Source organism: Eucalyptus grandis, chromosome 1, assembly GCF_016545825.1.
Source record: "Eucalyptus grandis isolate ANBG69807.140 chromosome 1, ASM1654582v1, whole genome shotgun sequence".
Lineage (NCBI taxonomy): Eukaryota > Viridiplantae > Streptophyta > Magnoliopsida > Myrtales > Myrtaceae > Eucalyptus > Eucalyptus grandis.
Window position 1 is genome coordinate 6,590,863 of NC_052612.1, and position 60,948 is coordinate 6,651,810.

The 60,948-nt window shown below is 39.3% G+C and overlaps 3 protein-coding genes and 1 long non-coding RNA gene across 5 annotated transcripts; 1 reads left to right on the plus strand and 3 right to left on the minus strand.

Moving 5' to 3' along the window:
• Positions 1-28,140: 28,140 nt before the first annotated feature.
• Positions 28,141-30,352, plus strand: LOC120290939 (protein ACCELERATED CELL DEATH 6-like). The gene is made up of 2 exons (XM_039307914.1): positions 28,141-28,811; positions 29,448-30,352. The coding sequence occupies exons 1-2, from the start codon at positions 28,302-28,304 to the stop codon at positions 30,261-30,263; spliced, it is 1,326 nt and encodes a 441-aa protein (XP_039163848.1). The 5' UTR covers positions 28,141-28,301; the 3' UTR covers positions 30,264-30,352.
• An 8,920-nt stretch (positions 30,353-39,272) lies between these two features.
• Positions 39,273-40,081, minus strand: LOC120294983 (major allergen Pru av 1-like). The gene is made up of 2 exons (XM_039316190.1): positions 39,898-40,081; positions 39,273-39,571 (listed from the first exon to the last, which is right to left on the minus strand). The coding sequence occupies exons 1-2, from the start codon at positions 40,079-40,081 to the stop codon at positions 39,273-39,275; spliced, it is 483 nt and encodes a 160-aa protein (XP_039172124.1).
• A 6,597-nt stretch (positions 40,082-46,678) lies between these two features.
• LOC104451263 lies at positions 46,679-50,002 on the minus strand. 2 transcript variants are annotated; one of them, XR_005548382.1, is made up of 2 exons: positions 49,858-50,002; positions 46,679-47,253 (listed from the first exon to the last, which is right to left on the minus strand). It is a non-coding gene; the product is annotated as a major allergen Pru av 1 (long non-coding RNA). The 2 variants fall into 2 exon arrangements; XR_005548381.1 differs by lacking the exon at positions 49,858-50,002 and adding an exon at positions 47,562-47,895.
• Positions 50,003-51,891: 1,889 nt separating this feature from the next.
• On the minus strand, positions 51,892-52,483 carry LOC120294984 (major allergen Pru av 1-like). Its single transcript, XM_039316191.1, has 2 exons — positions 52,336-52,483; positions 51,892-52,199 (listed from the first exon to the last, which is right to left on the minus strand). The coding sequence occupies exons 1-2, from the start codon at positions 52,481-52,483 to the stop codon at positions 51,892-51,894; spliced, it is 456 nt and encodes a 151-aa protein (XP_039172125.1).
• Positions 52,484-60,948: the final 8,465 nt, after the last annotated feature.

Here is a 60,948-nt window from a genome sequence, read left to right on the forward strand (position 1 = left end):
TGTTCATTGATCATGAGATGGTGGATTGCATTCAGGTGTTACAGTCATATCAGTTAGGGAGAATTGTCCAAAAAATTCTAAACTTATTGTACGGCTGTCAATTCAGTCTTAAACCTTTCAATTATGCTAATTTAATATCCATTTTAGTCCTAAACCTTTTAAAGATTTGTCAATTTAGTCATTCCGATCAATTTTTATCAGAAATCATTGACATGATGGTTTAGTCAAAGCTAGCCGTCCTACATGATGTTGATCGCTTATGTGGCTTTCTAACAATTTTTTTTTTTTTTTTTTTTTTTTTTTGCATTTTTTCCTTTCCTTTTTTTATCCCTTTTTCCCTCTGCCAGCCTCAAGCGAGGGTTGCCCTTCGACCCTTGCGTAGGGCAACCCTTGCCTTTGCTCAACCTCCACCGGGCATCAATAGTTGATGGTTGGTGAAGGGAAAAAGAAATTAGAAAAAACAAAGAAAAAAAGAAAAAGAAAAAGAAAAGGAAAGGAAAAAGGAAAAAAATTTAGAAATATAAAAAAATTACAACAATTATTCACATTAGCGTTGGCCGTGCCATGTAGGACAACCAGTGCTATTAGACTGCCATGTTAATGATTTCTAGGAAAAATTGGATGGAATGACTAAAATGACAAATCATTAAAATGTTTATGATTAAATTAGCACAATTAAAAGATTTATGACTAAATTGGCAAGTTATTAAAATTTTTATGACTAAGTTGGCACAATTGAAAGATTTAAGATTGAATTAATCGTCATATAATGGACAATTTTCTTTATCAAGTATAATTCCAACCCTAGATGCAGTGACTTTATTTTTATCTTGTCGCAATTTATTAATCCAAGCACATGTTATTATTTACATTGCACAACATAACATGTTTAAGGCTCTTTATTTGAACTGAACATGCAAAAACAATTTCAAATAGACATAAATTGAAATTGCGTAACAATGTATTATGTGATGCAAATAATAAATTAGCATACCCAATAAATGTATGTGTCTAAACTTACGTTGCGCCCGTTGAATAGATTGTAGAAGTCAACCCACACACACAACATTCATAATCCATTTATAAATGGCTTAACTTATTTTTTATGATACAATTAAACCTAATTCTACTATATTTAACCACCTAGTGAACATGTATGTAAAAGGGTTGTTTCATAGTTTGTCAGCTCATAATTCTAATAAGCACTTTGGAAACTATACAAAAGATCCCATTGAAATTGGATTTACTATATATTTCTTATTCTTACTGTCCATAAAAATCCTTTTATAAAGTACTACTGATTGAAATCTCATAATAACAGTTCAGTTTATTCTTCATTGAATGTAAAAGTAGATGACATTGTGGAATGAATCGAGCCTTGCCATGGGCTTTTGTAGATAGGCACTTTAGTTAGTTTATCATGGTAGGCACTTTTTTTTTTTTTTTTTAAGGTTCATATCAATTAAATGAGGTAAGGTTATTTCTTTAAATCTAGTAATATTCTTTCACTCGGGAAAATTATCCAAAAATTCCTAAACCTATTACACTTTTACCAATTCAATCCTAAACCATTCAATTTTGTCAATTTAATCATAAACATTTTCATTTTTTGCTAATTGAGTTAATCCGACTAATTTTGATCGGAATTCATTAACGTTGATAATTTTTAATAATATTTTAATACTTTTTGAAAATTTATACATTTTTCATTTTTTCTTATTTTTTCTTTTTTCTATCTTCCCCATTTTCTTCTTCCTTTTATCGATGGCCAGCTACCAATCACAATCTATGGCCGGCTACCAGCCAAGGCTGGGTGAGCTAACCTTGTCTTGCAAGTGATGCCTGGCTAGGCGAGGCCAAGCCTCAACAAGGGTCAACCTCCCCTAGGTTAGGCAAGACCAACCCTCGCCCAAATTGGGGAGGGTGAGCCCCCTTGCTCGGCCACGTCTTACTTGAGGCATGTGAGGCTAGCTGGCTTGGCCATAGTCGATGGCTGGCGCAAAAAGAAGAAGAAAGAAAATAAGAAAATAAAAATAATTAATTAATTCATTAATTTTAAAAATTGTTTACATTAGTGACAACCGTCTTACGTGAGACTGCTGGTGTCCACGTTGGCGTATTCCCATCAAAATTGGCTAGATGGACTCAATTAGCAAGAAGTAAAAAGGTTTAAGACTGATTAATAAAATTAAAATGTTTAGAACTAAATTGATATAAGTACTATAAATTTAGAACTTTTTGGACAATTTTCACTCTTTCAGTAATGTACTTGGAATGTAACTAGTTGCCCATATTGCTTAATTGAAATTTGTGGCCTGAATTGCTCCATCAATTTCAAGAATGACAGCATCCATCATGCGAGCACTTTTTTTTTTTGTAATTTGTGTAAAACTGAAATATGTTTTTTTATTATAAATGATTGGTAAAATAGTATTCTATTTCATATAAAATTTCCTCTTTTAAATAGAATAAATGTGAAATTCTTTATTCATGTTATATATTAATGTAAAATATAGAGGACTTGACAAAGTTAGGAAATTCTAATTTGTGACTCATGAAATTTGTATCTATACTTAATAATATTATTAGAGTATATTTTAAAGGAAGTATTATAGAAATGTTAGAATTTTCAATAATTGCTCATTTGCAGTTTTTGAAACTCATTAGAACTAATTTCAATAAAACTAATGTCTGAACAAAAGTCATGGTATACGAGGCAAACATAAATCCTAATTTGAAGAAAATAAATGGAAAGTGGAAGAAAAACACTATTTATGAGGAAAGTAATCACTCCCTTACACATTAGAGCCCTATAAATCACTTTTAGAGAGAATTCTTAAAGAAAAAATCATTATTTATTTATGACGGTTTAGATTAATTTGCAAAGTTCACTGAATTTTTAGTATTATGGATGTAATTTTGATTGCAGTGAAATGAGACTCATTTTGTTTTGTGTTGTGTCATCACAACTTAAATATGTGGTCGTTATAACTAGGATATATATGACTCCATGCAATGCACATACAAGATAGAACATATAATGTGATTTATTGAGTAAAAATATCTTTCCTAGAATCACTAAAATTTCACAAAAAAATATATTTGGTCCATTCAAAAGATATAATGGGATTGAGTAGCACAATCCCCAAGGATGAGGTTATCTCTAAAGCACTCTCACCTGTCTTTCAAGTCCAATGGCCGCCCACAATCCTCGAACACCGTCGAAATATTCTCAAACAATTGAAACACCTCTCTCACATTATTGAACCTCTTTACTAGCACCTCCAAATTTTCATAGTTGGGGCCACAAAAAAAAAAAAAAAAAAAATTGGTGGAGCCTTTTCCTTTCTGTAATTTTTTATTTATAAGCTCTACTATCTTAGAAATAGATTCTGGTCACAAATTTTACTTATATTTTACTCAAATGTTTTGGTAAATACATAATTTCTTAATTGAGTTGAATAAGTGCCGTATACATTTACGAAGAAGATGACTTCAATCTAGAGTGTGTGGAACAATTTTGAGGGGGATTTCGGTACGGTGTTGTGGAGGCCGTTGCAATGTTCTTGACAATTAACTAAGTCTGCTTGATACTTGCTAGAATTCGACAAACATAATATGAAAATATCATTTTCCTTTCCTTGATCTTGCCCTAGCTTGCATTACGTTTGCCGACTCTATAGATACTTCATGGCGTGGAAATGCCATATAAATTGCTATGTCATTTAGTAAGATTTTTATAGGAAAAGTTAAAGTACATGTCAATGTTATTAACTAGTTTTGGTATTGCAATCTAATCAGTTATTGTCGACTATCAATGCTAGTAGTGATTAAGGTACGTTGAAGATGTCCCTATTCCAAAATAGGTTTAAATAAATTGAGACCAACCAAGCTCCAACCATCCTAATTTGGAGCTCCTGATCCCAGATTTATTCGCCCTGATACTTGAGAAAAACATGAAGCTATTCGCAATGACCGACTCCAGCGGGGGCAATGTATTGCATTTAGCAGCTTACCTGAATCAGGCCTGGGTATTCCAATTCTTACAACCAAAAACTGAATATTTGACCCGAGAACGGGACATGAATGGAGATCTCCCCGTTCATATTGCGAGCAAGATCGGTTATGTTGAACACATCAAGAAGCTAAAGAAAGTATCACATTGCCTAAATGGGCAAGGGCAAACTGTTCTTCATCTCGCCGCAAAATATGGGAGAGCCTCCGTAGTGAGATATATACTCAGCGATCCAAAACTAGGGAAGTTGTTAAATTTAATAGATTTTGATGGAAATACAGCTTTGCACTTGGCTGCGATGCATTCACAACCCGCTGCTTTGATTCATCTTGTGCGAACTGACGGAATTCAACTCAGCGTTCTCAACAACAAATGCTTGCTCGCTGTTGACATTGCTAGACGACGCCTGGCAATGGGGTATGAGATTCGGCAGGTAGGTAACATGAACAGTCACTATTTTATTTATTAACTTACTGGAGATTTTGTAGACTAATGCATTAGTTAAGGCAGATCTTGTATTCAAATCATTATGTCTCCCAGCCAACTAGATAGTAGAAGTATTGATCAAATTTCTAGAATAGCCGAGACTCCTCTCGGATAAATGTTTTGCAAGTCCCTAATTTAGTCTTGATAGGAGATAATTAAATTTGTGATCATGAATTTCTTTGCAGTTAGAAACAAGTAACGTCTCTTTCATAACATGGAGATAAAAATTTATATATTTCGTTTTAATTGAGCCTCTGAATACGGTCATGAATAAAAAGGCAGGGTTTGTCAAGGTTGCATTTTTTTTTTCATAAAAAGCCAGGGGTCAATGTGGCAAATTTGAACGCTCCAAATGTAGCACAATCTCATAACATTATCATTTTGTCGACCTATGAAATGATTGCCCGCATAGATTCCATTCATGCGTCTTTTTTTGTCTAAAACGAACTTGGTAATTTTGTGCTAATTCTTCAAAACAATCAGAAACTGCATCTTTAGAAGCAAACGTTTCCAGAGCTCATTCCGGTTATAAATATGGTATAAGTTTGTTCTTATTTTCCTTTTTACATGCTTCCGATCTCAGCACTTGGCATACCTGGCGTTGGTTTGCTCGCTCGTGGGAAAAGGTCCATTTAAGCCCGGAGTTATTCCTAGTTAGAGCGAAAGCTCGAGATGAAGAGTTATCAGTAGTCCGCTCGCGCAAAAGCATGCCGAGCAGGGACATCGTCAAGGATTACATCAATTCCCGTATGGTGGTGGCAACGCTTATGACCACAGTGACTTTCGCAGCCGGTTTTGCAGTTCCTAGAGGATTTAACAGCTCGGACACAGCCTCCAAAGATGACAAGGGCATGGCTACGATGTTGGACAATCGAATGTTCCAGGCTTTCGCGATTTGCAACACCATCGTGATGTTCTGCTCAATGACTGCGGTCGTCAACCTCATCTGGGCGCAGATAGTGTTAATAAATAAAATAGTGACTGTTCATGTTACCTACTTGCCAAATCTCATACCCCATTATATGTTCTATCTTGTATGTGCATTGCATGGAGTCATATATATCCTAGTTATAACGACCACATATTTAAGTTGTGATGACACAACACAAAACAAAACAAGTCTCATTTCATTGCCATAAAAATTACATCCATAATACTAAAAATTCAGTGAACTTTGCAAATTAATCTAGACCGTTGTAACATGTACATGAATACATAATGATTGTTTCTTTAAGAATTGTCTCTAAAAGTGATTTATAGGGCTCTAATTTGTAAGGGATTGATTATTTTCCTCACAAAGAGTTTTTTTCTTCCACTTTCCATTTATTTTGCTTCAAATTAGGATCTATGTTTGCCTCCAATACCATGACTTTTGTTCAACAAAAGAGGCATTACTTTTATTGAAATTAGTTCTCATGAGTTTCAAAAACTGCAAATGAGCAATTATTGAAAATTCTTACATTTCTATAATACTTCCTATAAAATATACTATAATAATATTGTTAAGTACATATACAAATTTCATGAGTCATATAACAACGATAATTAGGAATTTTCTAATTGTCGTCGAGCCCCCTATATTTTACATTAATATATAACATGAATTAATAATTTCGCATTAATTCTATTCAAAAGAATAAATTTTTATGAAATAGAATAATATTTCACAAATTATTTATAATAAAAAAACACATTTCAATTTTCCACAAATACAAAAAAGGTGCTCGCATGACGGATGCCGTTATTCTTGAAATTGACGAAGCAATTCGGGCCACAAATTTCAATATGGGTGTGACAAGATTTTGGGTTCTAATTTCAATTGGATAAATGGAAATTTATTCTCGTTCAGTTGAAGCCGAGGATTGTGAAATTGGGAAACGTGAGGGATCTTTGGATGAGGAAAGTAATCAATTTGATGAGAGAGACATCAATTGATTTTATGAAAATCTTTTGAGAGAAATTCAAGAGGGAAATTGGATGCATAAATGAAAAAGGGAAATCAAGAATTCTAGTTTGGAATTTCCTTTGGGATTAATTGAGCTTGTTCAAAAGAAATTGGATCAAGAATTTTCTCCTATTTGAGAAAATTCTTTCTTTTGAAATTATTCTCATTTCCCTTTCCCTATTTGGCCAAACACTTTTCCCCTATTTTTCCCACAAGTTTCTCTTTCCTTCCTTCTCTCTTTCTTTTTCTTTTTCTCTCTCTCCCTCTCTTTTCCCTCGTGCGTGAGCCCCTTCCACCGAATGCACGGCTGTCCTCCACTTTGCTTCCCCTTCACTTTTACTTTTTGACTTTTCAAACTCTCACTCTCTCTTATCTCTAACTCTCTCTCTCTGGACTCCCTCACTCGCTCGACATCTCTCTTCTCCTCCCTCTCTGTGTGCGAAACGAGCAGAAGCAGGAACGAAGACAGCAGCTCACTGTCGTCGCCCGCGCGTCATCCACGCACACCGCTTCTCACCATACTCCTTCCGCCTCTCTCTCTCCCTCCGGCTGCCATCGGTTTCTTCTTCTTTGGGTTGTTCAAAACCCAGTAGATCTGGGAAATCGAAGACTGAGCTGTGCAACGCCCCTGCAAGTTGAAGATCAGAACGGAAGCAGCTCGCCTGGGTTCGGAGCAGCAGCCGACGTCGCCGGGAGCCGCCGCACATCGCCTCACCGTCGTCCGTCTCCCTCTCACTCGCTTGAACGCCCTCCGCCCCAGCCTCTCTCTTCCTCTCCCTCTCGGCCGTTCGAACCAGCAAGGGCAGAAACAGAGACAGCAGCTTGCTGTCACAACCAGCAGCCGAAATCAGAACCAAGGCATCACGCCGTGCGCCGTCGCAACTCCGCGACCGCTTAGCAGCGCCGACCACCTTGCCCAGTCGAGCTGCCGTCCATGAACCGCCTGGCCAGCTGCTGTTCGGTGGTCATGAGGGACGGTAGAAACCCACCGGAGCTTCCTCCGACCACCTCCGGCCACCGTGCACCACCCCCTCGATCCGCCGGAGCCCCCTCGCCCTCCGCCAGCCTTGCCCCGCCATCTCAGTCCTCAATTCGGCCCCAACCAGCAGCGCACAGAGAGTGCAGAAAATGGGTATCGCAGAGGGTTTTGGCCCGTTTTGGCTGCCTTCCCGACCCGGATGCTCGGTCCGCTTTGAGGAAAGTTGATCATCGCGTCGAGCCCGTCGTTTTGAGTGAGTTTTACTCACTAATGCCTTCTTAGTTTGCTAATTATACTTAAAGGTTGACTATTGGTAATTAAGTCTAATTAGGTTGTTAGATTAGAATTGATTAGTGATTATTAGTTAATTATTTTGTATATTAGTGGTGTGATTAGTGTAATTAGATAGAGAATTGCATGTAGTATTTATTGGATGTTTCGTGGGATTTTTCCCGACTCTTATCGGGTGTTAATTAGGCAATTCGGGCCTAAGTGAGATTTTGGGCATTTAAATATTAATTTTCGGAATTAAATTAAATAATTATTTATTTTCCGAAAATTCAAGGGAGATGATCCGGAACCGGAATATTATGCGGATGACGTGGTGAAGTCCGTTTATTTAATCGGGCTTTATTTTGAGCTAAATTGAGTTTTTAATATTAATTATTTAATTCTCGAAATTAATTAATTATTTATTTATTTTCGGAAATTAAGGTTGGGATGGCTAGCGACCGGGATTTTATGCTGATGATCGTGGTGTAGTTCATTTATTTAATTGAGCTTTATATTATGCTAAATCAAATTTATTGTATGTATTTATTTAATCTTCGAAATTAATTGTTTAATTATTTATTTTCCGAAAATTCACTGGGATGGCCAGCGCCGGAATTTGGTGCCGATTGTCGTGGCGCAGTTCATTTATTTAATTGAGCTTTATTTTGTCTTTGAATTGAATTATTTGTGAAATTGGGAATTATTCTTTAATGGAATAATCTTTGATTGATAATTGGAAAATAATCGGGTGTCGGTTGACAAAGACTAAAAGTGTTTTGGTGGACTATAGAAAATGTGGGAGTTATGGAAAGGAAAATATTATATTTTGGCTAAGGCCGAGTGTCCCCACACACGGCTATTTTATCGAGAATGATAGCGAGATGGAATGGATTGAATGGTCGGATAGTATACTATATCATCATACGGGCTCGATATGTCGCCTTAGCGAGAGCAAGATATGGGGTGTACTATATCGGCCTATGGGCGATATGTCGGCTTAGCGCGAGCGGGACACTTTATTAGCTCGGTGTGAGCATCGGGGTATACTATATCGGCCTGTGGGCGATATGTCGCTTAGCGAGAGCGATACCGGTATCTATATCGGCTACGGGCGATATGTCACTTAGCAAGAGTAGTATACCTTAACCCTATCGGCTTAGTGCAAGCTATACTATCTATATATCAGCTTAGAGTAAGCAGTCCTGGACTATGGTCGGACTTATATATTGTATTAAATGTGCCGACCAAGCATGGGTCGTGATGGCATGTAATCGACTAGGTCGATTGATCGATGATTCGATCTGAGTGTGATTGGATGTGACTCATTGCTTTAATCTGATGTTGTGAATTGATTGATTAGAAATGACCGGGAGTGGTCTTGCTGGCTTGTAATCGACTAGGCCGATTGATCGAGGATTCGATCTAAGTGTGACTTGATGTGATTGATTGCCTTGGTTTGATGTTGTGAAGTGAATGATTTAAGGGAGATGATCGTGAATGGTCTTCCTGATGTGAAATCGACTAAGACGATTAGATCGATGCTTCGATCTGTGATGTGATTGCTTGTGTGCCTATTCGATTTGTACTAATATGCAGGTGGAATCTGAGGCTAAGGTAAGTCTTCTTACTCATGTTGTGCATAGGCAGCCCTAAGGTGTATTAGTTTACTAATCGGGTCTTAGGAAGTAGAACTTCTTGAGACGTGGTCTCGGTGGTTATTGAATAACCATTTCGGGACACGGATGAAGAGCCTAAGGAGCATGAATCGATGAGGAGATCCCTGTTGAGGAACCCAAAGAGGAGTACGTGGAGGAGGACCGAGTATGACATCGAGTACGACCGGATGAGGACCGAAATCCTATCTTGTCTTGTCGACCTTGTTTGCATGTAAAAGATGTAGTTGTGAATTTTCAGTAAGAAAAATGTATGGCCACCTTTTCTATCCCATTGCTTTATTGTGCAGGGAATTATAAGCTTCCGCATGTGCATATATAAATGAAAGGGTCGGCGATACATAGTCTGAGGATATCGCATTTTTAAATCGACCAAAAGTAATGGATGTGTGCGTGCCTGAGGGTCGGGGCGTGACCTGAGGGTCGGGGCGTGACAATGGGTAACCGGTTACATTCCAAATACATTAGTGAAAGAGTGAAAATTGTCCAAAAAGTTCTAAATCTATTGCACTTATGCCAATAAAGTCATAAATATTTTTACTTCTTGCTAATTGAGTCCATCCAGCCAATTTTGATAGGAATTCGCTGACGTGGACACTAGCAATGTCTTGTAGGACAGTCAGCACTAATATAAACAATTTTTAAAAATATTTTTGATTTTTTTTTTTCCTTTCTTCTTCCTTTTGTGCCAGCACCGACTATGGCTGAGCCAACTAGCCTCGCATACATCAGGTAAGACGTGGCCGAACAAGGGGGCACACCCTCGCCCAGGCGATCTAGCCTAGTTTGGGCAACGGTTGGTCTTGCCTAACCTAGGTGAGGCCGACCCTTGCTGGCGCTTGGTCTTGCCTGGCTAGGCATCACTTATAAAGGGCAAGGTCAACTCACCTAGCCATGGTAGGTTGGCCATCACTTGGTGGTTGGTAGCCGACCCACCGATAAAAGGAAGAAGAAAGGGGGAAGAAAGAAAGAAAAAAGAAGAAAAGAAGAAAAATTTAAAAAATTTAAAAAATTTAAAAAATTTAAAAAATTTAAAAATTTTAAAAATTTAAAAATTTTAAAAATTTAAAAAATTTAAAAATTTTAAAAATTTTAAAAAATTTAAAAAATGATTAAAATATTATTAAAAATTATCTACGTCAATGAATTCCAGTCAAAATTAGCTGGATACACTCAATTGACAAGAAGTGAAAATGTTTAGTATTGAATTGACAAAATTGAACGATTTATGACTGAATTGGCAAAAGTGCAATAGACTTAGGATTTTTTGGAAAATTTTCCCAAGTGAAGTAATATTACTAGATTTAAAGAAATAACCTTACCTTATTTAATTGATATGAACCTTAAAAAAAGTGCCTATCATGATAACCTAATTAAAGTGCCTATCTACAAAAGTCCATGGCAACGCTCGATTCATTCCACAATGTCATCTACTTTTACATTCAATGCAGAATAAACTGAACTATTATTACGAGATTTCAATCGGTAGTACTTCATAAAAGGATTTTATATATTGGATAGTAAGAATAAAAATATATAGTAAATCCAATTTCAATGGGATCTTTTGTATCGTTTCTAAAGTGCTTATTAGAATTATGAGCTGACAAACTATGAAACAGCCCTTCTGCATACATGTTCACTACATGAAACATGGTTAAATATAGTAGAATTAGGTTTAATTGTATTATCACAAATAAGTTAAGCCATTATAAATGGATTATGAACGTTATGTGTGCAGGTCGACTTCTATAATCTATTCAATGAGTGTAATGTAAGTTTAGACACATACATTTATTGGGTATGCTAATTTATTATTTGCATCACACAATACATTGTTACGCATTTTCACTTTATGTCTATTTGAAATTGTTTTGCATGTTTTTTTTTTTTTTGGTGACCCAGGGAACCTCCGTGCGCCGCTTCGCGGCGGAGAGTAAACCTTAGGGTGGGTAGGGCCCACACCGCTGACCCCTCCACAGGTAAATCCGCGTGAGCATTGAAGCACTGCGAACGCAAAGTCTCGAACTCTTTCCCCTGTCGTCTTGGGTACCAAGCCTTAACCGCGCGGCCACCACGGGCGGTGGTATTGTTTTGCATGTTCAGTTCAAATAAAGAGCCTTAAACATGTTACGTCGTGCAATGTAAATAATAACATGTGCTCAGATTAATAAATTGGGACAGGATAAAAATAAAGTGATTGCATCTAGGGTTGGAATTATACTTGATAGGGAAAATTGTCCAAAAAGTTTTGAATCTATTGTATGATGATTAATTCAGTCTTAAATTCAATTGTGCCAATTTAGTCATAACAATTTTAATAACTTGCCAATTTAGTCATAAATATTTTAACGATTTGTCATTTTAGTCATTTTATCCAATTTTGTTGGAAATCATAGGCATGGTGGTCTAGTAGTATTGACTGTCCTACATGGCACAGCCAACGCTAATGCAAATAATTTTTGCAATGTTTTAGTTTTCTAATTTTTTTTTCCTTTTTCCTTTCCTTTCCTTTGTCTTTTTTTTTTTGGTGACCCAGGATCTGCCGAGCCTGCCTTTTTCCTTTTCTTTTTCTAATTTCTTATTTTTTTTCATTTTTCTCTTCTCTAACCATCAATAGTTGACGCCTAATGGAGGTCAAGCAAGGGCAAGGGTTGCTCTACGCAAGGGTTGGAGGGCGGTCCTTGCCTCGAGGCTAGCGAGGGAAAAAGGATTAAAAAAAGAAAATGCAAAAAATGCAAAAAATTTAAAAATATATTGTAAAAAAGCCACATAAACAATCAACATCATGTAGGATGGCTAGCTTTGACTAGACCGCCATGTTAGCGATTTCTAGCATAAATTGATTAGAAGGACTAAGTTGGTAAATCTTTAAAAAGTTTAGGACTAAAATAGAGGTTAAATTGACACAATTGACACGTTTATACCTAAATTGACAGCCGTACAATAAGTTTGGTTCATGGCTCTCAGTCGCTTCAAAAATGGCATCATTGTTAGATTCTAGATTTTCATGGTCATCAATCTTAAATATTTGCACTTTATAGCTTTTCTAACCAAAGATCGACAACACATGAGTTTCTAGTGAAATGGTTGTATTTGTAATATTTAAGCTGATCTATTATGCTCTAATGTGAATAATTTGTTTATCATATGGCTAAACCGATGGATATCCAACTACTTTAACAAGTAGGGTAGGGAATTTTAAGTAAAAACCGGTAAGGGGTTCTGGTAAGAGCAAAAAGTTATTGCACAAATTTGGGACGAGTCGGTCCAGAAATAGATAAATATATTTCCACATAAGCAGATTTAGGTATGTACCGTGTCGTAGAAGTACAATGGCACCATGAATGGGCGGAAAGCCTTCTATCCTTGATGGTTCCAATGAGAGTGAAAATAAAGCCTCATGTATTGCGGAGTCGTTATTGTAGAGGGCTAGGTACAGGGGAGATTTCTCACCCGCGTTCTTCCAGTACACGGGTTCTAAATCTTCGCTCAACAAATAGCGCACCAAGTCGGCTCGTCCACACCACACGGCCTCGTGCAAAAAGGTGTTTTCACGTTTGTTCTTCATCCTCAAGAGGTTCTTGTCCTCGACGTTGGGGAGGCCTCTTGCCCGGTGAATCAACATCTCTGCAGCTCCAGTAGATCCCCCAAACGAAGCGACCCAGTGGAGTGGGGTTTCTCCCCAATCATCTTGGGCGGTTATGAGGTGGTCACCAACATAATCAACCAGAAGCCTTAGGATGTCGTCCTTCTCGTTTGCTGCTGCCACGTGGAGCAGTGAGTCGTTCCATTCCAATCGGGAATTTAAAACGGCAAACCAATCGATGTCCCGCAACAATGGATCATTTACATTGATCATGGAAAGGAACTCGTCAACCTTACCGCCTTGGATGACACCCGCCAGTTTTCTAGCATATTCGTAAGCTTTTGCCGGATCTTGTCCCCCTGCGGAAGCCGCCCATGCATTATTCATTATTTCCCGTCGACCTCTCCAGATTTCTTCTTCATAATCCCTTTCATCCTTTGACACTTCCGGTCAAAGTCCTCCTTCATCCTTCTTTACCTCATCCGCGATCGAGTTGTTCATTCCACCATCCTCCACTTCTATAGACAGCTCTCCTTCCGTTGAGCCCAAGCTGTGCAAGTAATCTAGTTATTGAAAAGGAACATGGGTCGTGAAAGAGACGTTATATCAATTAAGTATTGAATAATGCATCCATCTAATTATCTAAACTTCTATAATAGCTAATAGTGCTCCTTCATAATTTCATATGGCATCAAAACTAGAAAATTTCGAGTTTTTGTAAAAGACAAATACAGGCTACATCTTGATGGGATAATTTAAAGCTGAAACACTCACTAACACAAAAAAGAGAAGGAGACAGTTATCCTTTTTGTCTATTTCACCCTTTTTTCACCTTATCAAAAACAATTACAGGACTCGACTCTTAAACTAAATGACTCATAAATATAGCTAATGTTCTGAGGTGATAAAATCCTAAGAACTTACAAAACATTGATTACACTTAGAAACATGAACAATCATGAAATAGAAATACGCTCAGACTTCTCAAAAACAACACTACAATAAAGAATCTAATTAACTCGAGTCATCGGTATCAATTCACCAAACAAATTCATCGGTATCAATTCTGGAATATCGGCATTGACAACCATTAATATCAGTAACTTCTCGATTGACATCAACAACTCATAGTTGATTGACGACAGGTTTAATTTCTTTCACATCTCATATGCAACTCCCGGCCTCCTAACACCCACTTTTATCTCCTAAAATGTACAAATTGAAGCCCTGTAGATAAACTTAATAACTAAATCTGGTCTCTAAAAGAACACTGCATTGGCTTATCAATCGTCGCATGTTTTGCCTTCACGGGCTGTGTTGGTTTTCACCACCCAATATGGCATCGACGACTCTGTAATCTTGCCAACTAGTAGATCAGCTGTTGTCCTTGAATCGGTCTCTAGGATGATTCTTCAAATTTTGATAACTCGCCAATCAAATTTGTGATGGAAGAAAACCACGATCATTTTTTTCCAGTGGTGGTGCTAAAAGATTTTCTCTGTGGTGGCGACAAAGAGAAGAAAGATTATTTTTCAACACAGAGAAATTTCATTCGCGGTCCTAAAGTTTGATATTTGCTGCAGTTATGCTATTGATCTCTTGAAATTAGATTTTGCACTGCCAATCTAATGTTATGCGGTCGGTCCACTACTACTATTTGTGTCAATTATTGACTGAAACTTTTTACATGTAATCGATTTAATTTACAACATCGTTAAAGTCACATGATTGACAAGCAAAAAATGTAATGTAAGAATATTGTTGGAGCTTAGATCATGTGCAATAATAGTAACTTAGATTCAAATAAATGTAAGAAAACTAAATCTGAACATGATAATACTGAATCATGACATAATTATGTAATCAACATCGATAGTCCAAAAGCCATCCAAAAATGTTGTAAAATTTTGCAATGAAAATGCTTGTTAGCAACGTAGTCAATGATGTAAAAGTTCACGGATAGAATTCTAAATTTATTTTATCTCTATTGGCACATGTAACGCTCTAGCTGGATGAACTCTTTTTAGCCATTACTTTCATTGATGGATCACAAAAATGTTAACATCACTTGTATTTGATGAATATTTAAGCCAATCTATTTTTTGAGTTTCACCAGCAATTATGCACCTAACCCTCTCTCTCTGCTGCTCTTTATTCGCCAGCTATACGAAAGGCCAAAAAATATTTTTTGAGTTTCACCAGCAATTATGCACCTAACCCTCTCTCTCTGCTGCTCTTTATTCGCCAGCTATACGAAAGGCCAAAAAATATTTTTTGAGTTTCACCAGCAATTATGCACCGAACCCTCTCTCTCTGCTCTTTCTTCGCCAGCTGTACAAAAGGCCAAAAAATATTTTTTGAGTTTCACCGGCAATTGTGCACCTAACCCTCTCTCTCTGCTGCTCTTTCTTCGCCAGCTGTACAAAAGGCCAAAAAATATTTTTCGAGTTTCACCAGCGATTATTCACCTAACCCTCTCTCGCTGCTGCTCTTTCTTCGCCAGCTGTACAAAAGGCCAAAAAATATAATTGAGCGAGTTTCACCAGCAATTATGCACCTAACCTAAAGTAGCTTTATTCTCTCTCTGCTGCAGGCTGCACGCTGTAGCTGCTCTTTCTTCGCCAACTGTACAAAGCCCAAAAAATATATTTGAGTTTCACCAGCAATTACTCACTTAAAGTAGCTTAGTCCTTCGGTTTGATAATAAGGAGCAACCCACTTTGTTGACCTCACTCCAATCAGTGTCGGCGAAATAGGTATACTCTCTCCTAGTCCTTCATCGATCGGAATTTCCATTCCAGAGCATCAGCGTCAGCATCGTCCTCCGCTCCCAACTCGCAGCACCATATTTTTCTTCTCAAGTCCAACCTTTCTTTACTCTTCAGGTTTTGTTGCTTTGATTTCTTGACTCATGGCTTCTGTCCTATGATATGCTTCATGTGCTACCATGTTCTGTTAGATCTGGGTTTTGGGGACGGTTTTCCTGTCTTATGGGATCGGACTCTTTTAAGGATATTCAAACATCATAGTTTTGTTGCTTTCTGAACTATGCATGCACATTCAAACATCACATGGCTTTTTGCAATTGCATTTAGCTTGATATAAGAATGTTTAATTCTTTGGATTAGCTAACTTTGATCTGCATTTGGTTACTGCTAATTCTGCCTCACCCCAGCTTCTAGATTGCCCTGAGAAATCTGGTCATCTTTAGTTTGTTGTGAGCATAATTTGAATTTGCAGCCCACCCAAAAGAGAAAACCTTACATGTTCACTGCGAAAATTCTAAGTCAATTAAAGTGAGAATTTGCAGACTATCCAGAAAAAGTTGGTTTTTCACAAAAGTGCTATTAAGTTATAAATAAGTCATATGGAAATCAGGTAATACTTTCTTTTTTTTATCAATAACTTTTTAACACTTACCAATTCTTTCATGAATTTATCCGCTTGAAAAATATCCGTTTGTTTTAAAATGTAGTAAAGTCGTCCCTGTGACGTATGAGAGTTAATTGCCTTTTTGACAATTTGCGTCTGGATGGCCTCTTCACTAAACAAGACGTCTTCTTGTAAATGGCGTAATTATGACCTTTTGGGTGTCGAATTGTCGTGATCATAATTATTATTACTTTTTTGACCAAGATCATGTGTTCTACGTTAGTCCAATTCTAAGGAAATTTGTTACCCCCGTAATAGGGGGGTGAATTGATTTTTCAAGATATTAAAAATCAATTTTGTAAAACCGACCCCTATAAAAATTGTGCTTCTACTACCAAGTATACTAGCAATTTAAACAGGACAAACTAAAAAGTTTAGAGAAAGAAAAATTGCAAAATGAGAATTATGAAAGTTCAATTCGGGTATACATACTCCTCTTTCTAGCTCTAATAGCCCAAATAGACTGAACTCTACTAGCTATGCCAAGAGTACAAATACCATCGTGTTTTGAAAATTACTCAATCGGTCTTAAACTTTTCAATTTTGTCAATTTAGTCTTAAACATTTGTATGAAATTCCAATATATTCCTTTCAGTCATGTTTTGCCAAAAATTTCTGACACGACATCATCGTTGGCCGTCCTATGTAGCACACCACTATACCCATGATTTTCAGCTAAAATTGGCGAAAAGACTAGATTGAAATTTCACACGAAAGTCTAGTTAATGACCGAATTAGTATATATACAATAAGTTTAGGATTGATTAGATAATTACTCCTATCTTGTTACAAGTGCAGAACTTGCTGCCATAGAGAACTTGACTTCCTTCTACAGCAATCCCGATGTACACTGAGTAACCTTTGGACCCTCCAATAGCCATTCTCACACCTTGTTCACACAATACAAAGGTCCTTTTCTAAATTATAAACCACACCTCCGACTGTTTACAAAGAGTCCATTGTACATTTTATCTCTTGCCTAGACAAATATTGTTCACTCTAAGTATGTACAACCACCCTTTTCATATGTTTACGAGTGGGTTTGTCCCTCTTGCTAATACTTAGAAACAATACTAAAATGGATGTAAGTTTATGAAAGACACGAACTCAAAAGTCTCCCAATAATACTTAAAGTCTCTTGTAGTAGTTATATCTATCTAATCTTCCAATAAAAAAGAAAAATCTCAGCAAAATTCCTTAAAAACACGTGTATAAAACCTTGTTACAATCTAGGCCATCAATCTGATCTTCTATTAATGAGGGTTTTAATCATATTGTTTCACCAACCTTTTGAGCGAATTAGTCCCTTTTTTTTGCATAACTAATCTTGGGATGTCACATTTTATTGCTATGACTTGGGGCTTTGATTTAGGAACTCCAATAGTCATTAAATCTCTCCATGGAGAGCGCCCGCTAAAAAAATCTGACTGCTTTGCATAACCTAGTTTGGTTCTACACCTTTCCTCCAGCAGCTTTCCTGACATAGTAAAATCTTACTTATGTACTTGTAAAATCCGAACCAAGTTTCTGTATGGTTTAAACATGAACATTTGCACGCTTAAATGAATTCTTTAAATCCTTGGGTTAAATTCTGATATTATCATAATCCTTTAAGTATATTTTCCAAGCAGTTTCTCCATTTTCGACAATGACAAACCTATACCATTCCTTCAATAAGAGTGAGTTATGCACATAAGCATGCATATTCTGCAGAACTATTTGACTGTAAAACCAGAGATGATTCATGCATGCTTCTACATGCGACATTTTAATAGACCATACAAATATGTCTGCAAAACATAATAAACTCCCCTTAATATGTACACATAGTGTGATACTCCCCTTGAGTATGTGCTTCTCCCCCTTCTTGTTTCTTAAAAAAGCAATAACATCATATGGCCACGGATGAAAACCTTATAAGCAAAATCATTCATTTATTTATATACAGAATTGTTCTACAAAGCATATTCCGGAAAAATTAATATAAAGGAAAGTGAACATTAACCAAAAGGATCACAAACACCGATTTCATCCATCAAGCTAGAACGTATTGTTATCAAGAGGTTTATTCATAATATGAGCGAATTGCAAATTGATGCTAACAAATCCTTTTCATTGATTCATGTTGTGCTGTGGCTGCCATAATTAAATAAATAAATAAAAGAATCATATGAGAGAGTCTCTCTTCTTCAAGTTTGACCTAGTTCAGAGCTCCTCGAAATGGAAGCCACCCCCGTTAATTAGCACAACTCATTGTTTAGGCTTAAATCTTTTATTAGAAATCCAAAATTTAGGCAGCTGAATACTTGGCCAATTTTTAAGACAGTGTGACTCTAAAAATTGTGCTCGTAGTCAACTGAAACACAATTAGTAAAGAAAGACTTACCGATTGCTTAACAATGTTGCATTTACACTTATTTTCAAATCCTTACATTAAGGATGACACGTCCTTATATCTCAATAAGGGCCATTGACTTAACTAAGAAATTTTATCATTTCCCTTTTTGCTGATCAATATGTCATGAGGTTTAGTACACAACTGACTATATTATTCTAAAGAATTTGATTCCGTTGAATACTCGAAACACAGACATTTGACTAATTGGAGTTTGAATTACTAAAATTGCGACAACAACTGAGTAGAAATGTAAAAGAGACTTAGGGTTGATGCCTGATTATATATCGAAATACCATGGGTTTGACATATAGACCTCCTTGTCAAAGCCCTGTATGCTATTGGAAATATGTATACGTATTAGGCGCATTTTGTGGGCTACTACATGGTGCACTTGTTTTATATTTTAAGTTCCAATGGGTCAGTTTTGTTTACTAGTAATATTTTCCTCCAATCATACTTTCAATTAACAGGTCACAGATTATGGACATTATCGATATGCAAATTCAATCAAAATCAAATACGAGTGATGTCAATATTTGTGTGATCCATCAATAAAAGTTATGGCTAAAAAGAGTTCATCTAGCTAGAGTGTTACATCTGCAAATAGATATAAAATAAATTTAGAATTCTATCCGTGAACTTTTACATCATTGACTACGGTTGCTAACGAGCATTTTCATTGCAAAATTTGACAACATTTTTGGATAGCTTTTGGATTATTGATGTTGATTACTTAAATCTAAGTTATTATTATTGCACTTGTTGACATCTAAATTTGTTGTTTTTCTTCCTCTTCTTTTCCTCCTGCGCGGTCCAATCTCTTTTCCTTTCGGCCCGCCCGCGCCCCAGCTGTCTTCCTTGTCCTGTCTTCGCGCGCAAACCCGCAGAGGAGGAGAGACAGCAGTAGCAGCAGCCCAACAGCAGCACGCCGGCGGGCGCGGGAGCGGAGCGAAAGAAAGACGGGGGAAGCGGAGAGAGAAGGAGGCGAAAGAAAGTGGACCAACCGAGGAAAGAAAAACGAGAGGGAGAGAGCTCGAGAGGGAGGCGAGAGAACGGAGACGAGGAGGGAGTCTCCGAACCTTGTCGCCGCCGCCGCCGACCCTCGCTGCCGCCTCCCACACCTCTCCAGCAACCGCCATCCCCGACGACTGCCGCCTCGCTAGGTCACTGCCTCTGCTCGCCGCGACACCAGCCACTGCGCCGGTCACCGCATCGAGCCCCCTCGCCGCGCGACGCAACACCGGCCGTATTGCGCCGGCCCGCCGCCGCTCCGGTCCGTGCCGTACCTCCGCGTCACCGCTCCGGGGCAACTCTTTGCCGTCACCCGCCGCCATATCCGCGTCGCAACCCTAACCGAAGGGGCCGACTGTGCAGCCACCGACCACACCTCTCCAGCTAACGCCATCCCCGACGACCACCGCCGTGTTGCTTCCCCCGCCGTCGCCTGCTGCTGCGTGTTCGTCACCAGCCGCCGCGTTCGCCATAGCCCGCCGCTGCTGTTCCGCCACTTGTCTTTGTCACCCGCTGCGTCCCAACCATCGCCGTCAAGCCCATCGTCGCCGCCGTCGCCGTCCGTACGCCTAGCGACGCCTCGGCGCGAGCAAGGAGAGGGACGCGTCCATCGGGTCCGCGGCCGGGTAGGCTTTTGATCTTCAGGCAGGCCACGTTTGGGCCGAAGCAAGGCCTTTGGGCCAGTTTAATATTAGTTTTTGCTTTTGTGTTGGGCCGGGCTTAGTTTACTTAGATTTCTTTTTTTGGTGGACTCAGTTTTGAGCTGGACTGGGCCCTCGTTTAGGCCCAGTCCTATTGTGGCCTGCCGGAAGTGGGCCCTCCCGGCCCGTACCAACCGGGGCTGAACCCGGGTCGGGTGAGACCGGACCCAACCCGGTTTGCCCTTTTTTTAAAAATTAAAAATTACTTAAAAATTAAAAATTTCGAAAATTTAAAAAATGTAGATTTTGGTTAGGAATTACCATGTCTTTCCTTTTTAGCGTAATTAGCCTTTTATTTTCTTGTACCTTGATTATATTATATGTTTAATTTGCATATTTAATTATGTTTGTGGATGTTCAATTACACATGTTTAATTTGATTGCAATTAGGATTTTGGTAGCTACGATTGTTATTTTAATGACTGTGCACCCGTATAATCACCTCACATATTATTGGATAGGTATAAAATTAATCCAAACTGCCTAAGTTCATCAATGCAGCGTTCTTTAGAGACCAGTTTAGTTATTCACTTAAGTTTATCTACGGGGCTTCAATTTGTACGTTTTAGGAGATAAAAGTGGGTGTTAGGAGGCCAGGACTTGCACATGAGATGTGTTAGAAATTAAACCAAATTAATAAATGTCCTCAATCGACTACGAGTTGCTGATGTCAATGGAGAAGTTACTGATATTAATGGTTGTCAATGCCGATATTCCAGAATTTGATACCGATGATTTATTTTGGTGAATTGATAAGGATGACTGTCCGATGCTCAAGTTAATTAGATTCTTTATTGTAGCATTGTTTTTAAGAAGTTTGTTTGTATTTCTATTTCATGACTGTTCATGTTTCTAAGTGTAATCATTGTTTTGTAAGTTCTTAGGATTTTATCACTTTAGAACATTAGCTATATTTATGAGTCATTTAGTTTAAGAGTTATGTGTGAAGCATGTAAAAGTCGAGTCTTGTAATTGTTTTCGATAAGGTGAAAAAAAGGTGAAATAAACAAATGGATATCTGTCTCCTTCTCTTTTTTGTGTTGTGTTAGTGAGTGTTTTAGCTTTAAATTATCCCATCAAGATGTAGCATGTTTTTGTCTTCTACAAAAACTCGAAATTTTCTAGTTTTGATACAATATGAAATTATGAAGGAGCACTATTAGCTATTATAGAAGTTTAGATAATTAGATGGATGCATTATTCAATACTTAATTGATATAATGTCTCTTTCGCGACCCATGTTCCTTTTCAACAACTAGATTACTTGCACAGCTTGGGCTCAATGGACAGAGAGCTGTATAGAAAAGTGGAGGATGGTGGAATGAACAACTCGATCGCGGAGGAGGTAAAGAAGGATGAAGGAGGACCTTTAACGGAAGTGTCAAAGGATGAAACGGATTCTGAAGAAATCTGGAGAGGTCGACGGGAGAGAATGAAGAATGCATTGGCGGCTTCCGCGGGGGGACAAGATCTGGCAAAAGCTTACAAATATGCTACAAAACTGGCGGGTGTCATCCAAGGCGGCAAGGTTGACGAGTTCCTTTCCATGATCGATGATTTAAATGATCCATCTTTGGAGCGCGTCGATTGGTCTACCATTTTAAATTCCCAATTTGAATCCAACAAATCATTGCTCCACGTGGCAGCAGCAAACGAGAACGACGACATCCTAAGGCTTCTGGTTGATTATGTTGGTGACCACCTCATAACCGCCCAAGGTGATCAGGGAGAAACCCCGCTCCACTGGGTCGCTTGGTCGGGGGGATCTACTAGAGCTGCACAGATGTTGATTCGCCGGGCAAGAGACCTCCCCAACGTCAAGGACAAGAACCTCCTCTTGAGGATGAAGAACAAATGGGGAAACACCGCTTTGCAGTTGGCCGTGCGCCAAGGTCACGCCAACTTGGTGCGCTATTTGTTGAGCGAAGATTTGGAGCCCGTGTACTGGAAGAACGTGGGTGAGAAATCTCCCCTGTACGAAGCCCTCAACATTAAGGACTCCGATGTACATGAGGCTTTATTTTCTCATGCGTTGGAACCATCAAAAATAGAAGGCTTTCCGCCCATTCTTGGTGCCATTATACGTTCACGACGCGGTACGTACCTAAATCTACTTATATGGAAATATATTTATCTATTTCTGGACTGACTCGTCCCAAATCTGTGCAATAACTTTTTGCTCTTACTAGAACCCCTTACCAGTTTTTACTTAAAATTCCCTACCCTGCTTGTTAAAGTAGTTGGATACCCATCGGTTTAGCTGCATAATAAACAAATTATTCACATTAGAGCATAATAGATCGGCTTAAATATTACAAATACAACCAATTCACTAGAAACTCATGTGTTGTCGATCTTTGATTAGCAAAGCTATAAAGTGCAAATATTTAAGATTGATGACCATGAAAATCTGGAATCTAACAATGATGCCATTTTTGAAGCAACTGAAAGCCATGAACCAAAATGAACAAATGAAAGTTTAGGCCAGGAATTATAAACTGGTAGCAAACCTGTAGGTTGCGCAGGCGTGATTTTTTCATTGGAAAAAGAGGAGGTGAAGATTCCGTCACTCTCAGCAAATTGATGGATTATCGTAGACTGTTAATTTATTTGTGACAAACAGTCAATAGGGTTTTAAGAAATTAACAAAAGTGGATCTAAATCAAGAAATAAATTTTTAAATGAATACGGTGTCGCGACCTACCCTCGGGGGGAGGGAATAGGTTTAGGGGTATTGCCTAAAGACGAGCCTAAGGCCCATGATTAGGCGTGAGCTCTTCCAAGCCCATACCCCGCGTGACATTGGGATATTCTTTAGGAATTTTTGCACAAAATGAGTCGCCACTAGTATATTGGGGTCGACTAGAAACCAAGTGAGGCGCGGGAGAACACCACACTTCCTACGCAACCAGAGAATCTAGGGGCGAGGACTTGATTACACTAATTGACCAATTAGTGCCATTTCGGTACCTAATCTTGTTTATTTTAGCAAAATGATTTTTGGCAAGTAGTTTGAGTTAATTTCATGCCTATCCACTAATGTATGAGATGATCATGTGAGTGCGCAATCATTAAGTAGCAATCATAACTACCAAAATCCTAATTGCATTAAAATTGAGTGTGTGCGATTAAACATCCACGAACGTAATCAAATATGAGAATTAAACATGCAATAAAATCAAAGTACAAGAAAAGAAAGGCATAATTACGCTAACAAGGCAAGACACAACAATTCCTAACCAAACCCTATGCTTTTTCAATTTTTGAAGTTTTTAATTTTTTAATTTTTTTAATAAAATAAAATTAATCTTTTAAATTTTAATTTTTAATTTTTTAATTAAGAAAAAGGTCGAATGTTTTGAATGCTTCCTGAGTTTTGAATTTTCGGAAATATTTTTGAATTTTTATTATTTTTCGATTTTTTTGATTGTTTTTATAAGTTTTTATTTTTAATTTTTTTAATTATCTTATCATGCTCTGTCGTTCCCTTGCTGCACTTCCCCCCTTTTCAGCAACTCCTATTCCGGAAGCCACTTTCTCTCTTGTCTTTTTTTTTCTTGTTTTATTTCTTTTCTTTTCTTTTACTTTTATTTTTCTCCTCCCCTTTAGTCTACCCCTCTACACATTTTCTTCTTCGGGCGTCATCTTCTTCCTTTTGTCTTTTTCACTTTTAACACCCATTTTTTTTATCTTTTTATTCTTCAATAATTTCCTCCCACGCCCCGAAACCGACCGTTCCTTCCGAAGCCTCCATTGCCGAATGCCCAACCCATTCTCTCACGCCGAGCACTATGAGCAAAAACAACGGCTGAGCTCGTCGTTTACCTCCACCATCACCCATCCAAAGCCATTCGTTATTAGGGTCCAACGGAAAATGAATATAACGCAGCGAATGTCAAAGAAACTCATTGCAGATCACGTATTTCTGAAGGAGTGCAAACCGCCCATCTCAACCACCGTTGGCAGCCGACACCCCCCATTTATGACCACAAAATAGCGAATGTACAATGTGCGGACATAAGAGACAACCCAACAGAATATCTTAAACTCCGAGTACTTCCTTGTCAATGAGGACCACCGGGACACGTTAAAAATTTGCAAAATAGATAGTAGGAACACAAAATGAAACAAAAAGAAAAGAAATGAGAGTTGCCCTCCAACCCTTGCGTAGAGCAACCGTTGCCCTTGCTCAACCTCCACCAGGCGTCAACTATTGATGGTAGAGAAGGGAAAAAGGAAAAAAAAAATTAGAAAACTAAAAAATTGCAAAAATTATCCGCATTAATATTGGCTATGCCATGTAGGACAGTTAGTACTACTAGACCGCCATGCTAATGATTTCCAGCAAAATTGACTAGAATGACTAAAATGACAAATCGTTAAAAGATTTATGACTAAATTGACAAATTATTAAAATGGTTATGACTAAATTGGCACAATTAAAAGATTTAAGACTGAATTATCATACAATAGATATAAGGCTTTTTGGACAATTTTCCCTGTCAAGTATAATTCCAACCCTAGATGCAATAGCTTTATTTTTATCCTGTCCCAATTTATTAATTCGAGCACATGTTATTATTTACATTGCACGACGTAACATGTTTGATGCTGCTCTATTTGAACTAAACATGCAAAACAATTTCAAATAGACATAAAGTGAAAATGCGTAACAATGTATTGTGTGATGCACATAATAAATTAGCATACCCAATAAATGTATGTGTCTAAACTTACGTTGCACTCGTTGAATAGATTATAAAAGTCGACCTGCACACGTAACGTTCATAATCCATATATAAATGGCTTAAAGTTTTAATTTTTTTTGTCGGTCCTACTCTAATCTTACTCTAACACACACTTTCAGACTTTTGCCCTACCTCTTTGCAGGGCATTCGAGTCGAAACCCGCTCCTGAAATGAAATCGTCCCCACCCCAAGCCCTCCTGAGAAGGTGGGGATTTAAACCCCCACCTTCCAAGTTGAAAGGGTGGCCACTGGGGCTTAACTTATTTGTGATAATACAATTAAACCTACTTCTACCATATTTAACCACGTTTCATGTAGTGAACATGTATGTAGAAGGGCTGTTTCATAGTTTATCAGCTCATAGTTCTAATAAGCACTTTAGAAACTATACAAAAGATCCCATTGAAATGGGATTTACTAAATATTTCTTATTCTTACTGTCCGATATATAAAAATCCTTTTATGAAGTACTATTGATTGAAATCTCGTAATAATAGTTCAATTTATTCTTCATTGAATGTAAAAGTAGATGACATTGTGGAATGAATCAAGCGTTGCCATGGGCTTTTGTAGATAGGCACTTTAATTAGGTTATCATGATAGGCACTTTTTTTAAGGTTCATATCAATTAAATAAGGTAAGGTTATTTCTTTATATCTAGTAATATTCTTTCACTTGGGAAAACTATCCAAAAAGCCCGAAACCTATTGCACTTTTGCCAATTCAGTACTAAACATTTTTATTTCTTGCCAATTGAGTGTATTCGGCTAATGACCGGAATTCATTGAAGTGGATAATTTTTTTATACTTTTTTCTTCTTCTTTTTTCTTTTTTCTTTCTTTCTTCCCCCCTTTCTTCTTCCTTTTATCAATGGCCGGCTACCAACCACCGGTGATGGCCAGCTACTAGCCATGGCTGGGTGAGTTGACCTTGCCCGCCGTAAGTGATGCTTGGCCAGGCAAGGCCAAGCCCCGGCAAGGGTCGACCTCACCTAGGTTAGGCGAGACCAACCCTCAAACTAGGCGAGATCGCCTGGGCGAGGGTGAGCCCCCTTTTTCGGCCACATCTTACTTGAGGCATGCGAGGCTAGCTAGCTCGGCCATAGTCGGTGGCTAGCACAAAAGGAAGAAGAAAGGAAAAAAAACAAAAAAAGAATCATAAAATATTTTTAAAAATTGTTTACATTAGTGCTGATCGTCCTCCAAGACACCGCTAGTATCCACGTCAGTGAATTCCTATCGAAATTGGCCGAATTGACTCAATTAGCAAGAAGTAAAAAGGTTTATGATTGAATTGGCATAAGTGCAATAGATTTAGAACTTTTTGGACAATTTTCACTCTTTCACTAATGTATCTGGAATGTAACCGGTTACCCATATTGAAATCTGTGGCCTAAATTACTCCATCAATTTCAAGAATGACGGCATCCGTCATGCGAGCACCTTTTTTTGTATTTGTGTAAAATTGAAATATGTTTTTATTATAAATAATTGGTGAAATATTATTCTATTTCATAAAAATTTTCTTCTTTTGAATAGAATAAATGCGAAATTCTTAATTCATGTTATATATTAATGTAAAAATATAGGGGGCTCGATGATAGTTAGAAAATTCCTAATTATCATTGTTATATGACTCATGAAATTTGTATATGTACTTAACAATATTATTAGAGTATATTTTATAGGAAGTATCATAGAAATGTAAGAATTTTCAATAATTGCTCATTTGCAGTTTTTGAAACTCATTAGAACTAATTTCAATAAAACTAATGCCTCTTTTGTTGAACAAAAGTCATGGTATAAGAGGCAAACATAAATCCTAATTTGAAGCAAAATAAATGGAAAGTGGAAGAAAAACACTCTTTGTGAGGAAAATAATCAATCCCTTACCAATTAGAGCCCTATAAATCACTTTTAGAGACAATTCTTAAAGAAAAAATCATTATTTATTTATGTAGATGTTACAACGGTCTAGATTAATTTGCAAAGTTCACTGAACTTTTATTAGTATTATGGATGTAATTTTTCTGGTGGTAAAATGAGACTCGTTTTATTTTGTGTTGTGTCATCACAGCTTAAATATGTGGTCGTTAAAGTTAGGATATATATGACTCCATGCAATGCACATACAAGATAGAACATATAATGTGATTTATTGAGTAAAAATATCTTTCCCAGAATCACTAAAATTTCACAAAATATATTTGGTCCATTCACAAGATATAATGGGATTGAGTAGCACAATCCCCATGGATGAGATTATCTCTAAAGCAGTCTCGCCTGTCTTTGAAGTCCAATGGCCACTTACAATCGTCAAACACTGTTGGAATATTCTCAAACAAATGAAACACCTCTCTCGCATTATTGAACCTCTTTACTAGCACCTCCAAATTTTCATAGTTAGGGCCAAAAAAAAATTTCTTTTGGTGGAGCCTTTTCCTTTCTGTAATTTGTGATTTATAAGCTCTACTATCTTAGAAATAGATTCTGGTCACAAATTTTACTTAGATTTTTTTCACAAGTTTTGGTAAATATATAATCTCTTAATTGAGCTGAATAAGTGCCGTATACCTTTACGAAGAAGATGACGTTCCATCTAGAGAGGGTGGAACAATTTTAAGAGGGATTTCGGTACGGCGCTGTGGAGGCTATTGCAATGTTCTTGACAATTAAATAAGTCTGCTTGATATTTGCTAGAATTCGACGGACATAATATGAAAAGATCATTTTCCTTTTCTTGATCTTGCCCTAGCTTGCATTACGCCTGCCGACTCTATAGTTACTTTATGGCGTGGAAATGCCATATAAATTGCTATGTCATTTAGTAAGATTTTTATAGTGAAATCTTAAGCACCTGTCGATGTCATTAACTAGTTTTGGTATTCCAATCTAATCTATTATTGTCGACTATCAATACTAGTAGTGATTAAGGTACGTCGAAGATGTCCCTATTCCAAAATGGGTTTAAATATATTGAGACCAACCAAGCTCCAACCATCCTAATTTGGAGCTCCTGATCCCAGATTTATTCGCCCTGATACTCGACAAAAACATGGAGCTATTTGCAATGACCGACTCCAACGGGGGCAATGTATTCCATTTCGCAGCTCACCTGAATCATGCCTGGGTATTCGAATTCTTAGTACCAAAAACTGAATATTTGACCCGAGAACGGGACATGAATGGAGATCTCCCCATTCATATTGCAAGCAAGATGGGTTATGTTGAACATATCGAGAAGCTAAGGAAAGTATCACTTTTGCCAAATGGGCAAGGGCAAAACAGGCAAGGGCAAAACATTCTTCATATCGCCGCAAAATATGGTAGAGTCTCCGTGGTGAGATATATACTCAGCCATTCAATTCTAAGGACAATGTTAAATGCACAAGATAATGATGGAAATACAGCTTTGCACTTGGCTGCGATGCATTCACAGCCCGCTGCTTTGATTGATCTTATGCGGACTAACGGAATTCTACCAAGCATGTTCAACATCGAATGCTTGCTCGCTGTTGACATTGCTCGACGACGACTCAAGGCAGAGGGGTATAACATTCGGCATGTAGGTAACATGAACAGCCACTATTTTTTTTATTAACTTACTGGAGATTTCGTAGACTAATGCATTAGTTAAGGCAGATCTTGTATTCAAATCATTATGTCTCTCAGCCAACTAGATAGTAGAAGTATTGATCAAATTTCTAGAATAGCCGAGACTCCTCTCGGATAAGTGTTCTGCAAGTCCCTAATTTAGTCTTGATAGGAGGTAATTAAAATTTGTGATCATGAATTTCTCTGCAGTTAGAAACAAGTAACGTGTCTTTCATAACACGGAGATAACAATTTATATATTTCGTTTAATTGAGCCTCTGAATACGGTCATGAATAAAAAGACAGGCTTTGTCAAGGTTGCATTCTGTTTTTCATAAAAAGCCAGGGGTCAATGTGGCAAATTTGACCGCTCCAAATGTAGCACAATCTCATAACATTATCATTTTTTCAACCTATGAAATGATTGCCCGCATAGATTCCATTCATGCCTCTTTTTTCGTCTAAAACGAGCTTGGTAATTTTGTGCTAATTCTTCAAAAAGAGCAGAAACTGCATCTTTAGAAGCCAACGTTTCCAGAGTTCATTCCCGTTATCGATATGGTATAAGTTTGTTCTTATTTTCCTGTTTACATGCTTCCGATCTCAGCAATTGGCATACCTGGCGTTGCTTTGCTCGCTCGCGGGAAAAGGTCCACTTGGAAACCAAGACTTATTCCTACTTCGAGCGAAAGCTCGAGATGAAGAGTTATCAGTAGTCCGCTCGCGCAGAAGCATGCCGAGCAGGGACATCGTCAAGGATTACATCAATTCCCGTATGGTGGTGGCAACGCTTGTGGCCACAGTGAGTTTCGCAGCTGGTTTTGCAGTTCCTGGAGGATTTAACAGCTCAGACACAGCCTCCAAAGATGACCGGGGCATGGCTACGATGCTGGACAATAGAATGTTCCAGGCTTTCGTGATTTGCAACACCATCGCGATGTTCTGCTCAATGACTGTGGTCGTCAACCTCATCTGGGCGCAGATAGTTGATGTCAACGTTGCAGTCGCTGCATTCGAGCGCACAACGCTACCACTACAAATTGCACTCCCGGCGATGTCCACCGCTTTCTTAACTGGTGTCACCTTGACCGTTGGCAAACTCCCGTGGCTTGCTAACACCATATTTTATTTGGGACTCGTTTTCCTCCTCATTATCTCATTTGCTAAATTGTTAGGGGAGCCTCTCATCTTTGAAATCCTCGGTCATCCTCTCCGTCGACTAACATTCTGGCTTATTCTCGCTTACATTTATTTGTGGAGAGTTGAGACGTACATTTATGATGACGATGACGCGGAAGATAACAGAAGGGAGAAGAAGACCTTCGCTAGTCCGCCTGTGGATGTTGCCGGTGAATCGAGGACCGATGACTCGGCGAAAGCAAAATGTGAGGATTGCGGTACATCCTCCAAGTCACTGATTTGAATTGTTCATTCCATATTATCTGTAATATGTAGTAATAATATACGTTTTCCTTGGTAAGTGTGACTCACTCGACGGTTGCTTTCCTCTACGTCAGACCAAAGGTGATTGTTAATGTATGTAAGCTAAACCATGTGTTTCTCTAATAACTTAAACTTATTAGAATTGTTGGATATAATTCCATCAAATTTCATATGTTATTAAAGCAGAGGTTCTAAGTTCAAACATTTTCAGGTCCTATTTACTTCATCTATTATATGTTCTCATGTTTCAATCTTAGATCAATTCAAGTTTACGAGTGAAGATGAGTATAAAAGTATTTGTATTATAAGTATTTGAATTAAACATTGCATCCGTCTAATAATTTAAATTTTTAGAACGATTAATGGTAGTTCCCTGAAATTTCAAAGTGATACACACTTCATGTAAATTAAATGGATGAATGGCTCATTTCATCCGTTTCATCGCCTTGGAATCAAATTGTTAACTTTGAACATGTGGAAGCTCGTGGGTTTATGAAATCACTCGTCTGGAGTAGCCATGTCTGATTTACTTTGAACCAGTCCAATTTGCGGCACTCTCGAGTCACGAAATCCTAAGTACTCACTTACCTGTCTGGTGTGCAAAGAAAATAATTCTCATCACCTACTCTCTGAGTCGAGAGTTGGGTGAAGAAAACAGGAACAAAATAATTCTCTTCACTCCTCACAAAACAATAGAATCAAACACCAAACTCATTTTCATTTACACCCCTTTCATTTCCCCTCTTCTCCCTCCTAGGCGCCCAATTTCTGTGCATGCAAATCAGTTTTGGTGTTTGATTCGTGGCGAGGTATAATCTAGTGAGCAGCGGGCGCAGAAGTCTAGTCAAGGGACGAGATAAAAAGGAATTGCTATACGCAACTCAAGGAGAATTGTGGAAAAGTCTAGATACGTGATTTTCCTCCTCCGATCTCTGATTTTTATTTCAAAGCTGGTTGGTTTTGACACGTAAAATATAACTCTAAAGTGATTATGGACCTATTTATTCGACAGTGAACGTAGATAATTACAAAAAATAAAAAGGATCCCATTATACAAATGTCTATTGAGTTATAAACTTTTTAAAATTAGTCGATTTAATTTTAAATATCTTGACGATTTATCAATATAGTCATTACACCAGATTCCTGCCACACCTTTCAGTCTCTTATTCTCAGCAAAGACGAACAACAGCACTCATCAGCCCAACATGCTCAACTCCAAGCATAGAGTGACTCGAACTCTTCGTGCTCTTGCACGTGCACCCTCTCTGTCTGGACTTGATCTCGTTCGAGATCTTCTCTAGCGCGTCGCCCTTGACGATGGTGTAAGCGCGCGCGAGCTTTCCTTGTCCAGCTTGTCGACTTGTGCTTCACCGAGTTGAACCGTCTAGCCGCGACACACAGAAAACTGCAGTCAGCTCCCACGTTAATCTTATCAAAGAATGTCAGGCCAATGTCTTGACATCACATGTTGATGTGACGTGACCAAAATGAATGAAATTAGAAGACGCGCAAGTACTCGCCTCCACCGAAAAGGATGCGATGGTGACGGGACAGCCATCACCTTCAAGGGTGACAAAATCCAGACTGGTTTGTGGAAGGAGCTTGGGGATGAGATTTTTATCAAGATCAAAGGCCTTGAACATTCGTGCAGGTGGGATGGAATGCGTCTTCGCCTAAGATTTCCAAGTCCCGGGGCAAGAGATATGTGAGATTATGTTGAAATGCCCTTTAAATGATTCTCAATCTCCTCGTTTAGTTAATCTAAATCAGCATCACAATGTTCTTAAATAATACAATAAAAAAGAGAGGACAAAAGGCATGGATCTCAACCCCAAATTATACTTATTAAGAGAGGTCTTTGAATGCAGACACCCTTGAGGTGGGAATTCACTAAATTATAACTTAAATATTCTAACGGCGCCAACGGCTCGGACGAGCAAAGCTTGAGTGCATGCGGATAATTCTTGCGCAACGAAAATGCATGGTAAGTTGCGAATCGAGACTCGTCTGCGTACACGCTATTGTGACCATGACCATGAATACCACTTCCTTGACCAGTTGGCCAGTCGGAGGAGGAAGACGTGGGTCGAGCATATCCTATAGTGGCACATTTGAGTCTTTGAATAATGTCGACATTTGTGTCATTTGTAGGGAAGAGAGAAGATTCCCTGGATGCTTCCCCATCATCCTCTAGCATCGGTACTTTTACTGTTGACTCTGTTTCATGAAAGAAGAATGAATCAATGTTTTGATCACAACCTCAAGTTGCCTACAAATTCCAAATTTTTGAGATACTGTTAATACAAACCACTTTTCAAAATTTGTGCTTGCTCTTCCTAAAAGTCTTGTTAGAATTATTGGATGAATCCAAATTCAAATGATGCAAGCCTAGGGTAGGCTTTCTCAAATAGTAGGATCGGGAGAGTGACTCGCACACGGAAACAGGACGAACAGGAATTTTAGCACTGTGCGAGCTCAGGAGAACATTCATATCTTTGTCGATACAGATCGGATCGACCTGATTTCAAAACCAAATGAACAAAGACTTCTGGATCTACAATTTATCTGTTTTGGGTTTTCTGAAATAAGTACTGTAGGATAGTCGAAATTGGGTTGGAAGTAACGAACAGAACAGGAAAAGATAGAGACTCCGTTGGTTGCTCTTCTAGGCCTACAAGGAAGTTTGGGGGGGCACCGATTCTTCTAGATCGATGATTGCAACTCTTCAAGGATGCAGATTTCCAAAGCTCCGACTCTTCAAGGACGGAGTGAAAACTCTTCTAGGTTTTCAAAGGGATGAACTCTACAAGGTTCACGATACTTGCTTCAAGCAAAGTTTTTCATTTATCAAAAGTCGTCTGTCTTGTACAAGGGATTGGATGGCATATATCATCAAAGAAATAAAAACAGAACATTGAAACTAGGAGAAATAAAGACAGCGTTGAAACTAGGAGAAATAAAAATGGAGTATTGAAAATATGAGAAATAGTAAAGAGCATGGAAACTATAAGCTAGTAAAAGCATCACGTGAGCTCCTAAGGTGTCTTTCAAGCTTCCGGAATTGACTCAAGATATCGTTACGGCTTCTCGGTTTCGTCGAGCTTGAATGCGGGCCGATTTTCTTGGTCAAGAGAGTTGGTCTTCAATGCGGGCTGCATCACAATATGTCAAAGCTATTTGATCAACCCGAGACCATAGGTACAGGGGGAATGTATTGATTAGATTTGATCATGTAGCTTACCAAGAACCATGTAGCCATAAGATCCCGCCACTGGGATCCAATTCAACGAATCCGAATTCAAGAGCCTCACCGTCCCAAAAACCAAAAGCCGAGGCTCGAAGTCCAACTCGAGCAAGATGTTGTTCAGCATCATGTCCTGATGGACAATAGGTAGTGAGCAATCGTGATCCAAGTAGGCGATCGTGGGAGCCACGCATTGAAAATCTTCATTCTCTTGACACAAGTCCAATTCAACTGCTCCTCTTCCTCCATGCAAGACCTTTGCAAAGTTCAGAAAACATTGGATGATGTCCCTATAGTTAACCATCACTTTTTTTTACCGTGACGATGTGGCCGCTGGCCTATTTGGCCTTGTAAACGCTTCTGAATCCACGTTTTCCAATGTAGTACTCTTCACTGAAGCCGTTGGTGGCCTTGGCAATATTGTTGAATGCAAATTTCGTTCCCCTTTCCCATATGATTGTTGGAAATTAATCCAAAGAAAACGACACTGTTTGTTATAATAAGAACATTAATGTAAAGAAGACGATAACAGCTATATAATATGCTTTTTTTTTTTATGTAAACTTACAAATCTTGGAGAAAAATAAAATAAGTTATCACTGGAAAAATAACATAAAATTGGAGGTGAGGTACGGATATCCGAATCTCCTTAAGGCGATTAGTTCCTGCCAATGGTGCTCCGTAGATTCACGAACTATGCCTCTCAAGATACAACACCTCGAACCTGTTTGGATTAGCACTATATAAACAGAATTCAGTCGAACCGTTCAATTGAACCAGCACATAGAAAAATCAGAAGAGTAGAGAAGTATATCAAAACCTTTTAGGAATCGAGTCGGAAAAACCAAAACCAAAACTGTTAAGAAGCTCTATGTTCCTATCTATTTATAGAGTTTTTTAGTTCACGTATAGAAGAGATATATAGAAGAGATACATAAATTAAATAGATGCATGTATCCACGAAATTCATGAATCAAGAGACACGTGAATTCAAGAGATTCGTGAACTCAATAAATATATGAACTAAAAGATACATTAATATAGGAAATTCATGAATTGAATAGATACGTGAACATAAAAATTTAGGAAATTCATGAATCCAAAAAGAGATATGTGAACCAAAAAGACGTAACTTAATTTATTGGCTTTCGTTGATCCATTAACCATAATTATAACCATAATTATAACAATCGCCCACATTAATAGATCAACAAAACATTTTTGACTGAAGGAATATGAGCATGCCCGTTGAAATACACTGCATCAAGATAGGTAGCTTTCGCTTTGAACCTTCTATAGTGAAAGCCTATCGAACTTACTTAACTAGTCAATGGACTAAGCCTTAAATCACCAGTTGTTTGTGTAAGCCTAGATAATAAACCTCACACAGAGTATTTCCAATTCAAGATTGGTTCTCGGTTGTGTTCGTTCTTTCGATCCTGAATCTCTCGGGATTCGTGCGTGCTTTAGAAAATCTAGCCTTTAAAATTTTCATAAGTCGACCAGCTCCATGCATATAGGTGCATTCCTATTAAAGATATCCTACCATATCTTACTTGGATGTTACATTCCAAGTTATAGGAATCATTAAATAGGAAAGCATTGTTGCATCATAGGAATGAGAGACAATGCTTACACTAGAGTTTCCAAAATTTGTGTTGTTCTATTGAACCTAGACCATGGGATCTCCAATCGCATAGGTTAGGTTTCCACCCTGGAATCTCTTTATTGGGTTAAGGCTCTTAAACTCATTCCACTCGATGCGCAGTTTATCTGCTCTCTTGACAAACCTTTTGTTAGCGGATCCACAATATTTTCCTTTGACTTTACAAAGTCTAAAGAAATAATTCAATTTAAGAGCAACTGCCTTACGGTATTGTGTCTACGATAAATGTGTCTAGACTTACCATTATAAATTACATTATACACCCCCACACTTTTAGAAAATTATAGGATTGCAACTTTCCATTCCATAACTCGTATAGAGTTTTACCTATCCTTTTGTGAGGTATTTTATTAAGAATATAATTTAAAATTAAAACTGCCTCCCCCACAAGTTTTGAGGTAAACCTGAACTCAAAAGCATAGCGTTAGCCATCTCCTTTAGTATTTTGTTCAATCGTTCAACAACTCCATTTTGTTGTGGAGTATAAGGTGTAGTCGTTTGGAGAATTATTCCAAAACTAGCACAAAACTCTTTGAAATTGATTGAATTGTATTCTCCTTCTCTATCAGACCTAAGCACTTTAATTCGTTTATCAAGTTAGTTTTCAACTTCATTTTTATACTTGACAAACATGCTCATAGTCTCATCTTTGCTAGTTAGTAAATAAACATAGCAAAACCCCGTACAATCATCCACAAATGTGATGAAGTACTTCTTTCCACCTCTACTTTCTACAAACTTTAAATCACATAGATCACTATGGATTAATTGTAGAGGTTCACTTGTTCTTTCAACGGATTTGAAAGGTTTCTTGGAAAACTTGGCCTCAACACAAGTCTCACACTTGTAATGGGCATCCAATTCAAATTTTGGAATTAACCCCAAGTTTGCTATTCTCTTCATTGTACCATAGTTTACATGTCATAATCTACCATGCCATAGATAAGGAGACACAACAATGTAAACTGAAGACTTTTCTTAATTAATAATCTTTAGGTACACATAATTCGAGTTTACATCAATGACTGCCACATTGGCTTTAAATAGGTCATTACACAAGTACCATTTCCCTACATACATTCCTCATTTTGAAAGTACAAACTTGTCAAATTCAAATACAACTTTGAAACCCTTCTTGACAAGTATGAGGCCAAAATTAGGTTTTTCTGAATCTCTAGTACATGCACCACATTCAGCAGGGCAACCTCCTTGCTAAATGTAAACTTCAGGATCACCTTTTCTCTTTTGGCAATCTTTACTGATGCAGAGTTAGCCATATAAAGCTTCTCATCTTCTTCAAACTTCTCATAAGATGAGAACATGTGTTTATCTGCACAATGTGATTTGTGGCACTTGTATCTAGCCACCGGCCATTAGTGTTTGACACCAGAGATGTTTCAGACATTACCACAGCAAACAATCTCCTAATATTGTCATGTTCTATCAAATTTAGCACAATGGCCAGGCTTGTTGCATATAAAACACGTCCTTTGGAATTTCTGGAACTGTTCATTCTGCTTGCCTTTTCCTTGAAAAGACATCTTCCTTTTTTCTATCTTGCTTAGATTTGGAAGATTCCACAATGTTGACCTTTGGCTCAAAAGAAGGGTTCGCACTCCTTCTATTGTCCTCTTCAATTATGAGGCACAAAATGAGATCTTCTAAGCTCATCTCATTCCGTTTGTGCTTCAAATAATCTTTTAAGTCTGACCAGCCCGGAGGTAGTTTCTCAATCATAGCCGCCACTTGGAATGATTCACTAAGTATCATTCTCTTAGCAAAGATGTCACTCAGAATTAATTGTAATTCTTGAACCTGACTCATGACAAATTTAGAATCCACCATCTTGTAGTCCAAGAATTTAGCAACCACAAATTTCTTGGTATCAGCGTCCTCAGTCTTGTTTTTCTTCTCTAAGGACTCCCATAACTGTTTAGCATATTCAATATTACAATAAACATTATAAAGAGAATTCACTAAACAGTTAAGGATATAATTTCAGCATAAGAAGTCCCCATGCTTCCAAGCCTCCAATGCACCGAGCGTCGTGACATCTTGCTCATCTGGACTAATTATTGAGCACACCTCTGATAAATATTTTGTCAAATTGAGCACAGTCAGATAGAAGAACATCTTCTACTACCACTGTTTAAAGCCCACTCCGGTGAATTTCTCCGATTTCTCATTAGTTGTAACTGGAGGTGTTGCTATCACAGTAGGCAAGGTTCATTGAACTACCCCTCCAAAAACGGAGCCAAAAGCCATTTGGCCTGTACTATTCTGAAAAACAGTCTCGGGCATACCAATCGTATGACTTGTACCCACACCACCAAAATTGGTGTTGGCCCAAGGACCCATAGCATTGGCTGCTACAAATTCAGACCCTAAGGCTTGAACATTTAACGGTCGAATCAACCATAGGAACGTCTCCTGAAACATTCGAGACATTGAAGTGCACTTGATTGTTTTCAGCCATCTCAATACTCTGACAAGAACAACAAAAAATAAGTGAATAATCGCCTTATGAAGATTAGTTTCTACCAATGGTGCTCCATAGATTCACGAACTATGCCTCCCAAGATACAACACCTCGAACCTGTTTGGATTAACACTATGCAAACAAAACTCAATCGAACCGTTCAATTGAACCAGTACACTCAGAAAAATCAAAAGAGTAGAGAAGTATATAAAAGCCTTTTTGGAATCAAGTCGGAAAACCAAAACCAAAACCGTTAAGAAGCTCTATGTTCCTATCTATTTATAGAGCTTTTTAGTTCATGTATAGAAGAGATACATGAATTAAATATTTATACATGAACTAAATAGACGCATGTATCCACGAAATTCATGAATCAAGAGATACGTGAATCCAAGAGATTCATGAATTCAAAGACACGTGAATTCAAGAGATTCGTGAACTCAATAAATACATGAACTAAAAGATACATTAATCTAGGAAATTCATGAATTCAATAGATACGTGAACATAAAAATTTAGGAAATTCATGAATCCAAAAAGAGATACGTGAACAAAAAAGACGTATCTTAATTTATTGGCTTTCGTTGATCCATTAACCATAATTATAACCATAATTATAACAATTTCAAATACTTCATAAGATTTCTTATCTCTTCATCGAGATGCTTCTTTCACCGCCAAAGCACCAAAATCAGAGCAATAAGAGTCATGAGAAGTAGTAAGCAGCAAACGCAACAATCACATTAATCAGAACCTTTCTCCAATGGTTAGTCGATTTACTGCTCAACCCACATGGAGACATTCCGTCCTCACAAGCCTGATTTTGCAATAAAAACACTTCCTAGTTATTGTTGGAAGAGGTAACCACCAGGAACTGCGCCTGTCAGCTTGTTGTACAAGAAGCCCATGAAGCTTAAACTGCTCATGCTGGTGAGAGCAGCTGGGATTGTACTCGACAAATCGTTATGCGAAACATTGAGATTTTCCAATTTAGTTAGCTTTGCTAAATTGGAAGGAATTGATCCTACTAGTGAATTGTGGCTCAAGTCTAGTGGTTCTGTAGCGTGAACGAGTTCCCCAGCTCTGGCAACATGACACCCAACAGATTGTTGTTGCTCAAGTTCAGGCTTAGTAAATTCTCGCAATTTGCTAACTCTTTTGGTACGATCCATAGAGAAGGGATGTACTTGCCGTATTGTGGTTTATGAAAGATTGTGCCACATTGATAGCTTTAGATGTTAGTCCATATTCAAAATATCGGCCAAAGTTTGGTATTTTATTGGCCATTTGGCATTTCATTTGTAACTCATGCATTCTCTCCTTGTAAAAAAATTACTAAATTAGAGAATTTCATTCTACAAGCCTTGTATAAACATGTAGCATAGTTTATCAAATTCCACAAAACCACTGCACCAGATTCCTATCACACCTTTTATTCTCTTATTCTCAGCAAAGACAAGAACGACAACACTCACCAGCCCAACATGCTTAGCTCCAAATAGAGTGACTCAAACTCTTCTTGTCTCCTTTTCAGTTTAGCACAACCAGACATATTGAACACATTACGTAAACAATACAAGATAGTTAAGAGATCGGCTCAGTAGTCATAAGGGTTTGCCACGAGATAAGCCTCGATGGCCTCGACCATCGCGCACAACTCCTCTTTCCCGGCGTTGATCTCCTCCTCGGGGATGTCCACCTCCTCGCCAATGGTGAAGTAACTAGCCGCGCACTTAAACACCGAGCCTCCCAATGCCAATGCGATGATCTTCACCTCATAGCTGATCTTCTCAAAGGTGGTGCCCAGCACTTCGCCCTCGATGATTGAGTAGCAGTAGGTGAAGTTCTCCTTGTCCAGGGCCTCAACCTTGTGCTTCGCTGTCTTGTACTGACTGCCTATCAATGTAACAGAAAGTCACATTCACATTTAGAACTCGCAGGTTTCAATATCACGAGCACCAATCTTCATGGTGTCCATCAGGCCATTTAGGAATTAACCCAATTGTTCTGACCACAATCCAATACAATTGACTTAGACATAGCCTAACTTTGCCTGATCAAAATCCGAGTCACATAATCACTCGTGTAAAGTTAAATGGTTAGAAACATCTTAAGTAACAGAGTCATATTTCTATCTTTTTCCATATTCATTATATTTTTCCATAAGGTTGAACCCGCCTTGATTCAGAGCGATCCTAAGTTCCTAATACGGATGGACTAACCTTTGCCAAAAGTCATCAACTTGATGGTCCCGGGACCCCCATCGCCCTCGAGGACTTCAACGCTCTTGACGGCTTGCGGGAGGACCTTGGGGAGGAGGTTATCGGCATCGAGGATAGCGGCCTTGAATATCCTGGCCCGAGGAATGGGGGACAGGATATCGAAGCGAAAAGTGACGACACCCATGACCGGATCCTAACAGAGTTGCTGAAACTGAGAAGGAGGTGATGATCTGGAAGTAGTGATGAAGTTGGTCTATGGGACTTGGGAGTGAAGAGAAGAGGCTGAATTGAAGTTGACATATATAGAGAGAGAGGGGAACTGAGTGTGAAGGGTTCTGATCACTGCATATTTTCTTCTTACTAAGATGCATTATCTTTTGCAGAAAATAAATAATTTAGAAAATATTTTTCTAAAAATAATCACTAAATTTAGATAGTGTTTCGAGCATAAGTTATTTGGTGAGTTTGCTGTATGTTCTAAATTGATCTAAATTGCTAAATTTAATGGGCTCACTAGAATTAAAAGTCTAGATTCCCCTTAATATAAATAAGACACTACCTCATTTTCAAGTCTTCGTCAAAATTGTGTTGTATGTACTAAGTTAATCTAAATCACTAAATTTGATGGGTTCATATGGGATCCATACAAAATTCACAGGAATTAAAAGTTCAGATTTCACTTGCTATAAATACAGTGCTCTTTCCTCAAATTGTGTAGTACGTACTAAATTGATCTGAATTGCTAAATTCAATGGGTTCAAGTGAGACCCATATAAAACTCATTAGAATTAAAAGTACAGATTTTGTTTAATATAAATACGACCCTAGCTCATTTCCAAGTCTTCATCAAAAGTGTGTTGTGTGTCCTAAATTGATCTAAATCGCTAAATCTAACAAGTTCACGTGGGATCCATGTGGAACTCACTCAAATTAAAAGTCCAGATTCTCCTTGATGTAAATACGATGCTATGTCATTTCTAAGGTTTCATTAAAATTGTGTTGTATATACTAAGTTAATCTAAATCGCTAAATTTGATGGGTTCATGTGGGATCCATAGGAAACTCACTAAAATTAAAAGTTCATATCAGCTTAATATAAATACAGTTTTCTTTCATCAAAATTACGCCGTATGTACTAAATTAACCCCAATTGCTAAATCTGATGGGTTCATGTGGGACTATATAAAACTCACTCAAATTAAAAGTCTAGATTCTCCTTGATATAAAAACAATGCTGTGTCATTTCTAAGTTTTCGTCAAAATTGTGTTGTATAAATATAGTGCTCTTTCATCAAAATTACGCCGTATGTACTAAATTAACCCAAATCACTAAATCTGATGGGTTCATGTGGGACCTATATAAAACTCGCTGGAATTAAAAGTCTAGATTCTACTAAATAAAAATAAGGCCCTAACTCATTTCCGAGTCTTTGTCAAAAGTATGTTGTATGTCCTAAATTGATCTAAATTGCCAAATCTGATGAGTTCACATAGGATCCATATTGAATTCACTAGAATTAAAAGTCCAAATTCCACTTAATATAAATATGATGCTAGCTCATTTCTGTTTATTCATCAAAATTGTGCTATATGTACTAAGTTAATCTAAATTGCTATATTTGATAGGTTTATGTGGAACCCATATGAACCTCACTAAAATAAAACGTCCAAAATCGATTAAATATATATACCGCTTTAACTCATTTCTAAGTCTCCATCAAGTGCCTTTTTATCATTTCTTTGAAGCTTCCGTGCCATTCCGTCACATGTGAATCGCAAATGATTTTCCACGCCAAAGTCTTTGTTAAATCTCAAGACTTAAAAATACGAATGTGAAGTAACAATTGCGTGTCAAATGCAGAAAATTCTTATGTGAAAGAGTTGACCGTCCCCTCTTGAGTCAAATGTTCTCTTCCTTGATATGCTTTTCTGATCTGGCCTCAGACACAGATGGTCAAAGGGGCGCATTCATATCCATAATCTCGCGGCAGTTTCAACTCTGTAAAAAGAATGCCGAGATCTTTACAAGATGTTTGACACGCGTCTTTGATGACAGCATGCACAGCATATCTACCGCTTCAAAACATAGTTACGGTTCAGTCTCGATTGTTATTTTTCTTGAAAGAGACACGAGAATGAAGACATAAACCATGGTGGGAGATAGAAAGATGGAGCCAACGTGCAACAACTCAATTGTAAGCATCAGGGTTTTTGCAAGAGATGGGCTTCAATGGCTTTCAACATTCCCACGGCCTTCTCTTTGCTGGCCTTGTTCTCTTCCCGTCCATGGCGAAGTACTTGCTCGTGCTCTTGCCCATGCACCCTCCCTGTCTGGCCCCGCCTCGGCCTTGATCTCATTTGAGATCTTCTCTAGCGCATCGCCCTCAACGATGGCATATGTGTGCGTGAGCTTTCCTTGTCCAGCTTGTCGACTGGTGCTTCACCGAGTTGAACTGTCTAGCTGCGAGACACAAAAAACTGCAGTCAGCTCCCACGTTAGCCTTATCAAAGAATGTCGGCAAACATCTTCTTGACATCACATGTTAATGCGACGCGATCAAAATGAGTGAAATTAGAAGACAGCGCAAGCACTCGCCTTTGCTGAAAACGACGTGATGGTGCCGGGACCACCATCACCTTCAAGGGTGACAAAATCCTCAATGGCTTGCGGAAGGAGCTTGGGGATGAGATTGTCATCAAGAACAAAGGCCTTGAACATTCTCTCAGGTGGAATTGAATGCATCTTCGCCTAACAGTTCCAAGTCCCTCGGCAAGAGAAGTGTGAGATTATGTTAAAATGCCCTCTAACTGATTCTTAATTGCCTCGTTTAGTAATCTAGATCAACATCACAATGGTCTAAATCATATAATAAAGAAAGAGGACAAAAGGCATGGATCTCAAGCCCAAATTATACTTATTAGTATGCAAGAGATCTTTGAATGCAGATACCCTTGAGGGTGGGAAGTCATTAAATGATCATTTAAATATTCTAACGATGACAATGCTCGGACAAGCAAGCTTGAGTGCATGCAGATAATTCTTGCACAACGAAATGCATGGTAGGTCGCGAACCGAGACTCATCCGCATACACGCTATTGCCACCATGACCATGAATACCACTTCCTTGACCAGTTGGCCAGTCGGAGGAGGAAGACATGGGTCGAGCATATTCTACAGTGGCACATTTGAGTTTTTTAATAATGTCGACGTTTGTGTCATTTGTAGGGAAGAGAGAAGATTGCCTGGATGCTTCCCCATCATTCTCTAGCATTGGTACTTTTACTGTTGACTCTGTTTCATGAAAGAATGATGAATCAATGTTTTGATCACAGCGTCAAGGTCCAAATTTTAACCACTTTTCAAAATCTATACTTGCTCTTCCTAAATATCTTATTAGAATTATTGGACGAATCCAAATTCGATATGTCAATTAAAGCTATTTGATCTACCTGAGACTATAAGTACAGGGGGATGTATTGATTAGATTTGATCATGTAGCTTACCAGGAACCATGTAGCCATAAGATCTAGCCACTGGGGTCCAATTTGATGAATCCGAATTCAAGAGTCTCACCATCCCAAAAACCGAAAGCCGAGGCTCGAAGTCCAGTTCCAGCAAGGTGTTGTTCAACGTAATGTCCCAATGGACAATAGGCGGCGAGCAATCGTGATGCAAGCAAGCGATTGCGTGAGCCACGCATTGAACAATCTTCACTCTCTTGACACATTCCAGTTCAACTGATCCTCTTCCTCCATGCAAGACCTTCGCCAAAGTTCAGAAAACATTGGGTGATGTCCCTGCGGTCAACCACCACTTTTTTGATAGTGACGATGTGGCCGCTGGCCTATTCGGCCTTGTAAACGCTCCTGAATCCGCCTTTTCCGATGCAATACTCTTCGCTGAAGTCGTTGGTGGCCTTGGCAATATGGTCGAATGCAATTTCACATACTCCATGAGACTTCTTATCTCTTCATCGAGATGCTTGTTTCACGGCCGAAGCACCAAAATCAGAGCAATAAGAGTCACGAGAAGTAGTAAGCAGCAAACACAACAATCACATTAATCAGAACCTTTCTCCGATGGTCAGTCGATTTACTGCTTGACCCACATGGAGACATTCTATTGCGTTTCCACACAAGCCCGGATTTGCAATAAAAGCACTTCCTAGTTATTGTTGGAAGAGGCGACCACCAAGAACTGCGCTTGTCAGCTTGTTGTACAAGAAGCCTATGAAGCTTAAACTGCTCACGCTAGTGAGAGCAGCTGGGATTGTACCCGACAAATTGTTATGCAAAACATTGAGATTTTCCAGTTCAGTGAGCTTTGCTAAATTGGAAGAAATTGATCCTGCTAGTGAATTGTGGCTCAGGTCTAGGTGGTTCCGTAGCGTGAATGAGTTCCCCAGCTCTGGCGACATGACACCCAACAGACTGTTGTTGCTCAAGTTCAAGCTCAGTAAATTCTCACAATTTGCTAGCTCTTTTGGTATGCTACCACTCAATGCCTTCTCCCCGAAAAACAAGATAATCTAGCTTCGATAAGTTTTCTAACGAGGTGGTAATATCTCCGACCAAATGGTTGTTGCTCAAGTTCAGCCTTATCAACTCCCCTAGATTTCCCATCTCGTCGAGAATTTTCCTGGTCAGTTCATTGCCGTAGGAAGTCAGAACATGCAACTGAGACAATTTCCTGAGCTCCGACGAGATGCGGCTGGCAATTTTGTTACCATCTATCAGCAAATTCGTGAGATTCATACACTCTCCCCATTCTGCAGAGAGATTCCCGACAAATCGGCTGTTGCTGAGGCTTATAAAGTCCAGATTCGGTCTGAACGAACTCATGATATCTGTAGTGAACTGATTGCTGTTCAGACGGACTCTCGTTAGCCCCGGAAAATTCCTCAAGCAGTCAGGCGGCAGCTCAGTGAAGTTATTCCCATCGACCGTGAGATATCCAAGAGCAAAGTCGCTGCATATATCTTGCAGCATTTCTCCGATGAAGCTGTTGTTCGAAAAGGTAACGATCCCCAGAGAAGGGCTGTACTTGCCGAAATCACGTGTTATGCCTCCCGAGAAATTGTTCTTGAACAAAGAGATGGACCGTAAGTTAGCAAGGCAAGAGATGGTCTCACAAGAAAATATCGTGTACACAAGTGATGCTACGTCATGGAGCTTTTCCTTCCCATGCCTAGATCTCCTCTTCTTCAACTCAGCTTATAAGGCTTTGAAGTTTTGCCTTCTTGCTGTTGTCCTTGCTCGTCATCCTGCAGACCGACCCTCCATCGCTGGTGGCCTCAAACTTGACCTCGTAATCGATTCAACTGGAGCTTGTCACCCAGCGCTTATAAGGCTTTGGTCCCTCTAACCTCGATCATCGGTTGTTCCTACACATGAAGTTCTCCTTGTCGAGCTTGTCGATCTGGTGCTTCACATATTTGGAAGGACTAGCTGCAATTACATTATGAAACTCCCTGCTCGATGAGTGTTGAGTGTACATACCTTCGGTGAAATTTAACTTGCTCAATGCTCCCGGCTCCACTGTCACCTTGCACCGGCTCCACCGTCGCCTTGCGCCAGCTCCGCACGCTCTTTATGAACTGAGGCAGGAACTTCGGGATCAGGGTATTTGACTCGACAATCAAGGCCTTGAGAATGCGAGCCAGAGCAATCGGGCATGTGAGCTCGTGTGAAGCTGGTTGCACCCATGGCTATTGGCAATGAGAAAGAAATAACCCCAGAGAAGTTCGCGCTTCTGAGTCCTGTCAATGCCTCCTAATTATGGTTGGAATTATGTCAATAGGTAGGGTTGGTTTGGCAAGAGTCACGCTCGAGGAAAATAGGAGAGTCAAGGATTTGCAGCCTAAAGGAATGGAAAAGAGGAAATTGAGGTGGTCTCTTTTGTTCTTTTGGTCATGAAAACGATTTCGGTCCCTTTCAGATTCATGTTGAAATGTCAAAGTTTATGTTCCAAAAGATGAACATTCTAGTGCTCACATGGGCGGCCATCCCTTTGAAATGATTGTTGTGGAGTTCGATCTAACAATTTGCTGATTAGATATTATAACGAAATGTCATTGTTCGAAGAAAAATGTATTAATCAAATTTTATCTCGTTTAATATGTAGCAAATGAGAATACTTTATTAGTTGTGATATCACGTTAACTTGTCGCGCAATATAAACATCACATAATATATTTCTTCATTTGTAGTGCCCTAATGTCACGGTGGATCTGATTCAAATGTATGAAGCAAGGCCTTTTGAAATCATTTTCATGGGTTGATTCAAACTTCACTAGCACCGACAGTTTGACTCGGTCAAAATTGGGTCAGCAATTGGGGTGTCCCAAGATCAGCTCGTCGTCTAAGTTTAGGGGGAGGTGGAGGCTGCTGCTTTTCTGTTATATTTTGCTTCTCTTTTTCTTTTTTATCATTATCAGTGTTGAAGCATTTGATCTCTAATCCAATGTCCCCATCAAAGATGTCCCCATCAAAGAGATAAGATAGGATTCGCTTAAATAGAATTTCAAATAGCCCAAGCGTTACAATAAGATAAGTCCAAACCCTAAACACACTGACTTTATTTTTTGATAGCTTTCTTGACATATAATAAGATTGTACTTTTCATTAATGATCACACGCATAACAATTTCCGAAAGATTCTACCACATCGATAGTTTTAAATGTTAATCCAAATTCGAAATATAAGTTTGGATTTATTCATTTATTACTCATGAATTCTGTTCTTTTATGGAATTTATTGAAAATTAGAGAATCTCATGATACCAACAAAATATCAAGCTTATTCAACTTTTATTCCCTTGATACGCTATTTATGTAGCACAATTTACAAAATTCCACAAAAACCACTTCACCAGGTTCCTGCCACACCTTTCATTCTCTTATTCTCAGCAAAAAGAAGAACAGCTACGCTCACCAGCCCCACAAGCTTTACTCCAAACACAGAGTGACCCAAACTCTTCTTCTCTCCTTGTGAATTTAGCACAACCAGACATATTTCACACAGTACAGTGAACAATCCAAGATAGCGATGAGATCTACTCAATAGGCATCAGGGTTTGCCAAGAGATGAGCCTCGATGGCCTTGAACATCTCGGACCCCTTCTCTTTCCCGGCCTTGATCTTCTCCTCAGTGATCTCCACCTCGCCGATGGTGAAGTACTTGCTCGTGTTCTTGCACACCGAGCCTCCCTCGGGCGATGCGGTGATCTTCACCTCGTTGCTGATCTTCTCGAAGGTGGTGCCCAGCACGTCGCCCTCGATGATTGAGTAGCAGTAGGTGAGGTTCTCCTTGTCCAGGGACTCGACCTTTTGCTTCATTGTCTTGTAGTGACTGCCTATCAAAGTAAGAAAAAATAATATTCACGTTTAGAATTCGCCGGTTTCAACATCACGAGCAACGATCTTGATGGTGTCGATCAGGCCATTTAGGTTGTTCCAACTGCAATCTGATACAATTGACTTAGTAGACATGGCCTGATTTCCCTCGATTGGAGTCAAGTCACGTGATCACTTGTGTAAATCAATGGTTAGAAACATCTTTAATTAATCAAGTTACATATCTATCTTTTTTAATGTTCATTATGATGTTCCATAAGGTTGAAACAGCCTTGATCCAGAGCGATCCTAACATGGACGGACTAACCTTCGCCAAAAGTGATCAACTTGACGGTCCCGGGACCTCCGTTGCCCTCGAGGACTTCGACGCTCTTGATGGCTTGCGGGAGCACCTTGGGGATGAGGTTATCGGCATCGAGGACAGCGGCCTTGAACATCTTGGCCGGAGGGATTGGGGTCGTGACCTCGGAGTCGTAACTGACAACACCGATGATTTGGATCCGAATGGAGTTGCCGAAATAAAGAAGAGGGTGATCAGGAAAGGCTGATTAGCAGTGATGAAGTCGGTCTCTAGGACTTGGTAGTGATGAACCAAAGCTGACATATATAGAGAGACCGAGTTTGAAGGGTTCTCGTTATTGGATATTTTCTTCAAGTGCGTTAGTTTGGTACAAAATAGAGAAGAGGATGAACCGAAGCTGACATATATAGAGAGACCGAGTCTGAAGGGTTCTCATCATTGGATATTTTCTTCAAGTGTGTTCGTTTGTACAAAATAAATAATTAAATAACTATTTGTATCATTTGGTATAATTATTTGATGAGAAATTTTTGCATTATTGACAGTAATTTATATCTAAATATTTCTGTGAATGATGAAAATATATTTTATTCATTCCTTTTATAAGTTATATGAAAAAAAATATTTTTTTACAAAACAAACGAAGCTTAATAAAAAAAATCTTAATCAGTCTGTGGGTTGTTCAATCATGACATGGACTTTGTTCATAAAATAAAATTTGTCTATATGATAATGGAATATTAGTCAGAGAAGGCACCATCCTAGAATGATACCAAACGTTCTTCCATTTCCCTTTCATGTATAGACTTGACTTTTGATCCAGGAGCATTTGCTCAGCAAACTCTCTTGGCTGAGCTTCACTGATTTCTTACATAGTGTTACTATCATAGAAAATATCAAGCCCTTAGCTGCATAGGTCGCGATCCACCCAGATCTCATCCTACTTCTTTTCAATCCGTTCGCAAAAGTAGCAATCTTTAAGGTTGGTAGAGGCCTCGGGAAGAATTATCATCAATTTCATACTCATAAATAATATTCGCTTAACTCTGTGCAGTAGAAAAACTCGAAAAATCGAGGCACAATTTTTCCTGCTGGGTGATCTCGGTGCTTCATGTTTCTGTTGAGCTTCCATCGATAAGAAAAAGTACAGATTGATCTCAATGTTGCACTAATCCAATTTAGCAGAAAAAAATGGGAAAGGTAGTTTGGTAATTACAAGGCTTTGTTACTTTTAGTCAACAAAGGCTGCTCTGAAAATCAAGATGGACGTCTATAGATTTTGAATTTTTCTACTTGCTTTCATGTGTCTAGTCCTTTTAAATAATATTATTGCGAACCATTTTCTGCTAATTGTCTGGTGGAAGTGTGGTGGATCAAGCGAGATTGGCTCACGGGTCACTTGCTCATTAAACATTTTTTAATTTTCCTTTTTATCTAACGGTATAGCGACGTAGATTTTTAGAAATGCTTTATTCGTATTTAATTTTCTTCTTTTGTCTAGTTCATCTTGTCGTAGTCACGGACCATGTGAACGTATAGGAGAATGTCCATGGGTGTTAGATCAGATTAATTAATAAATTTCATCGCATTGAGACAAAATTGATTAAACTTGTCAATCATCTCACTGCGACGGAAGATTCGGAAAATATTAATGCATAACAACAGCATATGTTTTGGGAGAAAAGTATTGGAGAGGGGCATGGATGCATTGCTGAAGTTATTTAATGAGCATGTCGTATGTACTAAATTAATCTAAATAGCTAAATTTGATGGAATTCATATGAAACCTAAATGGAACATATAGAAATTAAAAGCTGAATTTTGCTTTATATAAATACGACGCTAACTCATTCTCAAGTCTTTGTCAAAATCGTGTTGTATGCAATTGAATGTGAACCTCCCTTCCCTTTCACATATGATCGACTCAAATTTCTCGTACTTCATCGACTTCCTTGTTTCGCTGTTGAAGCACCAAAATCACAGCAATTGAAGTCACCAAAAGTAGCTCGCATCAATAAGGACCTTTTCCCTATGGTCGGTTGATTTACTGTTCATCCCACCCCATAAGGAGATAACCTCGTCACATTTTCACACAAGCCTGGATTTGCGATAAAAGCGCTTTTTGGTGCTTGTTGGAAGAGGTGACCACTAGGAACCGCACCTGTCAGCTCGTTGTACAATAAGTCTACGGAGCTTAAACAAGTTATATGTCCATTTTTTTCAATGTTCATTATAATGTTCCATAAGGTTAAAACCGCCTTGATCGAGAGCGATCCTAAGTTCCTAATATGGATGGACTAACCTTTGCCGAAAGTGATCAAATTGGTGGTCCCGGGACCTTCATCGCCCTCGAGGACTTCGACGCTCTTGATGGCTTGTAGGAGGACCCTAGGGATGAGGTTATCGGCGTCGAGGACAGCGGCCTTGAACATCTTGGCCGGAGGGATCTGGACGTTATCGCAGAGTCGTAAGTGATGACACCCATGATTGGATCCAGGAGAAGCGAGAAGGGGTGATGATCGGGAAAAGGCGAGTAGCAATGATGAAGTCGGTCTCTAGGACTTGGGAATGAAGAGAACAGGCTGAACCGAAACTGATATATATAGAGAGAGAGACTAAGTGTGAAGGGCTTTGATCAGTGAATATCTTGCGAAACAAACAAAGCTTAAGGCTCGACGCCATGGGAAGCTCGCTCACTCATCTCTGAAGCTGCGGCACTCATCCCTTGCTTCTCTAGGTTACGCATACTGTTCTGCAGGAGGGAAGCGAATAGAGTAGCCTTTGGGCTGCACGGGCCCATGAACACCGAAGTCTAGCCCATAATTGGATCTTTTCTCCTCCACCGCTCCTGTTGGATTTGCTTTGTACTGACATTATGCCCTATGGTGGCACTTTTGGTTGATATCAATCTACGATCCTCTGTTTTCGTCAAAAAAAAAAAACAAAGCTTAAGAAAATAAAAATTATTCGTGGATTATTCAGATTATGACATGCCCCTTGTTCCTAATATAAAAATGTCTATATGATGATAGAACAAAGCATTGGACGATAATATTGGGGAGAACCGGGCAACAATTTACTAATAACGAAACACAATTTAGCATCAATTTCTCCTTTAAAACTAAACCAACCGAAATCAACTCAACCTATGTAATACCAAAATGACAATAAGATAGAGCCAACAATGACACTAAGGTTTTAACATGGAAACCAATACAGAAAAAATCACATACCCTACTCACTAATAGTAATAGGATACAAAAAGTGTTATTTTCTAATCACACATTAGAGACTCAACATCAATAATATAACCATATTTCCTCACTCCAAAGATAGATTAACATAAACGGAGCAAGAAAACCCTAATCGGTTGGAGAATCTGAAGGGGGTTCTTATCGAACGAAATCAATCAATTTGTAGTCCTTGATTTTACAAAACAACATTCAAATTTGAGCAAATTCCATCGGTATCTTGCGGTCCAATCGGGACCGAAAAGATTGTGCCCTTTCTTTCGGAACGCTAAGAAAGAAGAGCCCAGGACACAGACAACAATTACCCACTCACTAAGTTCCAAAAAGCATAGACGAGCGAAATGCCTCACGAATTAACCTAAGAGCAACATAAACACGCCGAGATAGAAAACGGTAGAAGCCGACGCCCCAAATTGCAAACTTCTTCAACCCCAAAAAAAATAAAAATTTGCAAACTTCGAGCTACAAAATGGCGATTAAGCACGGAGGGCCGGAGAGGGGGTGGAGGGAGCACCTTGATGTCGAAATCGACGCCGGCGGTGGCGAGGAGGGGAGAGGGGTGGAAATCTAGGGTTAGGACAGGTTTGGTCTCGTGCCAATTCATCTGGACCGTGCCTCCCTTCATATCTCCTCCGCCCGCTCTGCCGCTTCCTTCCTTCCCCCTCTCTCTCTGAAATCGAAGCCTTCTTCCTTCATTTCTAAGCGAACGAAATCGATCAATTCGTGGAATTCGTGAGATTCGTGCGCTCTCCCCATTCCGCGGAGAGATTCCCGACAAATAGAGATTAGACTGTAGGCTTGTCCATCGTCGTTTCAGTAAAGCGAGTGTAATGCCAAAAAAGGGAAATAAGGACGACACAATTGGCTCTGACATTGAATTGACAGTTTATTCCTGGCCTCCTACGTGAGCATATCACGTGGCCCACCCATCATGGCTCAAATTCATGAAAACAAACTAATAAGAAAAAGATCCAAAACAGACTCCACCACCATCCTCTCGGAAATCCAATCAAAAAAAGGAAAAGATAAAAAAGGCAATCATCCCAGACAAAACAAGCATGGCATTCGCCACACGCTGCTAAAAATTAACCACACACAGACTCACAAGTCTCAGGGTTCGCGAGGCAAGCCTCGATGGCCCCAAACATAGTGAAAGCCTTCTCTCTCACAGCCTTGATCTTCTCCTCGGTGTTGTCCACGTTGCCCCTGGCGAAGTATTTGCTAGCGTTCATGCACACCGAACCTCCCTCCGGTGATGCACTGATCTTCAGCTCGTAGCTAGTGTTCTCCAAGGTGTTGGCCAGCATGTTGCTCTCGATGATTGAATTGGAGTAGGAGTAGCTCCCATTGTCCAGGACCTCGAGCTTGTGCTTCACTACCTTGTTCCGATGGCCTATAGAAAACGCAAGTCACATTTGAGACGCCACCGGTTTCGAAAATCGCAAGCACTGCTTTGAAACACCATTGACTCACGACATCGCCATGTTAATGGTCAGGAACATTTGAATTAACCAAGTAAATTTACTAACGTTCGCTGCCAGTGGTCTCCTCAACAAGCTCGGCACTCTTGAGGAAAGGGAAGAAGACTCTGGAGATGAGGTTTAAGGCCCTAACGATGGCCTCGAACGCCTGGGCTAGGAGGATGGAGGACTTGATCTCAGTCCTGAAGTATTCCATGATTCTCTGTCCGAAAAAAATCTGCTAAAAGCTGAAAGGGAATGATGAGAATTGCGAGTAGGAGTGAAGTCTTGATCTAAAATTTCGGAGCGCAGTTCCATATATTTATAGATAGGGTGCGAGAGTGAGATGTAGAGGAGTCCGTGTGTATCTAATGACTCTTTCGGGACGTTTGGGTGGACAAGGGGAACTTTTTTATGTTTTTTTAGTTGCTTTACGGGTTACTTTTATCGGCACAGTTCAGCCGGGGTTTCTTTCCGGATTGGGCGCTTTCAAGAATTTTGGGTGGACTCGGGGTTTATACGAGAGGTAGAAAAAGCCAAGGGAACAGGAGGCAGGTGGGACCCTTCAGCCCGTGCTTTTTCCTTTTTTCCATTAAGAGGACGGAGACGAGGAAAGCATATCCGGCCCGCTCGACTTTTGGCAATCGCAGAAGCTCTCTCGTTGATAAAGCTCGGACGTGAGGTGAGTTGAGTCATGCACAAGTACACCAAATTGAAACTCTTCCGCACGTGGAGATAGCTTCAGACAACTTAGATGCCGTGAATTGTGTCATTTCCTTGGAACTTCTAGATCCGTCATCCAGGATTGTGATCTTCTATTGACCCAACTAGAAGCAGAAATTAAACAAAAATAAGAACCCAAAGAAGCAAATCGTGTTGCGGATTGAGTAGTCAAGACCCACCGAGTTAGAACCCTTCCATCCAATTGGGTTGTTTATCCCCTCATTTCCTTTGGTAAATTTAAGTCTTGAATTTGGTACTAGTTATAATTCATCTTTGAGTTAGTAATCAAAAGTTATTTTCGACCAAAAAAAAAAAAAAAAAACCACTAATGACGTACCGACCCAAAAAAAAAAACCACCGATGACGTGCTAATTCGATGTTGTTGATTTTGTGCGTACAAAGTCCAAATCAACACTAATGACGTCGTATATGGCGTGCTAAAAGTTGTTCATGAGTTGAATTTTTGCAATTACGTGCCCAATGAATTTTGACACTCTTGAGTGGGAAATCACTAAATTGTTAACTTTTTCCAAATGCCTGACGGGTTTCATAGGATTGGTTTGGCGAGTAGAGATAAAAAGTTAGCACGCAAGTAAGTTAAAAGCACGGTGTAAATTAGATTCTCCCAATCAATGAGCATAAACGAGAACATGGGGGCGAAAAAGGTTGTTACCAGCATTGAAAAAGTGGACTTTTGAGAAGCTCCAATCACTGAAATGTTGCGTATTCGGCAAGATGCAAGTAAGTCTATCCATCGAGAGTAAGTATTTAGAGAAATGCATAAACAGATATTAAATCAATAGATATGTTTAGAAAAATGTCATACATAGCTTTTTTAGCTCAGTTATATAGAGCTTACTTTAGTAAGCAAGAGGTCTTGACTTTGATTCTCAACGAGATCCTTTTTCTTTTGACTTGTAATATTTCCTTTTTTCACATTCAATCTTCTTCCTAACAATTTTTTTGATAAACAAAAATTCAATCGAGCCAAAAAATGAATTGCTTAATACATGATAGAGCCAACATATATACATACTATATATGTGTTTTTTCTCAGTACAAATGGTTATACGAGGACCCAATTAGTAAGAGGGAGGTCTTGAATTTGACTCTCAATAAGAGCATTTGTCATTCAAACTTGATATGCCCTCTAAATGATTCTCAGTCGCCTGTTTAGTAATCTAAATCGCCATCACAATAGTCTAAATCATATAATAGAGAAAGAGTACTAAAGACATGGATCTCAAGCCCAAATGATACTTATTAGCATGCGAGTGATCATCTGAATTTGGATGCTCTTGAGGGTGGGAAGTCACTAAATTATTAACTTTTTTCCAACACCGGTCGGGTTCCATGGGATTGTTTCCGCTATTAGAGATTAAAAAAAAAGTTAGCATGCAAGTAATTTAAAAGCACAGTATAAATTCGGTTCTCCCAATCAACGAGTATAAACGAGAATATGGGGGCGAAAAAATTGTTACAAGAACTAAAACGTGGACTTTTCGAGAAGCTCCGATAACAGAAATGTCGCATATTCGGCGAGATGCAAGCACGTCCATCCATCGAGCCTTAGTTTTTGGAGAAATGCACAAACAGATATTGAATGAATAAAAACGTTTAGAAAAATGTCATAAATAGCTTTTTTAGCTCAGTTAAATAGAGTTTACTTTAGTAAGCGAGAGGTCTTGACTTTGAATCTCAACGAGATCCTTTGTACTATGACTCGTAATATTTTTTTTTTTTCACATCCAATGTACTTCGTAACAATTTTTTTGATAAAACAAACTTCAACCGAGCCAAAAAAAAATTAGTCACTTAATACATGATAGAGCCAACATATACATACTATATATGTGTGTGTGTTTTTTCTTAGTGCAAATGGTTATACGAGCACCCAATTAGTAGGGGGGAGGTTGAGTTTGACTCTCAACAAGACAATTTGTCATTCAAAATTTTTCATAACAATTTTTTTTATAAACAAAAAATTCAATTGAGCCAAAAAATTTGTCACTTAATACGTCATAAAGCCAACATATACATGTAATTCATTTTTCTTGGTACAAATGGGAATATGAGCACCCATTTAGTAAGCTGGAGGTTTTGAGTTCGACTCTCAAATAATATTTCTTTTTGTAAATTCAAACTTCTTCATAACAAATTTTTTTATTAATAAAAAGATCGATCGAACCAAAAAAATTGTCACTTAATACATCATAGAGCCAACATGTACATACAATATATTATGTTCCGTTTTCTCGGTACAAATGGGATACGAGCACCCATTTAAGGCGTGTTTAGTAACGCTTCTATTCTCGATAACAATTTCTAATAAAAAATGATTCTTTTTTATTTTGTTCCCGGGAACAATTTCTAACCATTTTAAGCCGTTTGGGGTGCATTTGGTAACATTTCTGTTTAAAAATTGTTTTGGGAACAAAAATAGAAAAAATGTATTTGTGCTTCAGGAAACAATTTTTGAAAAAAAAACGCGTTTGGTAAATCTGTTCTAAAAATATAAAAATAATATAAACACGTTTGGTAAATTTGTATAATTTTTTATTTCTTTTAATTTTTTAATATTTTATTTTATTTTTTCGATTTTCTTTCTTATTTTCTTATTTATTTTTCATTTTTTCTTCTTTTGGCCAGTCGCCGGCCTCGGCCATGGCCGGCAACCGGCCGACGAGGGCCAGTGGTGTCACGCCTCGGACTCGAGCACGTGCCCATCCTTATCCGGTCGATAATAATTTGCTACTTCCCAGGATGAGTCGCCGACCCTTTCCATTTTATTGCACATGCGGAAGCGAAAAGAAATCCCCTGATAGTAATCATCTCGGGATAGAAAAACAGTATAATAGATTCATACACAAACATGCTTTTATATATACACTGAGTCATGAACACGAGTGTCTATGGCCAAAGACTACAAAAGACGGCCTTCCAAAAAGAAGCGGTCCTAAGCGGCCTATGCTTCCGATCACCTCCTCTCGGCTCCGGGTCCTCCACTCGACGACCACCCCTGAAAATGTTGTCCCACAACGGGGTGAGATATCATCTCAGCGAGTCTAAGCTCTAAACCCCAATTAGGAGGGAAATATGCCAAGAAGCGTCCTAAGCACGCAATCACACAATCAAGAGACTTACCTCGTCTCAGATCCACCCTGCAGGTCAGTATAATTTATCTCACAAACAACAGGAGAGCATGAGCAACAAATAAGCTCCAATAACTTAAACGCCACACTCAATTCATCATGCGTTCCTAGTTTTGATCTCGGCATATAGCACGGCCTACTCTTAGTTCGGCGGTCTTCTAGCATTGCCAGGCTTCGTCTCACCCCCATTGAGCACGGCACGTCTCTTTATCAGACGACTTTCCCGAAGGAGCATAGGGTCCGAGAATCAGCTGCGGCCAGGCTTCCCGTTGTCCGGGGTATCCCAAATAAGGATAACGTCCGGCTCAACAGCCGGGACGATTTCTCTTGACCATCACACGATCACTCGGATGGCCCGGGGGCACCATGCATTGCACTCAAATGCTTTAATTAAAATGGTGAGCCTGGCCTTTTTCTTCGTATTAGAAATTCACATGAAATTACTCGTGTGTGGGTACACGGTCAACTTGATCCAGAAAAATTGATATTCATCCTTTTTGAAATCCCACTATTTCATATAGTACTAAAAACCATTTTCAGTATCAAAACCCGACACACTGGGATTTTCTGAATAAATATTGAAATTCACAATTTTGGAATTAAATACCAAAAATCCAATCAGCACTCAATTTGCATAATTTAACACTCAATTGCATAAATTAACCACACCATTGCATTCAGCATGAAATTCGGTCACCGCCTATCCCGGTCTAATTTCCGAAAAAATAATTAATTATTAAATAATTACTGAAATTAATTAAATAAATCAATTTAAATTCTAAAAATACTAACCTAGGCCAGAATCATTAAATTAAATATCAATACGGACTCGGAAAATTCTCGAACCCTTCTAGATAAACAGTACAATTTATTTAGGCCTTAGCCAAACCATGCTAACCACCTAACATGCTCAATTAAATAATTCAATTTCTAATTTAATCTAACTAACCACCTAATTCCTAATAAAATAAATCTAACACCCCTTAAACATCATTAACCTACTAAGTAGAGTTTAGAGTATAAACTCACCGGTGTATCGCGAAAAACCGGTTCACCGCGACGACGACGCGACGGCGGCCGAAATCTAAATTTTCGGCGGCGTCGACGAACTTGGGCCGGGCCTAAACTTAGCCCAACAAATCTCAGCCCAACTGAGATTTGTTGCTGAAACGGGCCGGGCTTCACTGGACTGAGCTGACTTCAAGATGGGCTGCTGGACTTGGGCTTAAAGATTGGGCTGCTGGAATTCGCTGTACTAAGCTTCAAATGGGCTGAAGACTGCTGATTCGGTGGGCCTGGCTTTTGATGGACTGGCCTGTGCGGGCTGCTGCAGCTAAAGTCCACGACTGGGCCTGACTTCAATTGGGCCGGAGAGAGGGGCAGCGAGGAGTTGCTGGGCGAAGCACAGGCAAAGGAGAAAGAGCAGCTTCGTGGGAGATCTTCGGCTTTGCCGGCGTGTGGACGACGTTGCTGGCAGGAGATGGGCTCGGTCCAGTTGGCGTGAGCGGAGGAAAGAAGATGGGACCAGGCGGCGTTGGTTCGGTGGTTTGTGGCTTCGTTTGCTGCAGACTGACCGAAGAAGTCCCAGCGTTGGAGATGAAGACACTGTGAAGATGGGCCTCCGATTGGAGACTTTAACCTCGTGCCGTCCAAGTAAGGACACGAAGAAAGTGGGGGCAGGCGCGCAGCTAGAGGAGTCAACCAGGTGGCCTCGCTTGAAAATAAACAGAGAAGCAGCTTCGGCCACTTGTTGGAGTCAACACACGGGCAGCTTGCTCGTGTCTTCCATTGACTGTGGGCGCTGTAACTTGCTGATCAACACTCGGCAGAAGGAAGCAGGGCTCGCGGACGTGGAGAACAAGAGATGGTGGGAATGGCAGAGAGCGTGGGAAGGGAGCTTCGACAAAAACGAAAGAAAGAAAAGGACAGATGCAATCGGTCTTCAGCTCATCGCACGAAGGGAGAGAGGCGGTGGAGAGGCGTGTGAAGGAAGCCAAGGAGGGGCCCAATATCCTCAACCCTTAGTCATTGCCTTAATTGCTTGTCCCCTTCATAATACTTTCTAGCCAATTATCCATAAATGGCTCAAATTAAAGTCTCAAATTCAGCCCCCCAAGCTTAATCCGAATTTCACTAAAAAAGAGCTTCAATCTCTCCACTCAATTTCTTCACCAATTCTCTAAGTCGAGGTCCAATTTCGCAAGGAAAAATCCCGAACAATTTTATGTAAGTCCCCGACGCTCAAATGCTCGGTTTAGAAGTCCCAATTTCCATCGATTTAGCCCATCTGAATTTCCGCTGATTTTCCGTAACGTCCGAATCAATTTTCCACAAAATCCCGGAATCTTTGAAAATTTCTCGGAGAGTGAGTCGACGTTCCTAAAATAGCTTGTGACACCTCAGAACTTTCAATTTTTGAAATCGGGTTCAAATTCACGGTTATTTTCAATCCGGCGCGCTTTTAACGTGACCTAGTCTATCGGGTAGCTTTTAGGAATTTTTAGTGCAATTGACCCGTGATCGATTTATCTCGAGTCACAATGTACATCTTCGACACATTGACGACTCTCAATTGTCGTGAAAATCTCAAGGTTTCAAATACGAACACAGGGTACCCAAAACGATAGAAAATCAATTTAGTGCCGATCGATGAGAATTTTGCAAGCATGTGGAATCACCCACATTTTGATCACTCATCTCAATCGAAAAGACCTATCTCTGATCTCTGATCGATTTTTAAGTGTGATGTAATGACCCTTGCAAATTAGCACGGTCGAGCAGTTGATTCCTGGTCGAATTCTCAAGCCTTTTGCGTTAAAATCCCTTAATAATTTTCCCATATAGTCTAGTTATCTCATGAGTGATCGGCTCAGAAAATAACACTATAGATGTGTCGACGAAAGGCTCGATTTATTCCATTGAAATCAGATTTGAAAAATCAGGAAGTCACAGGTGGCCTCGCCCAGCCACGGCGAGGCTCGCCGGCCCTCGACGAGCTCAACCTCGCCCAGCCACGGCGAGGCTCACCGGCCCTCAACGAGCTCGGCCTCGCCGACCCGGGCAAGATCACGCTCGCCCAGCCCAGCGCGAAGTCGGCCTCGCCTTGGCTGGGCCAGCTCGAGCTTGCCCAGATCCGGCGAGGCCGAGCTCACCCAGCCAAGGTGAGGCTAAGCCTCGCCAGGGGCCGGCGACACTCCGGCGAGGTCACCGGCCCTCAACGGCGTCGCCGGCCCTCAACGGCCATGGCCGAGGCTATCGACCGACCAAATAAAATAAAATAAAAAGATAGAAGAAAATGGAAGAGAGAGAAAAAGTGTTCATAAATTTTGTTCCAGAAACAATAAACAACTTTTTTTTTTTGTTTCTTGTTTCCGTTCCAGATGTGTTTCTGGAAACAAAAAAATAATTTTGGAACAAAAACGCAAACAAACGCGTTTCTGTTTCAAAAAACAAAAATTTGTGTTCTGGGAATAGAAACACATTTTAACAAAATGAGCCCTTGGTAACTTGTCCAAAATTTCAATTCCCAAAATAGAATTGCGTTTAGTAATATGCTCAAAATTTCTACTCAAAATCATTTTCTTTTAATTTTTAAATAATTTTATTACTTTTTTCCTTTTTTTTCTTCTTTTCTTTTTTCCTTTCTCTCTCATGTTCTTCTTCTTCAAGTGGCTAGTCGCCGGACCAGCGACCGGCTAGACGAGGGCCGGCAACCTCATCGGAATGTCACTAGCCCTTAGCGAGGCTCGCCTAGCCTCACCGGTGTCCAGCCAGGCCTCGACGGGCCGGGCAAGCCTCGCTGGTGACCAGGTGGGCCTCGCCGATGGCCGAGTGGGCCTCAGGGGCTAGGCAAGGCCCCCGCGCGGTGGCTAGGCTTGCCTCCGGTGAACTCGCTGGACCTCGCCCTGGCTTGGCGAGCCTCTGACAAGCTCATCAGACCGGTTGTCAGCAACCGGCAATAGTGGGTGGTGGACGGCAACCGCAGCAGTGGATGAAGAAGAAGGAAAGGGAAGAAGAAGAAGATAAAATATGGACTTGATTCTTGGATTTGTTCTCAAGAACAAGAATCAACTTCTTCTTTTTTAATTCTTTATTATGTTCCAAATCCACTTCCCTAAAAAAAAAAAAATCCCAAAAACAAAAATTTTACCATACACGATTCCGTTCCAAAACTACTTCCGGGAACAAAAGAATAAAATTTGACACTGTTTGGCTGGTTACCAAACAGGTCCTTAGCAAGCTAAAGTTTTGAGTCCAACTCTTAACGAGAGCATTTGTCTAGTGACTTATAATCTTTCTTTCTTCTACATTCAAATTTTCGTAACAACTTTCTTGATAAACATTCAAACTTCTGTCTTCTTGATGCTGTTATAATCAGGGAAACGGAACTCTAGTGGGAATGGAACTCATTGCGGTGATGCTAGAGGGAAGTTGATGCTGACGAATCTCACTGGAACATGCAGAGGACAGAAAATCTTAGAGCTGGGGAAAATGAATGGGTTTGGGATTAAATCTGGCTAAGTTATTGCCCCGAAACTGACTCACCCAGGCCATGGTCAGCTCTAAAGGAAATCTAGAAAAAGAATAATGACTAATGTTCTTTATTGTTCAAGCAAAGAGACATTTTCTATCGGCTAAACCTTATGCTTCTCACATTCAATGCTTGTGTTCCATCTGAAGTTATTTCTTACCACATAATTGTCGACAACCTAATTTGACCAATAAACGCAGTACATCTATATAGTATCTGGAGAGCAGCTGTTTTTGCTAGCTAAGGATTACATCAAGTATCTTTTTAGTGGATGTT

Coding starts and splice junctions, on each gene's coding strand:
- LOC120290939 (XM_039307914.1), top strand. CDS start 28,302: ATGGAGCTATTTGCAATGACCGACTCCAACGGGGGCAATGTATTCCAT. Junction 28,812..29,447: donor AGGGGTATAACATTCGGCAT/GTAGGTAACATG, acceptor TTCCGATCTCAG/CAATTGGCATACCTGGCGTT.
- LOC120294983 (XM_039316190.1), bottom strand. CDS start 40,081: ATGGGTGTCGTCACTTTTCGCTTCGATATCCTGTCCCCCATTCCTCGG. Junction 39,572..39,897: donor GTTGATGACTTTTGGCAAAG/GTTAGTCCATCC, acceptor TTACATTGATAG/GCAGTCAGTACAAGACAGCG.
- LOC120294984 (XM_039316191.1), bottom strand. CDS start 52,483: ATGGAATACTTCAGGACTGAGATCAAGTCCTCCATCCTCCTAGCCCAG. Junction 52,200..52,335: donor GGAGACCACTGGCAGCGAAC/GTTAGTAAATTT, acceptor CGTTTTCTATAG/GCCATCGGAACAAGGTAGTG.